This window comes from Salvelinus fontinalis, chromosome 25, assembly GCF_029448725.1.
Source record: "Salvelinus fontinalis isolate EN_2023a chromosome 25, ASM2944872v1, whole genome shotgun sequence".
NCBI classification, from domain to species: domain Eukaryota; kingdom Metazoa; phylum Chordata; class Actinopteri; order Salmoniformes; family Salmonidae; genus Salvelinus; species Salvelinus fontinalis.
In genome coordinates, this window is record NC_074689.1 from 25,282,472 (window position 1) to 25,345,144 (window position 62,673).

At 40.0% G+C, this 62,673-nt stretch overlaps 1 protein-coding gene, 1 long non-coding RNA gene and 1 pseudogene across 2 annotated transcripts; 1 reads left to right on the top strand and 2 right to left on the bottom strand.

The window, feature by feature from the left end:
- Window positions 1–3,497: 3,497 nt before the first annotated feature.
- Window positions 3,498–26,664, bottom strand: LOC129823015 (myosin-6-like; annotated as a pseudogene).
- Window positions 26,665–38,278: 11,614 nt separating this feature from the next.
- LOC129823014 (myosin-6-like) lies at window positions 38,279–53,037 on the bottom strand. The gene is made up of 40 exons (XM_055881676.1): window positions 52,995–53,037; window positions 52,823–52,864; window positions 51,552–51,760; window positions 51,061–51,204; window positions 50,817–50,973; window positions 50,700–50,727; window positions 50,509–50,614; window positions 50,266–50,358; window positions 49,786–49,849; window positions 49,597–49,695; window positions 49,081–49,184; window positions 48,775–48,913; window positions 48,556–48,674; window positions 48,202–48,351; window positions 47,929–48,099; window positions 47,452–47,761; window positions 47,282–47,355; window positions 46,888–47,093; window positions 46,665–46,788; window positions 45,966–46,102; window positions 45,621–45,876; window positions 45,151–45,393; window positions 44,896–45,072; window positions 44,656–44,801; window positions 44,490–44,580; window positions 44,008–44,397; window positions 43,774–43,900; window positions 43,558–43,676; window positions 43,276–43,472; window positions 42,305–42,488; window positions 41,483–41,648; window positions 41,054–41,178; window positions 40,658–40,966; window positions 40,345–40,548; window positions 39,947–40,243; window positions 39,704–39,808; window positions 39,508–39,603; window positions 39,255–39,389; window positions 38,907–38,955; window positions 38,279–38,407 (listed from the first exon to the last, which is right to left on the bottom strand). The coding sequence occupies exons 3-39, from the start codon at window positions 51,750–51,752 to the stop codon at window positions 38,935–38,937; spliced, it is 5,814 nt and encodes a 1,937-aa protein (XP_055737651.1). The 5' UTR covers window positions 51,753–51,760; window positions 52,823–52,864; window positions 52,995–53,037; the 3' UTR covers window positions 38,279–38,407; window positions 38,907–38,934.
- LOC129823016 (uncharacterized) lies at window positions 46,909–57,403 on the top strand. The gene is made up of 3 exons (XR_008754554.1): window positions 46,909–47,051; window positions 56,580–56,650; window positions 57,038–57,403. It is a non-coding gene; the product is annotated as an uncharacterized LOC129823016 (long non-coding RNA).
- The last annotated feature ends 5,270 nt before the right edge of the window (window positions 57,404–62,673 follow it).

Consider the following 62,673-nt stretch of genomic DNA (forward strand, 5'->3'; position numbering starts at 1 on the left):
CAGCCACCAATTGTGCAAGTTCTCCCACTTAAAAAGATGAGAGAGGCCTGTAATTTTCATCATAGGTACACTTCAACTATGACAGACAAAATGAGGGGGGAAAAAATCCAGAAAATCACATTGTAGGATTTTTAATGAATTTATTTGCAAATTATGGTGGAAAATAAGTGTTTGGTCACCTACAAACAAGCAAGATTTCTGGCTCTCACAGACCTGTAACTTCTTCCTTAAGAGGCTCCTCTGTCCTCCACTCGTTACCTGTATTAATGGCACCTGTTTGAACTTGTTATCAGTATAAAAGACACCTGTCCACAACCTCAAACAGTCACACTCCAAACTCCACTATGGCCAAGACCAAAGAGCTGTCAAAGGACACCAGAAACAAAATTGTAGACCTGCACCAGGCTGGGAAGACTGAATCTGCAAAAGGTAAGCAGCTTGGTTTGAAGAAATCAACTGTGGGAGCAATTATTAGGAAATGGAAGACATACAAGACCACTGATAATCTCCCTCGATCTGGGGCTCCACGCAAGATCTCACCCCGTGGGTCAAAATGATCACAAGAACGGTGAGCAAAAATCCCAGAACCACATGGGGGGACCTAGTGAATGACCTGCAGAGAGCTGGGACCAAAGTAACAAAGCCTACCATCAGTAACACACCACGCCGCCAGGGACTCAAATCCTGCAGTGCCAGACGTGTCCCCCTGCTTAAGCCAGTACATGTCCAGGCCCGTCTGAAGTTTGCTAGAGAGCATTTGGATGATCCAGAAGAAGATTGGGAGAATGTCATATGGTCAGATGAAACCAAAATAGAACGTTTTGGTAAAAACTCAACTCATCGTGTTGGGAACACAAAGAATGCTGAGTTGCATCCAAAGAACACCATACCTACTGTGAAGCATGGGGGTGGAAACATCATGCTTTGGGGCTGTTTTTCTGCAAAGGGACCAGAACGACTGATCCGTGTAAAGGAAAGAATGAATGGGGCCATGTATCGTGAGATTTTGAGTTAAAACCTCCTTCCATCAGCAAGGGCATTGAAGATGAAATGTGGCTGGGTCTTTCAGCATGACAATGATCCCAAACACACCGCCCGGGCAACGAAGGAGGGGCTTCGTAAGAAGCATTTCAAGGTCCTGGAGTGGCCTAGCCAGTCTCCAGATCTCAACCCCATAGAAAATCTTTGGAGGGAGTTGAAAGTCCGTGTTGCCCAGCAACAGCCCCAAAACATCACTGCTCTAGAGGAGATCTGCATGGAGGAATGGGCCAAAATACCAGCAACAGTGTGTGAAAACCTTGTGAAGGCTTACAGAAAACGTTTGACCTCTGTCATTGCCAACAAAGGGTATATAACAAAGTATTAAGACAAACTTTTGTTATTGACCAAATACTTATTTTCCGCCATAATTTGCAAATAAATTCATAAAAAATTCTACAATGTGATTTTCTGGATTTTTTCCCTCATTTTGTCTGTCATAGTTGAAGTGTACCTATGATGAAAATTACAGGCCTCTCTCATCTTTTTAAGTGGGAGAACTTGGACAATTGGTGGCTGACTAAATACTTTTTTGCCCCACTGTATGTGGTTAATTTTCAGAATCAGAGAATTAGGTGAAAATGAGGCGTTGCTTGTTAAACAAGGGGATTCAGGGATCAAGTGTAGCTGGAGCTGGGCCTGGCTTAAGCTGGAAGCCACTATAGAGTTGAAAGGAACACCACACACTTTCCTTCCTTCTCACTTCTTCAATACAGTGGATAAAAAGGGGTATGCCAAGTGTACTCTCTGCCTGAAAGAGATCAATTATGCCAACAAAGGCTATCATGCTCTACTGGCACATCGTAGAACAGATGTCCCCAGGCAGAACGTGTACGATGTAATAATGTGCAGTGTAGCCCAAATATATTGTTTTTGTTGTGTTGAACTTGACAGTAACACGTGAGGGGATTATTAAATTTTTTACTCGGTGAACGTTATTTTTGCACACATGTAGCCTTGTGCACTTGATCGACGTCTACTATAGTGGACAGTATAATAGAGCAAAAATAGAATGCCTGTTTGTTTCATTCTATTTCTACTTTAAGATGTTTTTTTCACAAGTGCAATATTTAATTATAGTACCAAACTGTTTTTCAAGATCTATTATTGACAAATTATAGAAGTTTCAGTATACCGTGCGACACTGATCGAATTGTCTTGAAAGCGAAAGATGCACACCCGTAAAACATTTATATTTTGGTACTGGCTGGTAGAATTCCTCACTCTGTGGGATCAATCATCAGTGCTAGGCCAGCATGACTCCTTTTAGTATGCAAGAAGTAATTGTTATGAGCATGAAGACTAATTTCCATTATCTGTAAGTTCATGGACAATAATGCAAATCTTATTTAATGAGTACAGAGACAATTATTTTATATTTTAGCTTCACTGTCCTATTACAAATGGAGGTGAGTGTAGTTGTCTGGTTTGGCTCAATCACATGGGCAAGTCAGAATAACCTACAGAGTTGTGCAGTTCAGTGGAAAGATTGTAGGGGGTAAGGCTCTCCAAGACGTATACAAAGAGTGGAAACTGCTTTTGATCAAACACAACCTCCACGGAATAATCAATATGTAAAACTTGGCATAAGTGTGCAAAATCAGGTCTTTGCCTCTCAAAACCAAGAGAGCCACAAACAGTTTTGGCTGTGTTACCGACATCTGTTAAATGTTTAGTATATTTTTACATGTTATCCGACGTGTCACAACTGAAATTCCTTCATGGAAAAATAAAGTGATTCTATTCTTAACTGCCAAATATGCCCTTAAGGAAAGCTAATAATCACAGTACTGAAATTATGAAAGATCCCTTTCAGTAGGTACAGTACCAGTCAAAAGTTTGGACACACCTACTCATTCCAGGGTTTTTCTTTATTTGTAGTATTTTTTACATTGTTGAATAATAGTGAAGACATCAAAACTATGAAATAACAGATAGGGAATCATGTAGTAAACAAAAAGTGTGGTTGAGAGAATGCCAAGAGTGTGCAAAGCTGCCATCAAGGCAAAGGGTGGCCACTTTGAAGAATCTCAAATATAAAATACATTTGGATGTGTTTACACTTTTTTGGTTACTACATGATTCCATATGTGTTATTTCATAGTTTTGATGTCTTCACTATTATTCTACAATGTAGAAAATAGTAAAAATAAAGAAAAACCCTGGAATGAGTAGGTGTGTCCAAACTTTTGACTAGTACTGTATGTCAATAGATAAACACATTTTATAGAATGCGAGTGCTAGTGGGAAAGTCACTTTCTGTCCAGCATGCCACTGGGCCATGTGATTAGAAGTTAACTTGAGTTAAACAACCAAATTAGATTATGGAACATACCAGAAATATTTTATCAAAATGTCCTGTTCGTAATGGAATCAACAGCAACCCTGATAGATGTCTATACCAGACAGGAAAAACCTTTGGCGTACAGGTAACATGTTACAAGGAATACACATAGGGGCTATTTTAAATTTAGTTTATTCTTTATTCTACTCATGTTACATGGAGAATATAGAAAACTAAAGCACTACAGTCAGGACATTTTCAGAAAGGTCCATCCGAGAGCTTCACTCTTCATCATGTCCTTTCTGTGACAAAGAAGATAGATAAAGGTTGACAAAATGTACTTATGTATATTCTAAAAACGTTATTATTAAATACTGTTCTTCATTTAAAGGAACCATTATGTTTAAATTTTACAATCACATCTTACATCTTACAATAAATAATTTACAAAAACAGTTTTGTTTGCCATTGCACAGAAAGTGAACACTGAAACCATTATGCTTTTGAAATAATGTTTAAAAAATAGTTAAAAGTGAACAATAATCCAATTCATATTTGATTCTGTCTTATAATGAATGTACAAAACATTAGGAACACTTCATAATATTTAGTTGCAACCCCTTTTGCCCTCAGAACAGCCTCAATTAATCTCGTTCCACAGGGATGCTGGACCATGTTGACTCCAATGCTTTCCACAGTTGTGACAAGTTGGCTCGATGTCCTTTGGGTGGTGGACAATTCTTAATACACACAGGAAACTGTTGAGCGTGAAAAACCCAGCATCGTTGCAGTTCTTGACAAACTCAAACCGGTGCGCCTGGCACCTACTACCATACCCCGTTCAAAGGTACTTAAATCTTTTGTCTTTCCCATTCATCCTCTGAATGGCAAACATACACAATCCATGTCTCAACTGTCTTAAGGCTTAAAAATCCTTCTTTAACTGGGCTCCTCTCCTTCGTCTACACTGATTGAAGTGGACACAAATAAGGGATCATAGCTGTCACCTGGATAGTCTATGTCATGGAAAGCGCAGGTGTTCCTAATGTTTTGTACACTCAGTGAATATAAAAATATGTCATGTGAATGATAGTATAGCTGTTTGACATCAAATACTTACAAAGCTATTGAGGTAGAAGCTGTTGACATAGTTGACATGAGGGAATTTGCAAATTATAATCAATATAATTATTTTGATGGAAAGAACTGACCTGGGAGCTGGCATCACAACTCTTGACCTCACTCTTCATCCTTTCCTTTCTGTGACAGAAGATTGATTGATCATGAGTATTTTTTTTATATTACTGTGTGAAGGAAAACATTTTATACTGCCATATACTGTGTCCTTAAAATGATATGGTTGGAAACTTCAACAGGAATGTACAGTATGTATATTATGGTAAAAGGTTTACATTCGTTTTTAGAAATCTGTATTTTCAAAACCATCAGACCATCAAAAAAATCTCTTTTAAACCATTTCGTTTTGTGTTTTATATTGAAAGTCCACAGGTTTCTTTTGCTTCAATAGAGTGATCAGGGTCATGCAACTATAGTTTTCCTTTCCTACACATTCAGCAAAAAAAAGCTTCATTTTCAAGTTCCCGAGTGGCGCAGCGTTCTAAGGCTCTGCATCTCAGTGTTAGAGTTGTCACTACAGACGCTGGTTCAATTCCAGGCTGTATCACAACTGGCCGTGTTTGGGAGTCCCATAGGGTGGCGCACAATTGGCCCAGCGTCGCTGGGGTAAGCCGTTATTGTAAATAAGAATTTGTTCTTAACTGACTTGCAAAGGTAAAAAAAAACTTCAGATGACAACAGAAGTGCAATGCTATTTTGGGTAGCAGCTAAACAAGTAAATTAGGTATTTTTTGCAAAAACGATGCATGGTCATCATATTTCTCGTGTTTATCATAGAAGGAATGTAGCCAACTGTATTTCGTAATGTTTTGTTAATCTTGCATTTTACCAGAGTAAAGTACACAGAGAAAAGTATCGGAGAAAAGTAGCTACACATCAGTCAGAGTGCTATCTGCTGATAGAATGCCTATTAGTGAATGCAGGAATTTGATTGGTCTAACGACATGAGCAAGGATTTCTTATCTGAGTGGGGAAGTGCAACTGAAGCACAACATTAGTCAGAAGCTGAGCAGAAATGGCAATAAGAAACATTTTAGATCTACAGTACGTTTACAAAAGCGTTTTGTACTTTTTTTCTCTGTGAAAACGCAGAATTCTGCATTAACGCAACCCCTCCTGGTATGGAATACAATATGAACATCATGCTGTCCCTATACAGATACTAAACAAGTACCTGATTTACCTTACTGTGTAATACACTCAAGAGTTTACAAAACATTTATTAGAGTAATTATTTCCAATTAAAGAATTCAATGGACACAAAAAAATAAGTTGGGGCCCTATGAAATCTGTTCAATTTCTTGCCTAATTCTGTTTTTCCCCAAATTCTGTATTTTCCATTTTGTCTATCCAGGTTTCTGTTTTTTCCCCGTTTTTTTTTTTCAATTTTTATTTTATTTTTTAAATGCACATTTTTAATAGAAAAACAACTAAATTGAATGTTCTAAGTCCACAACAATGGTTTAACTACATCAGGAGACCACTTTTGAGGTCTGGAAAAAATCTAATACATTTTCATTTTTGGGTGTAGATACCATTTAATTCAACTGGGCACCAGCAAGAGACTTGTTTGGTTAGTGGTGTTTCTGTACCACACATGTAATTGCAGAGTTTGCTAAACAAATCTCCACTGGATTGATGCAAATAATCATGATATCATGATACCAGGTAGGCTTACTGTGTAGTTAGCATTTAATTGAGAAGGCTTTTGGGAAACCCTTTCCATCTACCAGAAAACAGTTATCATTATTAGCATCATCGCTAACAGCTACACAAAGTGGTAGACAAACACGCACACAAAGAAAGGTGCATTCCTGCATTGCCTCTTCAAAAAGTTTAAGGAAAATACGAATCACTGATGGATTTTCTTACTGATTATGATAATCTTGGGCAATACATTTATTTGTTTTCCTACAATGTTTAATACATTATTGCTCTTCAACTACATGATGTACTGCAGAAAATTGTTAAACCTGTTTGTGGCACAAATTCAAGGAGTAATCTAAAACAATTTTAGGATGAGACACAATTAAATTAAAGGGGAACTCCTCTAAAAAAACAGGAACATAAATAACGATAATATGAATAGCTATTTGATGTAATATGCCTTAGAGCTATTAAAAGTTTCGGTTTTTGCCATCTACATGGGAACACTACAGTACATGGGATGTTTGCAATGATCCTTTCGGGCTCTTGAAAAAGTAACTTTACTGACCTTGGAGCCGGAATCACGACTCTTGGCTCTCATCTTGTTAACCTGAGACTCAGCAATATCAGCCCTCTCCTCTGCCTCATCCAGTTCATGCTGAATCTTGCGGAACTTGCCCAAATTAGAATTGGCTTGTTCCTCCTGTGAAATGTTTTAAGTATGATTTAAGTTTTTAACAAACAACTATTTGAGAATTACAGATGTATCAGTTGGTGGAACGTTTTCTACTTACAGCCTCCTCTGAAGTTCTCTTGTAGGATTTGACCTTCAGCTGCAGTTTGTCCACCAGGTCCTGAAGACGGGACAAATTCTTACGGTCTTCCTCAGTCTGTAGCCAAAAAGAAAGGAAAAAATGGTCATTTGTATATCTTACATTTGATTCTTAGCATGTTAATAGTGCACTGTCAAATTAAAATATATGATGTACCTGGTAGGTGAGCTCCTTGATGCGTCTCTCATATTTACGGACACCTTTCACAGAATCACTGCTCCTCCTTTGCTCCATTTCCACTTCACTCTCTAGCTCCCTCACCTAGAAAGACATGATGGATGTTAACACACTACTTCCAATTACGTTGTTAGTTACCACTGCTTTTAATATTAAAGCTAGAAATATGAAAAAATATTTGGAATTAATAGAAGATTATGTAGCTGGGCCTCAGACACTTACTGTGGACTCCAGCTTCTGGATCTGCTTCTTGCCACCTTTCATTGCAATTTGTTCAGCTTCATCCAGGCGGTGCTGCAGGTCCTTGATGGTCTGCTCCATGTTCTTTTTCATGCGCTCCAGATGAGAACTGGTGTCCTGCTCCTTCTTCAGCTCCTCTGCCATCATGGCAGCATCGGTAATGGCCTTTTTGGCCTTTTCCTCAGCGTTTCTGCACTCCTGCACAGCCTCCTCCACTTCATTCTGAAGCTGGGATGTGTCACCCTCTAGCTTCTTCTTCTGGCTCAACAGGCTGGTGTTCTACACATATATATGACAAATTACTTTTAATATAACCTCAAGTCTCAAATCGCAGACATTTTAAGGAGAACACAAATTGTTATCTATTACCGTCTTACCTGTGAGTGCAGGAGCTGAACTCTTTCACTAACATCCAGCAGTTCCTGCTCAGCCAGTTTGCGGCCTCTCTCCGTCTGCTCCACCATGGCTCTCAGCTCATCCAGTTCAGCCTGCATCAGGTTGTTGCGTCTCTCTACAATAGCAATGTTCTCCTTCAGGTCATCATTGCCACGAAGAGCATCATCCAGCTGCATTTGAGAATCCTGTAGAGAGAATTTATGATTTTACTATATTTATTGTTTTACGGTGTGGTTTGGCTTTTTGTGAAGGCACAAGCAATGTTTTTAATTCACAATGGTGTGGAAGTATTACCTTCAGATGTGAATGAAGACCCTTAAGTTGCTTCTGGGCCTCTGCTGCCTGCCTGTTAGCCTGGCTGAGCTGGATCTCCATCTCATTGAGATCTCCCTCCATCTTCTTCTTCAGCCTGAGAGCTTCATTCCTGCTGCGAGTCTCTGACTCCAGGGAGCTTTGCAGGGTATCCACCACTCTCTGCTGGTTCCTCTTATTCATCTCCATCTCCTCATCCTTCTCCACTAGCTTCCGTTCAATGTCAGCTTTGACCTGATTGAACTCCAGCTGTGCTCTCATGATCTTGCCCTCCTCATGCTCTAGGGAGCCCTATGAGAACACAGCCACCCATAGTTGAGAATATTTTACAATTCAATTCTGGTACTTTCACTATCAGTAAATGTTTTCTATTCTTACCTCAGCTTCCTCTAGAGCTGACTGTATCTCAGCCTTCTCCTGCTCCAGCTGTTTACGGATCTTCTCCAGCTCATGGATGCTCTTTCCTCCCTCACCAAGTTGCTCAGTCAAGTCAGAAATTTCCTCTGTGGAAAAATGTAATTGTACATCAGAATATTTGTTATCTCTAATGTTGTTGATTTTCTAGGTCTAGGTCATGCTCTTTAGTGATAAGAAGGAGAAGAAGAAGAAGGATAATAAATTGACCCAATTTCTCCAAATGATATTCCGCTACCAAATATGTTTTATAATGATAATTTATATAAACGTAATTTATGTATACATATTCTCTTTTACAGAAAGTGAATAGATCAATTGATAGTGACAGAGTCACACATTTACAGGGTTGCAAACTAGTCACCTTTCGGCGAAATTCGTTTTGAATCCAAAATAAGTAACATACTTGATTTGTATAGATCGGAGGATAATTTTTTATAAATGTTTTTGTCCAATATGCACTTTTTGGTCACAACTGACTTTAAGCGAACGAGGGATGCGCGTTTGGAGCAATACTGGCTGTATGCAAGGCTCAGCCAGCAGCACGCGCTCTGGAAAGACAGTTTGCCAGTTACATCAGCAGTTACATCAGCAGTTACATCAGCAGTTACATCAGCAGTTACAGCAGCAGTTACAGCAGCAGTTACAGCAGCAGTTACAGCAGCAGTTACAGCAGCAGCAGCGCGTCCCATGAACGACAACGAAGAGGTAGGTGAGAAGCCTGGAGAAGGTGATGAAGCGTACTTCATGAGCTGTAACCAAAAAACAACTGGCATTTGGAAAGTTTGAGGTGAGGGAGCAAGAATTGTTAACATTGTTAAGTATATAGCTACAGTAGCTGTATCGAATTCTCCCTTAGCTAGCCAGAGAAATGTTGAGCAACTTGAGCTAACTTAGCTGATCGAATAATTTACTTTATGGTGTGAAAATTAGCTGGCTAACAAAGTCACAAGCTAACGTTACAACATCAGATGAGGTAACGTTAGCTCAAGGAACCAATTAAGTTGGCTATACTATTAACTGGTATACAACTCCTTGCCATTTCTCAAGCTATAACGTTTGTTGCTCACTGGACACTGGTAATATGGGTGAAATGTTAACTAGCTAACAAACACTACTATCTATAAACTAATGTTTTCCATCTGGTTAATTTTCAGAATGAGAAAATTAGGTGTAAATGAGGCATTGCTTGTTAAACAAGTGGATTCAGGGATCAAGTGTTGCTGGAGCTGGGCCTGGCTTAAGCAGGAAGCCACTATAGAGGTGAAAGGAACACCATACACTTTTCCTCTTTCTCACTTTTTCAATAAGGTGGATTAAAAGGGATATGCCAGGTGTACCCTCTGCCTGAAAGAGATCAATTATGCCAACAAAGGGTATCATGCTCTACTGGCACATCGTAGAACAGATGTACACAGTCAGAAAGTGTACAATGTAATAACACGCAGTGTAGCCCAAAGATATTGCTTTTGTTGTGTTGAACTTCACATACTGTGACACTTTTGTGAGTATTTTATGTTTTACTCAGTGAACGTTATATATTTGTTTTGTTTTTACTTTTTACCCCTTTTTTGTGATATCCAATTGGTAGTTAGAGTACTGTCCCATCGCTGCAACTCCCATACGGACTCGGGAGAAGTGAAGGTCGAGAGCCATGCGTCCTTAAACAAGACCCAGCGAAACCGCACTGCTTCTTAACACACTGCTCGCTTAACCCGGAAGCCAGCCGCACCAATGTGTCGGAGGAAACACCATACAACTGACGACCAAAAGCAGCATGCATGTACCCAGCCCGCCACAAGGAGTCGCTAGAGCGCGATGGGACAAGGACATCCCGGCTGGCGAAACCCTCCCCTAATCCGGATGACGCAGGGCCAATTGTGCACCGCGTCATGGGTTTCCCTGTTGCGGCTGGCTACGACACAGCCTGGGATCAAACCAGGGTCTGTAGTGAAACCTCTAGCACTGCGATGCAGTACCTTAGACCACTGTGACTATAATCGTAGTCACTGTAATAGAGCAGAAATAGAATGGATGTTTGTACTTTAAGATGTTTTTTTCCCAAGTGCAATATTTATTGTGTGTGTGTGGTCACATGCGTTCTATTATAAAGGCTGTCATGTCTAACTCTAATATCAGTGTATTGTTTATTCTGTGGACTTGAGTGTCATTTGCGATAAAGTCTAGGCAACAAATAACATTTGATAGCTTTCCTTAACATTTTTAGCTATGAGTTAGGTTCACATTAACCACATTTTAGTTTACACAGAGACTGATCATGTCGATAATAATCTTTGTTGTTTAATTAGTACACAGTTTAAACCTGCATTTCAAGAAGGGATCCAGCCTGAAAGTCACTAGACTAGACTTCATTTTAAGCAGCATGTTTCTGTGCAAAAAAAATGTGGCACCTTTTTGGGCCCTTACCAGTTTGCATCCCTGAAGATGACTTCCCAAACAAAGTACAATTTCTTTAACTCCTCGACTTTAGAAGGTCATAGCTCAGCTTCGGAATGTTATAGAGACAACCAAATATTTTCCCATGTGCATCTGAGTTGTGCCTTTCTCTGGCTGTTTCTACTTGTTTTCTAGCCTAAAGCATTGCGGATGTATGCGTTGTTTTAGATCAGTGTAACAATTGTGAATTGTGCCCTTCAAATCAAGGAAGGTCCCGTGCCCCCCCATGAAACGTGGGCACGGCATAGGGAACCCCTGTACTAAGATACTTAGTCTAATAATGCATATGCTCTGACCTTGAAGGTTCTTGTTCTCCCTCTTCATGGTCTCTAGATGATCCAGAGATTCCTCATAAGAGTTCTTGAGTTTGAAGAGTTCAGTGCTGAGAGATCTGGCCTCTTTCTGGGAGCTTTCCAGCTCAGTCTGAGCCTCTTCAAACTTCTGCTTCCACTCAGCCAGGACCTGGAAACGTAAGTGGTTTCAATACAGTATATGATTAGGATAAGATGTACTTTATTGTCCATTAACTTACAGAAGAAAGACGCTCACAACCCAAGCCCCTGAGACACACAGGGGCAGGAAGCAATGGGTCAGCCGCAGTACTGCGCCCCTGAAGCAATTATAGGGGGTTAAGTGCCTTGCTCAAGGGCACAACTCTAGACGATGGTAGGATGATATCAGCAAACCTCCGGTTACCAGCTCACTTCTCACCAGGTTTTCCAGTCTGATGTTGCTGGCCCACTTCTCTAACCACTAGGCTACCTGCTGCCCCTATCATGTACTATAATGAAGGCTAATAGGACTTGAGTATACCATTTATTTTCTTACCTTGTCGAAGTTCCTTTGCTTTTTGTCCAGAGCGGCAGCAGCTGCATTGGATCTCTCCACATCCACCATGAGGTCTTCAATCTCATTCTGGAGTCTGTGTTTAGTCTTCTCCAGTGAGGAGCATTTAGCATTAACAGCTTCCACAGCTTCCTCTGCATCCTGCAGACGCTGAGCCAGCTTCTTCCTGGATTGACATAGATGAGAATTAAGACATCTGCCTTTTTTCTGATTTTTGTCTGATTTTTTTTCTGCTTTTGTCTGATTTTTAATGATTGTACAGTACATTCGGAAAGTATTCAGACCCCTTGACTTTTTCCACATTTTGTTACGTTACAGACTTATTCAAAAATGTATTAAATTATATATTGTCCTCATCAATCTACACACAATAACCCATAATGACACAGCAAAACCGTTTTTTTCCTTCAATTTTAGCAAATTTCTTACAAATTAAAAACAGAAATAACTTATTTACTTAAGTATTCAGACCCTTTGCTATGTGACTCGAAATTGAGCTCAGGTGCATCCTGTTTCCATTGATTATCCTTGAGATGTTTCTACAACTTGACTGGAGTCCACCTGTGGTAAATTCAATTGTTTGGATGTAATTTGGAAAGACACACACCTGTCTATATAAGGTCCAACCGTTGACAGTGCATGTCAGAGCTGAAATCAAGCCATGAGGTTGAAGGAATTGTCTGTAGAGCTCCGAGAGAGGATTGTGTCGAGGCACAGATATGGGGAAGGGTACCAACAAATATCTGCAGCATTGAAGGACGCCAAGAACACTGTGGCCTCCATCATTCTTAAATGGAAGACGTTTGGAACCACCAAGACTCTTCCTAGAGCTGGCCGCCCGGCCAAACTGAGCAATCGGGGGAGAAGGGCCTTTTGTAGGTAGGTAACCAAGAACCCGGTGGTCACTCTGACAGAGCTCCAGAGTTCCTCTGTGGAGATGGGAGAAACTTCCAGAAGAACAACAATCTCTGCAGCACTCCACCAACCAGGCCTTTATGGTAGAATTGCCAGACGGATGCCACTCCTCAGTAAAAGGCACATGACAGCCTGCTTGGAGTTTGCCAAAAGGCACCTAAAGACTCAGACCATGAGTAAAAGATTCTCTGGTCTGATGAAACCAAGATTGAACTCTTTGGCCTGAATGCCAAGCGTCAAGTCTGGAGAAAACCTGGCACCATCCCTACGGTGAAGCATCGTGGTGGAATGTTTTTCAGCGGCAGGGACTGGGAGACTAGTGAGGATTGAGGGGTAGATGAACGGAGCAAAGTACAGAGAGATCCTTGATGAAAACCTGCTCAAGAGCGCTCAGACCTAAGACTGGTGCGAAGGTTCGCCTTCCAACAGGACAATGACCCTAAACAAACAGCCTAGACAACACAGGAGTTGCTTCGGGACAAGTCTCTGAAGGTCCTTGATTTGCCCAGCCAGACCCCGGACTTGAACCTGATCGAACATTTCTGGAGAGACCTGAAAATAAATGCGCAACAACACTCCCCATCCAACCTGACAGAGCTTGAGAGGATCTACAGAGAAGAATGGGAGAAACTCCCCAAATGCAGGTGTGTCAAGCTTGTAGCGTCATACCGAAGAATTCTCAAGGCTGTAATCGCTGCCTAAGGTGTTTCAACGAAGTACTGAGTAAAGGGTCTGAATATTAATGTAAATCTGATGTTTCAGTCATTTTTTTGTTATTAATTTCTAAAAACCTGTTTTTGCTTTGTCGTTATGGGCTATTGTGTGTAGATTGATTAGGGGAAAAGACAATTTAATCCATTTTAAAATAAGGCTGTAACGTAACAAATTGTGGGAAAAGTCAAAGGGTCAGAATACTTTCCAATTGCACTCTATATCACGTAATACAAGTATCATTCATGTACTTTTGTGTGTCACTAATTCAGCCAAGGTTGAATAGCCTTAAAAGTATGAAAACATCCTTACTTTGCATCTTCAAGCTCCTCGGTCTTCTGGATGGCATCGGTTTCATACTTGGTTCTCCACTGAGCCACTTCAGCATTAGCCTTGGACATGCCACGCTGCAGCTCAGCCTTGGCCTCCTGCTCCTCCTCATACTGCTCCCTCAGCAGGTCTGAGTCATGGCGAGCAGACTGCACTGCATGGGCAAGTGCGTTCTTTGCCTGGTAAGGACATTTTGTAAAGAATCAAATTATGCCGGAGGTTAAATGAAGTTGATTATTGACACTGCATTTTTAGTATAAATACCTTGACTTCCTCCTCCAGTTGTCTCTTGAGGTCTTCAATCTGCTGAACGTTGGACTGCTTACCTCTGGTCAGTTGGGAGACCAGAGAGTCCTTCTCCTCCAGCTGTCTGGCAAGTTCACCTGTTTTAATGCAATTCTAATTATTTCAAATGATATTACTTATTTGGTTATTTGTTGTTGCTGTTCATGTGAATGTCCAGGTTTTTAGTTAATATACCATTCTCAGTTTGAAGCTTTGCTTTCTGCATGGTGAAATCATTGATGGATCGCTGTCCTTCCTCAGCTTTCGTCCTGTATTCACTCATCTGGTCCTCCAGAGTGCGGCACATTTTCTCCAAGTTTGTCTAAAAACACATTTGTTTTTTGAATGACAGAACACCGTCACTAGATTCCATCATTAAAAAGCATGTATAGATAACACATTTTTTTTATTTCTTAGTGATACCACATACTTTGGACTTCACAATCTGCTCCATGTTGGAGACCACATCATCCAGCTCCAGCCTGAGCTCACTCTTCTCCTTCTCCAGCTTCTGCTTCACTCTCTGAAGGTTGTCAATCTGCTCTCCCAGGTCAGCCACACTGTCAGCATTTTTCTTCCTCAGAGAGGCAGCTGTAGCCTCATGCTGCAGAGTAGCCTCTTCAAGGTCTCTGCGCACCTTCTGGAACTCAGCCTCCCTTTTCTTGTTCATCTCAATCTGAGCAGCAGTGGCTCCACCTGCCTCCTCCAGTCTCTCACTGATCTCCTCCAGCTCTCTGGCCAAGTCTGCCCTCTGTTTCTCCACCTTGGCACGGGCAGCTCTCTCAGCCTCAAGCTCTTCCTCCAACTCCTCAATGCGGGCCTGAAATGGAGGGAATTACGATTTACAGAACAAGTGTCAAGTGTACAATGGTGGAAAGAGTACTGAATTATCCCTCTCAAGTAAAAGTAAATGGTAGATCATTTAAAAAGTACTCTGATTACTTCATTAAGCTTGATAACCTTAGCAAAATTAGCTAATTATCTGAATGTTGTTACACATAATTTCCATGCATTAAATTGAAAAAGTACTCGAGAAAATGAATGTACAGTAGGATCTAAGTTAGTTTATTTTATGAGTTTCAACAAGGCAACATTTTAAAAATAAATGAAACATGCAAAGCAATTAAAATCAGGGGTTTAAGGATTACTTAAATATTTTACTTAGTAGAATACTGTTACACAACATTTCACTCAACTAGAATAAAATTACTGACTTTGAAAAATACTTGGAAAAGCTACTCAATTGCATTAACGAGAGTAGTTGTAATTCGTTACTTTACAACTCTGCAAGTGTAACAGAAAGATTCCCTTTTCAATAATGCTATTGAAATACCTGCAGCTCCTTCAGTTTCTTCTGGAGTTGGGCACTCATGGCCTGCTCATCCTCAATCTTGCTGTTGAGTTGGCTCATTTCAAAGTCCTTCCTATTGAGAAGAACATGCTTTTTGAGAAAGCATTTTCTACTGAATAATATTCTATAAGCATTTTTTGATCTATGATCTTACTTCTTCATTTTCTCCTCCATTTGTTGCTTGTCGTTCTCCAGGTCCATTAGGCTCTCCTGGGTCAATTTCAAGTCTCCTTCCAGCTTTCTTTTGGCTCTCTCAAGGTCCATCCTCACCTTCTTCTCTTGCTCCAGAGACCCTTCAAGCTGATGAAGGATATATCAAACAATATTCTATTGTAGCCTATTTTAGAATATTACTTACTTTGTTGTCATTTTTTATTTCGTATTTGGTACTCACATCATCAACTTGCTGTTCCAGTTTGGCTTTGGCCTTGGTCAGCGTGTTGACCTTGTCCTCCTCACTCTGCAGGTCATCCAACGTTTGCTGATGAGCCTCCTGCAGAGCCTTCTTCTCCTTGGTCAGCTTGGCAATGATTTCGTCCAGAGCTGCCATCTCTTCAGTCAGGTTTTTAACCTAAGGAAACAATGTCATTACGCTTTCATCCAAAACAATCAATTGGAGTTTTAACAATGAATGAAGAACAACTTTTACCTTGTTCTCTGTGGCATGCTTTTCCTTCTCCACTTTAGCCAGAGTGAGCTCCAGATCATCAATGTCTTTCTTGAGTTCTGAGCACTCATCTTCCAGCTTCCTCTTCTTAGCAGTCAGCTCTGAATTCATCTCCTCCTCATCCTCCAGTCTTTCTGTCAGCTCTTTGGCTTTGGCCTCAAGCTGGATTTTGCTCTTGATCAGACTCTCGCATCTCTCTTCAGCATCACCAATAGTGTCTTCTGACTGTGAATGTGTCAATATATTGTAAGTATATCAAATTCTCCAAAGCTCAGAAGTTTGTTTGGTGGCAAAATATTTGGAGACTACAAATGCTCCACTGATTGTACATACCTATTTAGCAAATCATGTCTCCTCTTTCTCTGTTTTTACATTTCTCTAGTTAACTAAGGCAATTTTTAGAAAGGATGTGAGTGCAGAAATGTAACTGTAGTGCAGTAAAAATTACTCACAGTTTGGACAGCTATCTGCAGGTCATTCTTCTCTTGGATAAGGGAGACCATCTTCTCTTCCAGCTCCTTTCTACGGGCTTCACTTTTAGCATAAGCCTCTTTAAGCTTCAGGAATTCTTCCTTCATGTTGGCCATCTCCTTCTCAGTCTCTGCTGACTTCAGCAGAGGTTTAATCTTGAAGTACATCTTCATCCAGGGCCAATTCTTGACACCCATGAAGGCACGAATGTTCCATTGGATCACAAGCAAGGCATCCCTGTGAAATGGAATAGAAGTAGCTTTTTATACACCCTTTTCCACCTCCACCATATTGTCTGCAGAAGTTTTATCTATTCTTATTCCAACCTGCGGTCAACAATTTTCTGGAACTCAATTCTGGCAAGAAGACCACGTGATCGGGCCTGGAGGCCAGTGATGATAAGAGCGAGACGGTCATCTCTCATCTCCTCAAGGGTACCCAGGAGACCAGCCTTGAAGAACACCTAACGATACACAAAGGTCATAATGTGGTGGTTGGATCGTCTTGTATTTCGTAGGATTGTATTTTTCTGCCAGTTGACCACAAATAACTTGAATGTGTTATCCCCATGTTTATAGTCATGTTTTGATTGTTTATGTCTTGCCTCTATGCGAAACAGGTACAAATTGACCATAAGGTGGCCCTAGAATGAGAAATTGATTTTACAACCTCAAACCCAGCATGTTGACCAAGATTTAAAACATTTGGCACAGTCTATCTCAAACAGTATGTGCACAATGCTTTTAATATTTTATATGTAGCCAGATCTGGATTTACTACATGGTGGCGCTACACCAAGTATATATTTGTATCTCTTGACTTGATCCATTTAGCCTAGAGACAGATGATATGTAGTTAGCATGATCAGTGGTGTATCAGCAATTGACATTGCTCCGGTTGACCTGATGGTGTTGTATTCGTAATATTATGCTTGGACCCTGTAATTGCTGCTATTGTTTTTCATCTATTTAGAGAACGTACCTTAGTGTGTCCTAATCTGTACTGGGTGTGGTCAATGTCCAGAGAGCCCAGCAGTTTTTCTGCTGCCTTCATGTTGTCAATGAACTGACCCTCAGGGATAGCATTTGGATTGAGGATGCGGTATCTGAATTTAAATCAGAAAGCAATTATCTTCAAAAATGGAACACCTTAATAGGTAAACAGTTGAATTTATTTTGGACAGGAAATGCATAATAATTTGTACCTTTGTTTGAAGTCAGCATACAGGATCCTGTTGGGGAAGCCCTTTCTGCAGATCCTGATGCCTTCCAGCACACCGTTACAGCGCAGCTGGTGCATGACCAGAGGATTCTCCATGGCCCCAGGAGTCTTGGTCTCGTTGGGGATGAGGCAACGCACAAAGTGGGGGTGAGTAGACCTCAAGTTGGTCATGAGTTTACCCAAGTTCTCCTGTGAGTGTGTCAAATGTAGAATTTTCCATAAATTACTTTCAGTACCTCACGAGTCAAAAGAGCATTTAATGCTAACATGCCAATCCACAACAAACTGACATGTCAGATTTAGCACAAATATAATACATTTGTTATTTTCTGCCATTTAAAAACATCAGAAGTATATTGATTTAAAGTCAGATTTACCCTGTGCAATGCAGACACAGTCTGGAAGGAAGAGCCTTTCTTCTTCTTTCCTCCAGCCGCTTTTTCTTCAGCACCTGGATAATAATGATATCAATGAAATATATTATTGTCATGTACATTTGTATTTATTTTAGTGGTTTGTAGTCTTTGCCGATAAAAACACATAGTACCTCCTTCTGCTCCAGCATAGCTCACAAAGAGGTTGGCCAGGAACTTAAGACTTGACTTCTGGAACAGTCCGACCACAGTCTCATTCAGCGGGTCCTTGTTCTTCACCAGCCAGTTACCAATGTTGTAGTCAACAATGCCAGCATAGTGAACCAGGGAGAAATGGGCCTCTGGTCTACCCTTAATAATCCTAGGCTTCTGGAAGCATGCATTTTTGCCCAGATGGTTCTCATACAGCTTAGCTTTGAATGTAGAATCACTGGCCTTGGGGAACATGCACTCCTCTTCAAGGATGGACATGATACCCATGGGCTGAAAGGGGAAAATGAATGAAAATAAATGAATACTAAGGCAAAAGCATAGTGAATAAATATGAGAATAAGTTGTTGTTGAAACACATTTAGGAAGATTGCCCTTGTGATGTTTGAAATCAGATTCAATCATATATATTAAACTACTGCGAAACTGAAGACACCGACCCTTTCAATGAGGTCAATGCAGGCAGCCAAGTCCATGCCGAAGTCAATGAACTCCCAGACGATGCCCTCTTTCTTATACTCTTCCTGCTCCAGCACAAACATGTGGTGGTTGAAGAACTGCTGCAGCTTCTCATTAGTGAAGTTGATGCACAGCTGCTCAAAGGTGTTGAACTGAAATAGAAGTTTACAGTTACTTTATTTTGTCAGCTGTAATGTTTTAGATGAATCGTTTCATGACGTGGCGTTTTATCAAATCACTCACATCAAAGATCTCAAAGCCAGCAATGTCCAGCACACCAATGTAGTGCTGGCGAGCGTTCTTTGTGTCCAGTGAAAGGTTGATTCTTATCACCATCCAGAGGAACATGTTCTCGTAAATTTTCTTTGACAGTGCACCAATGGAGTAGTACACCTACAAAATATTGAGAAAATAATTTGCCAAACGTAGGCTCCACATAAACGCATAGGGACAGTTTCCCAGACACAGATCAGGCCCTGGACTAAAAAGCATCGTCAATGGGGAATCACAGGCATGAAAATATTAGCAACTCTAAACAAGTTTTATGCTCAAAATGTTTATCTCCTGGAAATGTACAACTTTCTTGAGACTCACCTGGTCGACACTCTGACCTTTGGTGACCCACTCATTTCCTACTTTGACCCTTGGGTGACACAGCCCCTTGACCAGGTCAGCAGAGTTCAGGCCCATCAGATATGCGGCTTTGTCAATATCTGGAAAGGCAAAGTTTTATGGTTGGAGGAGGCAATCTGACCGTCAGATTTTTCAGACATTACTTTTTGTTAAAGTGAGAGGTTTTTAATCGGTGCTCACCCTCAGTGCCATCTGCCTCTGCTTGCTCCTCCCGCTGCTTATTCTTGAACTTCAGGTTGCCGTAGTGCATGATGGCCCCAGTCAGCTTATAAATGCCATTAATCTCTTCTTGAGAGAATCCAAGCACATTAAAGGCATCCTAGTTTCGAAATAAAAGCCATTGTTTTTGTATTGGAGAGAGAGAGTTGGATACAAGTGGATTATTACCACATACAGTGAGTGTACAAAACATTAGGAGCGCCTGCTCTTTCCATGAAATAGACTGACCAGGTGATTTCAGTGAAAAATTTCATCCCTTATTAATGTCACCTTCAATCGGTGTAGATGAAGGGGAGGAGACCGGTTAAATAATGATTTTTAAGCCTTGGAACAACATGGATTGTGTATGTGTACCATTCAGAGGGTGAATAGACAAGACAAAATATTTAAGTGCGTTTAGGACGGGGTATGGTAGTAGGTGCCAGGCGCACTGGTTTGACTGTGTCAAGACCTTCAACTGCTGCTGGGTTTTTCACACTCAGCAGTCTTCCGTGTTTTTCAAGAATACCCAAAGGACATCCAGCCAATTTGACACTACTTTCAGAAGCATTGGATTCAACATGGGCCAGCATCCCTGTGGAACACTTTTGACACCTTGTTGATTCCATGAGTCCATCCTCCAACAAATTGTAGGCTGTTCTGAAGGCAAAAGGGATGCAACTCAATGTTAGGAAGGTGTTCCTATATATTTGACACTCAGTGTATACAGTATGAACATGTTTTACTCACATCAGTAGCCATTAGCTCATCTGCATCATTAATGGAAGTTACAGTAATCTCTCCTTGGGAGATGAAGGCATAGTCATAGGGATTGCTGGTGATGAGTAGCATCTCTGAAAATAATCAAACAGCACAGTTTAATGTGTGTTCAGGCTGTGGAATAAGCCATGACATAACATACTATTAGGAAAGTTGGCATTGTACAAAAAAAACAAAACAACAGTAATATTATAAATAGACAGGACTGCAAATTAGTCCTAAAACTGCACCTGGAGATTGTTTTTCGTGCATCAAATGTCAATGTTGTGTGCTTAAATGGCATTTAAATAATTTAAACTTTCTCATGGACAAAGTAAATGTTACTGCATAAAGTACAATACATTATGTTGTGAGTTTTACGGTTATGAATGAGGGGTAGCACACTGCATGCGCTGGCTGCACCATAAGAATTTGATTGGAATTCATCAGAAATTCTCAGTTTAATTCAGAATGAAACTCAAGCCCGTTCAGCACACAGTTTGATGATTTAATACTCACCCAGCAGTTCTGGTTTCTTTTGGGACAGGATCTGGTAGAAGATGTGATAGTCTCTCTCAGCCTTGAGCTGGAAAGTTACACGTGACTTCTCCAGAAGATCTGATCAGTATTGAAAAGTGCTTTTGGTATTAATTTGTTTCCTGTCAAAGAGATCTGTTCAATTCTGAGCAAATATACTATTATACTCACAAGTCTCAATGTCAGCAGACGAAAGTTTTCCACTGACTCCAAAATGAATTCGGATGAATTTACCCTGTAAGTTATTGTCAATAGCAGAGATTAATGAGCACACCAGATCTGGGTTCAAGTAGTAGTAGTTGTTTTCTTTTTGAATACCTCCGGTGTGCTTGATTGAGCTTGAATGGCTTTAAATCCCACCTATCTGGTAGGCTCAATAAAACACTGAAAGTATTTGAAATAAAACAAATACTATTTAAACCCAGATCTGTTGCATACATACAGTCCCAAAAGGGAAGATTAGCTGATGGACCCGAGGAAGATTAGCTGACGTCATGACATCAACTAATGGGAATCCTAATAAAAGTATTATCCTAATAAAATTCAAATACAGGAGATAGTGGATCAGATTAACATTTATGATAAGATTTGAATGGTCTTTGACTGCAAACAAAGACCAAACTTACGAATCGAGAGGAGTTGTCATTCCTGATGGTCTTGGCATTACCAAAAGCCTCCAGGGCAGGATTGGCCTGGATGATTTGATCCTCCAGCGTCCCCTAGAAACCAACATCCATACAGTGTGAAAATGCTGCAATGAACACCAAATACTCCATGAATAGAAATTGATTTTGTCATCTAATCAAATGGCTTTCCAGACTATTTGCATTGCCCCCCACTCCTCTCTCCCACTCTTTTTCAACCCTGCTACTCTCTGTTGCTATCATCTGTGTATAGCCACTTTAATAACTCTTCCTACATGTACATATTACCACATCTAACCGGTGCCCCCGCACATTGACTCAGTACCGGTACCCCCTGTATATAGTCTCACTATTGTTATTTTACTGCTGCTTTTTAATTACTTGTTCCTTTTATTTCTTATTCTTATCCTTATTTTTTAAAACTGCATTATTGGTTAGGGGCTCGTAAGTAAACATTTCACTGTAAGGTTTACACCTGTTGGATTCTGCGCATGTGACTAATAAAATTTGATTTGATTTGATATGCTCAACCAGCCATGAAAAATGTTTAGTTTAGGATCGATAATGATGAACACAGCGCTTGTCCGCTTGCCCGGGGCAAGTAAAACAAATGTAAAAAAATTAGTTGGACAAGAAGAATATAGATTTAAGTTGTCCGTATTGGACAAGAAAAAAGAATCACTGAAAAATAAATCACAATGTGTGTCATCATGGATCAGTGTCCTCTGGATGCAATGTGTTGCACACTGTTCTCCCAATCTCTGCAGAGCAAATCAGAGTATAATTATTGTAGGCCTTCATTGACAGGCATGAGCGGTCTTTCGATCATGCAGTCGTGAGAAAGCCACATTGCTAGTTAGTGAGTTATTTGCGAAATTATACCAACATTTTGGTCGGCAATGAAAATCCTGGAAGGGTCATGTTGTTTGCATCACCTGCATGTGCAGTGGGCCTTTGCCAGAGAAGAGAGAGAGGCATTTGCGCAGCAGGTAAAGTAATGATATACAACATACAGTGGCAACCCATCATTTAATGCAGCTGAGACCCACCTATTTTGAGCCCTACATGTTTAGCTAACGTATTTATTTATTTATTTGCCCATTTTGCATGCCATTTTGGCATTAATTCACATTACATATCAGTTCGCAAACAATGTAAATTTTTTGCCCAAATATATCATTGAGTTAATAAAGCTGGATACAAACATGTTCTCTTGAGTAAGACAGGTCCAAAATGTTTCAGCCTAGCTCAGTGCTTCCTGTGGTGAAGGGGCAGCCAGCGAAGCACAGAGCGTAGGCGTTGGTCATTTTCTCTAGTTGTGTCGTGATTGGCTGTGTTCTGTCACTCATGGGGACACTACCTCATCGCAGAATCTTCAGGGAGAGCTAGGTAGTTCAAGCCCCCTAGGGTGCTACCATAGATTTACATTAGATGTGCCTGTCCAAGAAGGCTCAAAGTCAAGATAAAATGATGTCAAATCACGTTATATCTACAGTAATTTTGATTGGACTGATCATGTCAACATCATACTTTCAAAATCTTAGCTAGCTAGCTAGCTAGACAAGCAGTCATCATCACGTCGACAATTTACTGGCATATCCTTTTCAATCTCTGTCATATGAAGATAAATTATACACAAAACGTATAGGTGCTCATCGGTCATTGGACATAAACATTACACAAAAAGTCATAAATCGCAAATTCAACAATGGAAGGAATGAATTGGAAGGAATGAGTGACTAATTGCGATGCAAAACAATCACTATTTTGCTTCCTCTGCTTGCTATTCAGTGGAGAAGGTGTGTGGTCCAAGTCTGGGTTTAAGGGTTTAAAACATCTGTCTGAAAGGGTCTCTTTTCCAATCTTTAAAGGATAAACATTCACAAGCAACACCATAGGCCACAAAATGTTGAATACATTGGCCATGCTGTCAATCCATCATGGATTCTGCCGTGTTCAAATCAACTCGGAACTCAGAACTGGGAAATCTCCGACTTCAGTGTGTTCAAGACAACTGGGAACTCTGGGGGAAAAACTAATTCTGACTGGGAAATTGTGTTTTGAACGGTCGTCCAACTCGGAATTCCAGTCAGGAACTTAGATCTCTTTCTAGAGCTCTGACTTTCCGACCTAAAGATCCCTGATGTCATGATTCAACCCAGTTTTTTTTCAGAGTTCCCAGTTGTCTTGAAAGCACCGTAAATCCAGAGAATGACAGTCTTTGATGACAATCTACTGAACAAAAATGTAATAATGTTCAATAATGGCTAAAAAAGCCAAAATGGCATTTGTCATTATTGAAGAAGAATGTTTTTTATCGAGTTGCACAAATCCACAAGAAGTCAGTGGAAACCACATTTATTTAAGCAAGTCAGCCATATCAACTATGTTTTTTTTAAAAGCAGTAAATGAGGCTGAATGTAAGAAACCTCCGCTCTCGGGACAGCTTTATGTAGGCCCTAACAGTTTGTGGGCCTCGTTTGTCACCGTTTTAGTGCAATTAATGTATTGTGTTGTGTAGTGGCTTTGCTGGCATATATCCCAATTTTTTTTATTGAGTTTCCCCACCAAGATTTACATGCTAACTAGATAACCAGCCAAACTACACAATATCTTTTGAATTGGCTATCTCACTAGTTAACTATTTAGCAGGTATTAATGACATTGTCATATCCGTTGTCCTAAAATATATTTCCACCGGCACTCCTGTATAACCGCAAATGGCTCAACAGGCCATAACCTGTACCTGCGCACATTGACTCGGTACTGGTACACCCTGTAAATAGCCTCGTTATAGTTATTTTATTGTTACTCTTTTCAAGGACAAGTGACTTGAGCTTTCAGGACAAGTAAAACAAAAGTCTTACTTGCATCCTTCTATTTTCTGTTTACCTTTTTTTCTTCTGCAGCACTTTTCTTTCCACTGACAGCAGCAATGCTGGCAAAGTACTGAATGACCCTCTTGGTGTTCACAGTCTTTCCAGCACCGGATTCTCCACTGGGATTGAAAATACAAACGTCTCAGAATTTATCTTAATTATAAATAGCCTCAAATCAATATAACCTTTGGTTGATGTACTTACGTGATAAGAACAGACTGATTTTCCCTGTCTGTTGAAAGAGAAGTATCAGTAAATGTGTCATCACACAAAAATCTTTTGATATGCCAATGTAAATGAAAAGTGATATTTTACCTGACAACATGTACTGGTAGGCATTGTCAGAGATGGAGAAGATGTGAGGAGGAGCTTCCGTCCTCTTCTTGCCTCTGTATGCATTGACAACAGACTGATCGTACACTGGCAGCCACTTGTAGGGGTTGACAGTGACACAGAACAGTCCTGAGTAGGTCTGTGGAAGACGAGGGAGATGCAGATTTAGTTTGATTTGAATGAATGTTTGATTTAATGGAGATATTAGCAGGCAGGCATGACTTACGTAGATCATCCAGGCTGCGTAACGCTCTTTGAGGTTAAACAGCACAGCAGGCTCGTGCAGGAAGGTGAACATCGCCATGTCCTCAATTTTATCAAACTTTGGCGGGTTCTGGGGGTGAACGTCGTCCTCCTTCACAGTAACAGTCTGAAAGATGGGCAAATTAAATGATTTTGTTTCATTTTCAAGGTGTAGAGGTATTGACTTTTGAGACAAATCGTATATTGATTTTTCACAAGTTATTAATTGACATGTAATGTCTGATTTGCATGAAAGTTAAAGATCTCAAGTTAGGATTCTGCTCTTTGTTATACACTGTATATATAAAACTATGTGGACACCCCTTCAAATTAGTGGATTCAGCCATACCCGTTGCTGACAGGTACATAAAATCGAGCACACAGCCATGCAATCTCCAGTAGAGCTCAGTGACTTTAAACGGGGGGATGCCACCTTTCCAACAAGTCACATTTTTGCCCTGCTAACGCAGCCCCGGTCAACTATAAGTGCTGTTATTGGGAAGGGGAAACGTTTAGGAGCAACAACAGCTCATCGCGAAGTGGTGGGCCACACAAGCTTACAGAACAAGACCGGCGAGTGCTGATGCGAGTAGCTCGTAAAAATTGTCTGTCCTCGGTTGCAACACTCACTACCGAGTTCCAATCTTCCTTTGGAAGCAACATCAGCACGAAAACTGTTCGTCGGGAACTTCATGAAATAGGTTTCCATGGCTGAACAGCCGCACACAAGCCTAAGATCATCATGTGCATCGCCAAGCGTCAGCTCTAGTGGTGTAAAGCTTGCCGCCATTGGACTCTGGAGCAGTGGAAACACGTTCTCTGGAGTGATGAATCAGGATTCACCACCTGGTAGTCCAAGTGACAAATCTGGGTTTGGTGGATACCAGGAGAATGCATAGTGCCAACTGTAAAGTTTGGTGGAGGAGGAATAATGGTCTGTTTTTCATGGTTCGGGGTAGGCCCCTTAGTTCTAGTGACTGGACATCTAAACGGTACAGCAAACAACGTCATTCTAGATGATTCGGCGCTTCCAACTTTGTGGCAACAGTTTGGGGAAGGCCCTTTTCTGTTTCAGCATGACAATGCACAAAGAGAGGTCCATACAGAAATGGTTTGTTGAGATAGGTGTGGAAGAACTTGACTGGCCTGCGTAGAACCCTGACCTCAACCCCATCGAACACCTTTGGGATGAATTGGAACGCCGACTGCAAGCTAGGCCTAATCGCCCAACATCAGTGCCCGACCTCACTAATGCTGAATGGAAGCAAGTCCCCGCAGCAATATTCCAACATCTAGTGGAAAGCCTTCCCAGTGGACTGGAGGCTGTTATAGCAGCAAAGGGGGGACCAACTCCTTATTAATGGCAATCATTTTGGAATGAGATGTTCGACGAGCAGGTGTCCACATACACTACATGGCCAAAAGTATCTTTTAAGAACAATTTTAATAGTAAAATATTTACCTTTCCAAACTCAGTATCAACGGTGACTTTAGCCCCATCTCTGCTGGTGATTGTGGCCTTGACGTACTCAACCTCAGGGTCTGGCACATAGCACTCTCTCTTTATGTCAAAGGGTCTAGTCTGGCATTCCATACGCTCCTTGTCTGACTTACGCAGATAGGAAGCTGCGCCGCCAAACTCTGCCATCAACGCGTCCCCCATTCTTTAACCTGTGCAGGCAGAAACAGAGCATTGAATGCAGTATGAACATTATTTACAGACAGTACCAGGTTTAAATTAATGCTGACCCCAAACTCTGCCGTCAACATGTCACACATTCTTAAATTTGTGGCACATAGCTTTGAATGCGTACAGTGGGGTTCGAAGTTGTTGACACCCTTGACTGTAGAAAATAAATTATTTTATTTTTTACTAAAACAATTGCACAGAGGAAGAGATTTTGTTTAACAAGTGATATTTTTTCCCTCAAAAAGGTAGGAGTCAAAATGATAGACACCTCCTAAAGATTCTTATAAATGAAGTAGTCAAAAGTTTAGTAATTTGTCCCATATTCCTAGCATGCAATGATTAAATCAAGCTTGCTACTCTACAGACTTGTTGATTGCATTTGCATTTTGTTTTGGTTTTATTACAGATTATTTTTTCCCCAATATAAATTAATGGTAAATAATGTATTGTGTCATTTTGGAGTCACTTTTATTGTAAATAAGAATCTAATATGTTTCTAAACACTGCAACATGAATGTGGATGCTACCATGATTATGGATAATCCTAAATGAATCGTGAATAATTGTGAGTGAGAAAGTTACAGAGGGTCCAAGATCATACCCCCAAGACATGCTAAACTCTCACCATTACCAATAACAGGGGGGTTAGCATGTATGTATGTATGTACAGGGATGGAAATTAAGCTAGGCTGGAAGTCTCCAGGATGCTAGCTGTTCCCATAGACATCCAGTCATTCTGCTCATTAGCAATTTTCATACTGAACGCAGAGACATAAAAAATGTATCCACAAGTTCATCTGACTCTGGGGAAGTAGATAAAAGGCCTCACTGACAAAATCCATAACTATCCCTTTACTCTAGAATCAGTTTTGAAACATACATAAAGTGATACTAGTATCCAATATTCCAATTTATTTAGGTCTTTGGGGAAAATGTTTGGGACCGACTTTTAAAAATTCATTTAGTGAAGTATTAAGGCAAAATCAAAGGGCTTACTTACAGCCATTTGATTTTGCCTTAATACTTCACAAAATTAATTTTAAAAACTCACTCCCAAACATTTTCCCCAAATTGGATATTAGTATCACTTTATGTATGTTCTGTATAAGCGCAGTATACTGTACCAGCATGGCAGACCAATAGAACTTTAAAATATATGGAGTGGCTGTGGATCTGACTTTTTCTGGATTTTTTTGTCCGCTGCGCTAAAACATCTAGAGCTTCCCGAAGCCTCTGCGCATGTGCAGATCACGTCCTGCGCGTGTGCATATTCTCATCTTTAGATGCAGAGAACATGCTACTCAGGCGAATGGTCACGGTGCTTGTTATGTGATCTTGCAGACACTGATTCAGCTTTGATCTAACTTTATTATTAAACATGCGCCATTCGCTTGAGTAGCCTGTTCTCTGGTCATAAAGTATAGAATATACACATTCGCAGAACGGGATCCGCTCATGCGCATAAGCTTCGGAAAGCTCCGGATCTTTGAGTGAGGCCGAAAAAGTTGGATTCGCAGCCACGGCCTAAAATAATAGCCTAAACTACAGATTTACATGTGGCTGTCTTCTCACTGTTGCCAAGGTTTGTTGTATGTTAGGATTCTCATAACAAACTGTTCTCAAACTTAAAGCTGCAATATGTCACTTTTTGTGCGACCCAACCAAATTAACATAGAAATATGTGTTATAGATATGTCGTGTTCATTGAAAGCCAGGCTAGGAAGCGGTATATCTGTTCTATATGCGCTATTTCTATGCTTCCTGTTCTTAAGTTTAGTTTTTGTGTATTTTACTTTCGGTTTTGTACAACAGCTTCAAAAAGCTGAAAATATAAATATTTGTGGTTATGTAAAAGTTATTTCACATCGTTTTAGAAGGTACAATGATTCTCTACACTACTTGTAAATTAGCCTTAATACTTAAATTATTATTTAAATTGGTCCCAAAAATGTTACCCACAAAGACAATCAATTGAAATATTAGTTTCACTGTATATATATACTGTTTATATGAGTAGTATTCTGTAGCATGGCAGACCAATAGAACTTTTAAATAATAGCTTAAAAAATCATATCGAGGCAGAACACCAGTAGGCTACCAGATTTAGTATCCTAGATTGATAAGACTTTATCTGAACAATATGAAGGTCAGCAAACCAATAGCACATTGAAAATAAACCAAAACATGTGAGGTTCACAGCAGACCAAAAGTAGCTAGGTCCACTGTAGCTCAAATCTACAGCTTGTGTTAGTGATGACACTGACTACATGTAATTACTGTACAGGAAGATGTATTATGCATCATCTACAAATTGACTAGATGAGTAGACAACAAAATAAAACATTAGTATAAAAATGTATAGTTTTCATGGAACACATTTAAAGACTTAATACAAACCACTAAGAGGCGGGTTGTAAAACTTATATTTAAAAACCTATATACTAATAGACGACTATTAGTCTTACCTGTTCTTGGTCACACCTTGAATACGTTTGGTGGAAAGGATCTCTACTGAGAATGAAATAGACAAATACAATGACCAAAATCAATCAACTGAACACCTATGTGTGGTAATGACTATTGTTAGGTCCTGTGATGATAATCTTTGCCCTCCTCAGCAGACTGCCTCTATATGCTTACCTTCAGGATGTCCAGTGCCTTGTGTCTCCCCCTGGTCTGTCTGCCCTGGTCTCCATCACTCTTTATAGAGTGTTGATCAGCCCTATATGGAGATGGGCCATCTATTGTAATAAATGAGTCTGATTATTTTAGAAGATCTGTATTTGGAAGTAGAGGGTGTGTTTCTCAGACCAATGAGGTGGGAGGAGGGGAGCAAAATCCCACGGTGCATGTATAGCATCACCCTTTGCTGTAACTCCTTTTTTGGAATGTCACTTTACGAGATGGCTACATGACGACGTTAGGACATTTCAGAGACTATTTTAGCACCCTCCTTTATAGAGCAGTTTCAGGCAACCATGTATATCCAACACTTATCAATCTGGTATGTTTGAGCATTGGAAATCCCTTGCATCTAGTGTTTTGGTGCAATATGTCAGCAATGCCAGTAAGGGGGAGTAGTCTTTATGAAGATTCATTTTTTGAGTTTTGCATTTTATGTTCTAGTAAATGTTTGGCAACAAAGTAGGATGTCTCTTATGAACAATTTTGTTGTTTGCGGGATGTGATTGCTTAAGGTCATTGAGATGACATGTTAGTCTTGCATGGTGTGAAATCATTGCAAGACAACTGCAGCTGTCCTCATTTGTTCACAAAGGCAAGGTCACTGTCCTATGTATTGTCGCCGAGATTCCCGTCTACTGTAAGCATAACCCTAGGCCCCATCTTGTTGACGTGGCATTGTCTACTTTTTATCCTTGAGGACAAATATAAACCTGTGAAATTCTTATTGGATTCCTTCTACAGTGGCCCTCACCATGTGACATTGTAATAGCTGCAACCTTTTCACATAAATATTTCCAGGCCACAAATTGAACACAAGGCACCTTCCTCAAGCAACTCATGTTGGGGGACTCAACATCAAATAAAATTGTATTTATCACATGCTTCGTAAACAACAAGTGTGGATTAACAGTGAAATGCTTAGTTACATGAGTTGTTAACAAAACTTCCACCCAGGGCGTCATGCCTAAGTTTGAAAGAAAGAAAGATATTTTTTATTTTACAAATAATTATTTAGTGCTCCTTCAAGAAAAATGTGTCCAACAGGCCAGATACTCGTAAAACTTTCACTTTCAAAGACAATATCACATATTTTAAACCTTGGTAAATAGTCTTTTATAGTTTTACCCCCTTATTTATTAGCATATTTCGTGTAAAGTATCGATCAACTCAGTCTTAATACAATTCTATTCTCACAAAAACATTTCATTCTATTCCATTCTCTCCCTTTAAATTTCCATTAGACTAAGTGGATATCTGATAAGGTGCTGAGACAAGGGGCATGGGGTCTTAGATTTGTAAGTGCCACACTTTTAAAGATCAAGATAGCTGTCAGGGCATCATGTACAATATGGGGAAAGTCAAGCTGTTAAGGTGATGATGTAGGGGTGACATAGCTAGAAAGTGTGTTACCTCCTTCAAGACCTGTGCATTATAGTATACTGGAGGCCTTTTGACTCTTTCAACTTCACACCTTGCACCTCACTTCAGCCTTGAGGTTCTGCAATAGCTTCCAAAGCTGAACATACCATCTCCTGCCCTTCAATGACTTGCTAAGGGTCCCATTCCCAGCTGTCGTGTGTTTGTGTGGAGGGGAGAAGGGGTGGCTGTGCCCTCCACTGCCGTCTCAGTGTGTGTGTGTGTGTGTGTGTGTGTGTGTGTGTGTGTGTGTGTGTGTGTGTGTGTGTGTGTGTGTGTGTGTGTGTGTGTGTGTGTGTGTGTGTGTGTGTGTGTGTGTGTGTGTGTGTGTGTGTGTGTGTGTGTGTGTGTGTGTGTGTGTGTGTGAGGTCTTGCTATATGGTGTCAATTCCTGAATGGGTTTTAAGGGGTATTTGAATCTTGCTTGATGTACTTGAACACATGAACTCACCTTAACCTATTCTCCTGTCATCCTTTGTCTCCATAGAATGACAGACTGCTAGTCCATCTCCACGGCTCCCCCAGGCTGAGACCATCTCTTTCCTCACCAAGGCACGTGGGCTCCCTGACAGGGAGTGAGTGAAGGAGGTAGGCTAGTAATGCAGGAGCAGTCTCCACAAACCTTCCTCTAGGAAGATAATCAGCACTGACCAAGGTAAGTCATAATGACATTATCTGTAACTCGTACATAACTGTCAGTATGCGGTATTCAATATGTAGGTGCAGGGATTTCATATTTTAAGAAATAAGTGTAGCTATTATTATCAAATTGGAAATTAGTGAGTGTCATGGTCTGTATCCCAAAGACGGAACAAAAAGCCTTTATTTTACAGGACCTTACTCCCATTTTGTTTTTAGTATAGATCATTTGTTGTGAGTTCTGATAACTTACCAGTAGTGGCATTAGAAGCCAGTAAAGAGGTGGATAATAGTTCAGATTATTTTCTACCTTCCCCAAGTGGACAACATTGGAAGTACAGGGAGAACATTCTGAGTCTGCAGCCCAGGAGGTCACTTCACAGTCCCTGTACTTTCACCCTTACTGTAGGAAGGGTAACAGATGAAATATGACCTTCTTTTTGTTCAAGTATTAGTTATTCTTTTTTAAAGATTTTTATTAAAGGTAAGTATAACACTTTTCAAAACTATACTGAACAAGAATATAAACGCAACATGCAACAATGTCAACGGTTTTGTTGAGTTAAAGTTCATATAAGGAAATCAGTCAATTTAAATAAATGCATTAGGCCCTAATCCATGGATTTCACATGACTGGGCAGGGGTACAGCCATGTGTGGGCCTGTGAGGGCATATGCCCACCCAGTGGGGAGCCAGGCCCAGCCAATCAGAATGAGTTTTCTCCAAACAAAAGGGCTTTATTACAGACGGAAATACTCCTCCGTTTTATCAGCTGTCCGGGTGGCTGGTTTCAGATGATCCCGCAGGTGAAGAAGCCGGATGTGGAGGTCCTGGGCTGGTGTGGTTACACGTGGTCTGCGGTTGTGAGGCCAGTTACTTGGACATACTGCCAAATTCTCTAAAACGATGTTGGAGGTGGCTTATGGTAGAGAAATTAACATCAAATGATCTGTCAACAGCTCTGGTGGACATTCCTGCAATCAGCATACCAATTGTACGCTCCCTCAAAACTTGAGGCATCTGTAGCATTGCGTTGTGTGACACAAGTACACATTTTAGGGTTGCCTTTTATTGTCCCCAGCACAAGGTGCAACTGTGTATTGATCATGCTGTTTAATCAGCTCCTTGATATGCCACACCTGTCAGGTGGATGGATTTTCACGACAAAGGAGAAACGCTCTCTATTATGGATGTAAACAAATTTGTGCACAAAATTTCAGAGAAATACGCTTTTTGTGCTTATGGAACATTTCTGGGATGTTTTATTTCAGCTCTTGAAACATGGGACCAATGCTTTACATGTTGTGTTTGTATTTTTGTTCAGTATATTTCATGTAAAATAAATTGTATATGAATCATCAAAACATTTACTACCATGAAAGTCCTTAAAATATGGTTAAACATACACGCAGAACCTAGGCTACTATAAAATAATCAATTACTTAACAGCTTTCCAAAATACAGGGTATTCATCAGAACTGCTCTGTGTGTAGTAATATTATCCTGTGATTACTTTATTGGTGAATTATTAAACAAACTAATTGGTCAATTAAACTTAAACAGTTCACCATCAATAAACCAAGTTATTGAATACCAAAACTGTTTTCAGTGAGAAGTTAGGGCTAGTCAAAAGCCGAAAAAGCCAGGAAATTCAAATAAGCATCACAGCTCAACCTCACTCATGCAATTCCAAGGTTTTCCAGCACACAGCTGTGATACTTGCTACATTAAAGTGTAGAATACTACTACTATTAGAGTAGGGGTATTCAAATCCATCCTTCCTGTCACGTTCCTGACCTTATTTCCTTTGTTTTGTCTTTATTTAGTTGGTCAGGAAGTGAGCTGGGTGGGTATAGTCTACGTTCTATGTTTCTAGGTTAGGTTTGTCTTATTGGCCTGATATGGTTCTCAATCAGAGGCAGGTGTTTTACATTGTCTCTGATTGGGAACCATATTAAGGTTGCCTGTTTTCACTATTGGTTTGTGGGTGATTGTTCCTGTTCGTGCGTTCTATATTCACTAGTTCAGGACTGTAGCTTCGTTGGTTTTCGTCTGTTTATTGTTTTTGTTTGTATTGAAAAAGTATTCCAATAAATATGGAAACGTACCACGCTGCGCTTTGGTCCTCTTTCCACCGACGAAAGTCATTACACTTCCCTGGAGGTCTGCTGGTTTTATGTTGTACCTGATAATTAATTGCACCCACCTGATGTCCCAAGTTAAAGGGAAGAATAAAAAAATAAAAATTAAAAGCAGAGGATCTGGCTATGAAGTCCAGATTTTAATTAGAATGTACTAGAGCATACTACATAAAAATAAATGTTGAATGAATAGACATGCATAATAAGTTTAAAGGTCCAATGCAGACGTTTTTGTATCGCAATATCAAGTCATTTCTGGGTAACAGTTAAACACCTTTTGATTGTTTTCAATTAATGCGGCTTAGGGAATTGGGAACAGCCCCCAGCTGTTCAGACCAGACTCCTCTTCCAATCAAACTGCCTTACCACACACGCTAGTCACACTCTGTTGCAGCGCTCCGTAACTTCATGCTTGTGTGGCCTTATTCATCTGTGCTTCCCCTATTGAAGGAGCAAGATGGCCTGCTGCCCAACTCTCACCTTTCTTTTAATGAATATGTCTGATCTGATTCCATTCCTGTAGGTGCAGCTCCACTGAGGACCGGAATTCTTATTGAAATCCTTATCATGAGGTGGGTCAACTTTACAAATCCTGTATTAGCCTGTTAATATGGATAGTAATACATAATGTGTGTTATTCCCTTTTTTGCTCATAAAGAAGGCGCTAAACATGGTGTCCGACATTAACATTTTTATTGAATTCTGGGTGGGGTTAATTCGGATTGCTTTGGCTGGACTGACAGAATTATGAAAGTACCTTTTTCCATTACTTCCATGCTTCTCTCTACTCGTGTTACAGTGTATACTGGGAGCACGGTAATATCACGGTACCAAAACGTCATGATACTTAAAACATTGCAGAATACCTTAGTACTGTTTCATATTTTTCAGCCCTACTGATCTAAAGAACCTGCCTGGCGCCTTTTATTAAATGTGTATAAAGTCAGTTTTGTTTATAAATTCTGTTGAATTTAAGCAATAGCCGCTAGTCCCCCGCACATTGACTCTGTACCGGTACCCCCTGTATATAGCCTCGCTATTGTTATTTTACGGCTGCTCTTTAATTATTTGCTACTTTTATTTCTTATTTTTTACTTATCTATTTTTTTTACTTAGCACATATTTTTCTTATAACTGCATTGTTGGTTAAGGGCTTGTAAGTAAGCATTTCATTGTAAGGGCTACACCAGTTGTATTCGGCGCATGTGACAAATAACATTTGATTTGATGGTCTCTTGTATGCGCAGGTTGCATTCCCTACCAGCCCTCACTCACCTGCTTCTCTCCACTCTTCGTGCGCATTTATTCCTCCGTCGGTTAAAAAAATATTTAATTTAGCAGTGGGGATGCAGACCCAGACCCTGCTGAGTCTTCTGCTGTTAGATTTGTACATGTGTTACATTGGAGCAGCGAGCAAAGCAAGGAATGTTGATACATTGTATAATTTCATCGCCTGTTTTAACCAAGAGCACAGGCCAATCTGAGTAGACTTTGCAAGTTCACTGTCGTGCAGCCTCTGAGTGTCAGAGAAGGACAATGGAGCACCGCTTCACAACAGCCATGCTTCCAGCTTTACAGCAAAGAAGATGGCTTGTCTCTAGTCTAAACGGTTAAAAAAATATGACCCATATGACAAAAATATCACCCATAATACCGGAGATTACTTTAAAAAAAAATATCTATCTGCATTCGCATGCATTTTTTAACATTTCACAAACCATGTTGCGGGCCGTTTTAAACTAATCCCGGGGAGATAATTATGGGTTTAATAACAAACAACGTTGTTCAGTCGTGTTACCTAGTTAACAACCTGGTAACTTGTTGATTGACACAGGAAGAAAGGAAAAGTGTCTGCTAGTCATGAGATGTGCTTCAGACCCCTTGACTTTTCCCCCAAAAATGTACATTACAGCCTTATTCTCAAATTGATTAAATACATTATTTTACTCATTAATCTACACACAATACCCCATAATGACAATGCAAAAAAAGGATTTTAGACAACAGAGATGCCTTATTTAAATAAGTATTCAGACCCTTTGCTATGAAACTCAAAATTGAGCTCAGGTGCATCCTGTTTCCATTGATCATCCTTGAGATGTTTCTACAACTTGACTGGATTTGGAAAGGCACACACCTGTCTGTATAAGGTCCCACAGTTGACAGTGCATGTCAGAGCAAAAGCCAAGCCATGAGGTCGATGGAATTGTCCATAGAGCTCAGAGACAGATCTGGGTTAGGGTACGAAAAAATGTCTGCAGCATTGAAGGTCCCCAAGAACACAGTGCCCTCCATCATTCTTACATGGAAGAAGATTGGAACCACCAAAACTCTTCCTAGAGCTGGCCGCCCGGCCAAACTGAGCAATCGGGGGAGAAGGGTTTTGGTCAGGGAGGTGACCAAGAAACCGATTGTCACTGACAGAGCTCCAGAGTTCTTCTGTGGAGATGGGAGAACCTTCCAGAAGGACAACCATCTCTGCAGCACTCCACCGACCAGGCCTTTATAGTAGAATGGCCAGACAGAAGCCACTCTTCGGTAAAAGGTACATGACAGCCTGCTTGGAGTTTGCCAAAAGGCACCTAAAGGACTCTCAGACCATGAGAAGCAAGATTCTCTGGTCTGATGAAACCAAAATTGAACTCTTTGGCCTGAATGCCAAGTGTCACATCTGGAGGAAACCTGGCACCATCCATGCTGTGGGGATCATGCTGTGGGGATGTTTTTCAGCGGCAGGGACTGGGAGACTAGTCAGGATTGAGGGAAAGATGAATGGGAGCAAAGTACAGAGAGATCCTTGATGAAAACCTGCTCCAGAGCGGGGCAAAGGTTCACCTTCCAACAGGACAATGATCCTAAGCACAAAGCCAAGACAACGCAGGAGTGGCTTCGGGATGTCCTTGAGTGGCCCAGCCAGAGCCCGGACATGAGCCCGAACGAACATCTCTGGAGAGACCTGAAAATAGTTGTGCAGCGATGCTCCCCATCCAACCTGACAGAGCTTGAGAGGATCTGCAGAGAAGAATGGGAGAAACTCCCCAAATACAGGTGTGCCAAGCTTGTAGCCCAAGAGGACTCGAGGCTGTAATCGTTGCCAAAGGTGCTTCAACAAAGTACTGAGTAAAGGATCTGAATACTTATGTAAATGTAATATTTTAATACGATTGCAAAAACTTATAGAAACCTGTTTTTGCTTTGTCATTATGGGGTATTGTGTGTAGATTGAGGGAAAAAAATATTGAATCAATTTTAGAATAAGGCTGTAACGTAACAAAATGTGGAAAAGATCAAGGGGTCTGAATACTTTCCGAATGCACTGTAGGCCTAATGTAAGCCTAAACTATATACAAATTATAAATATATACATTTGTTTCTTGTGCTCCTTAAATTCTGTTTGTTGCTTAATGTTTTAAAAGTTTGGAGTTGAGTAATGTCATTGTTGTGTGTGTGGGAGACAGAGAGAGTGGTGTGTGTGTTTATGAGAGGGAGGGAGGGAGAGAGAGGGATATGTATGTTTATATGAGGGAGGGAGGGAGGGAGGGAGAGTGGTGTGTGTTTATGAGAGGGAGGGAGAGAGAGTGCGTAAGGTAAGGAGGGAAAGTGTGTCTGAAGAGTAAAGAAGCTTTCATGCAATTTTCCCTTACTGACAATGACATGCAAATCATGATGCATATATATTCATTCCTCCAGCCAAATGTTTTTTTATTTGTTTTATTTAACCTTTATTTAAATAGGCTAGTCAGATGAGGACTAATTCTTATTTACAATGACGGCCAAACCCGGACGACGCTGGGCCAATTGTGCGCCGCCCTATGGGACTCCTAATCACAGCCGGATGTGATTCAGCCTGGAACACAGGTAGGCCTTTGCAAATATGAGCAAATCAGCCATTCTATGCAGCATTCTATTATACAGTGAACAGTTGGAAGTTAAATTCAATGTGTTGTATTGAGTAGAAGTGTGAATTTCAGTGACAGATTTTTTGAGAACGTTTAGAAAACGGGAACCAGTGTCCAGGGGACATAGCCAACAGGATGCTAAGCCACTGATCTTTGATGATTTTATGTGTGTAAATTCACTTGCCACATAATTGTCGCTGTGTTGATTTCTTTCAAGGGAAAATCAACAAACGCTAAAACTCTAGCGCCTTTTTGTCAGTAGATAAAGATACTCCATGGATGTAATGTTGGGTCACATGCAAATATGATCTAATATTAATCAAAATCTCATGAAACCTCACAAATCCGAAGTTTTAGGCAAACAACATATATTGTTCATCGGTGTGGGTAGTAGTTTCACTTTCTGTCTAATTAGGTATTTTCTGAACAATGTACCTGTCCATTTAGGGTAGTTCCCAACCTTTTTCGATTACTGTACTACCAACTGAATTTTGCTCTGCCAGAATACTACTGAAGTACCCCCTCGTGCATTTTACCAGTAGGCCTATGGTCTCATGAGTCTTCCCAAGTACCCACTGTGGATAGGCTAAGTACCCCTGGTTGGAAGCCACTGATTTAGGTAACACAATTTGGCTCAGGAACACCGCCAGAGAGGTTTGTCTATTTTCCTGATCCTCTGTGGGGGTAAATTATCAGTATATTCTATGAAAACTAGTGTTTACTTAATTTTGTTAAATAATAGTTGATTTCATGCTTATAAAATGTCTGGAATTCCTGTTTGTAATAGAAAAAAGCTAAACACAGAAGGCCTATTTTAACTTGACTTTATTCTTTATTCTGCTCATGTTACATGGAGAATATAGAAAACTATATCACTATAGTCAGGAGATGTTCAGTAAGGTCCATCCGAGAGCTTCACTCTTCATCATGACATTTCTGTGACAGAAAAATGATAAAGGTTCAAAGTGAATTAACTATTGTGAACACTAAAAACATTCTTAGAATATTCTGTGGGTCATCAACTATAAATTAAACAATGGGACACCTTGTTTGAGTTTACAGAATACACTACAAACATCATGCATTACACAAACTGTTTACTAGTAAATTAAAGATTTTACAAAAATAATGAAAGAAGCAACGATGTCTAGTGTTTATCTAAGTAAATGTCTAGTATTTATAAGTAAATAAAAATGCGTTGCTTGTCATCACAGTAAGTCACCACTTAAACCAATAAATATTATGCTTTTGAAAAAACATTTTTTAACCCATGACAGGAAATATTATTCAAATGTATAGAATATAATAGAATAACACTTTATAGGTAGTTGTATGGTTATTGGACATCAAATACTTACAAAGCTATTGATGTTGGGGCCATCGTCGTACATGACAAATGAAAACCAATATAATTATTCTGATGGAAAGAACTGACCTGGGAGCTGACATCACAACTCTTGGCCTCACTCTTCATCCTTTCCTTTCTGTGACAGAGAAGATGGATTGATTATGAGAAAATGTTTTATACTGTGACCACTGGTTGAAATTTTACCGTTGGGAATTTCAACAGGTATAGTTACTTAGTAAAAATTTAACAAATAATTAATGTGTTACTTATTTTCTTCAGGAATCAATGGGTGAATATAGAGAATTGAAATGACCATTAAACAGAGTCCCAGATCTAAGCTATTTAAGGTTGAGGATTTTGCCATACATTACAAATGGGAATCTGCCTAATTATAACCATTACAACTATGTATATTGAAAAGGCAACTTCACTGACCTTGGAGCCGGAATCACGACTCTTGGCTCTCATCTTGTTAACCTGAGACTCAGCAATATCAGCCCTCTCCTCTGCCTCATCCAGTTCATGCTGAATCTTGCGGAACTTGCCCAAACTGGAATTGGCTTGTTCCTCCTGTGAATAATGTTAAATATGAATGTTAAAAATCCTGTGAATAATGTTAAGTTTCTTGCAAACAACAATTTGAGAATTACAGATTCATCAGTTGGATGATGGAACGTTTTCTACTTACAGCCTCCTCTGAAGTTCTCTTGTAGGATTTGACCTTCAGCTGCAGTTTGTCCACCAGGTCCTGAAGACGGGACAAATTCTTACGGTCTTCCTCAGTCTGTAGCCAAAAATAAAGGGAAGAAATTGTCATTTGTGTGTCTTACATTTGATTCTTAGCATGTTAATAGTGCACTGTCAAATTAAAATATATGATGTACCTGGTAGGTGAGCTCCTTGATGCGTCTCTCATATTTACGGACACCTTTCACAGCATCACTGCTCCTCCTTTGCTCCATTTCCACTTCACTCTCTAGCTCCCTCACCTAGAAAGACATGATGGATGTTAACACACTATTTCAAATTACGTTGTTGGTTACCACTGCTTTTAATATTAAAGCTAGAAATATTTAAAAATATTTGGAATTAATAGAAGATTATGAAGCTGGGCCTCAGACACTTACTCTGGACTCCAGCTTCTGGATCTGCTTCTTGCCACCTTTCATTGCAATTTGTTCAGCTTCATCCAGGCGGTGCTGCAGGTCCTTGATGGTCTGCTCCATGTTCTTTTTCATGCGCTCCAGATGAGAACTGGTGTCCTGCTCCTTCTTCAGCTCCTCTGCCATCATGGCAGCATCAGTAATGGCCTTTTTGGCCTTTTCCTCAGCGTTTCTGCACTCCTGCACAGCTTCCTCCACTTCATTCTGAAGCTGGGATGTGTCACCTTCTAGCTTCTTCTTCTGGCTCAACAGGCTGGTGTTCTACACATATATATGACAAATTACTTTTAATTTAACCTCAACAAGTCTCAAATCGCAGACATTTTAAGGAGAACACAAATTGTTATCTATTACCGTCTTACCTGTGAGTGCAGGAGCTGAACTCTTTCACTAACATCCAGCAGTTCCTGCTCAGCCAGTTTGCGGCCTCTCTCCGTCTGCTCCACCATGGCTCTCAGCTCATCCAGTTCAGCCTGCATCAGGTTGTTGCGTCTCTCTACAATAGCAATGTTCTCCTTCAGGTCATCATTGCCACGAAGAGCATCATCCAGCTGCATTTGAGAATCCTGTAGAGAGAATTTATGATTTTACTATATTTATTGTTTTACAGTGTGGTTTGGCTTTTTGTGAAGGCACAAGCAGTGTTTTTAATTCACAATGGTGTTGAAGTATTACCTTCAGATGGGAATGAAGACCCTTAAGTTGCTTCTGGGCCTCTGCTGCCTGCCTGTTAGCCTGGCTGAGCTGGATCTCCATCTCATTGAGATCTCCCTCCATCTTCTTCTTCAGCCTGAGAGCTTCATTCCTGCTGCGAGTCTCTGACTCCAGGGAGCTTTGCAGGGTATCCACCACTCTCTGCTGGTTCCTCTTATTCATCTCCATCTCCTCATCCTTCTCCACTAGCTTCCGTTCAATGTCAGCTTTGACCTGATTGAACTCCAGCTGTGCTCTCATGATCTTGCCCTCCTCATGCTCTAAGGAGCCCTATGAGAACACAGCCACCCATAGTTGAGAATATTTTACAATTCAATTCTGGTACTTTCACTATCAGTAAATGTTTTCTATTCTTACCTCAGCTTCCTCTAGAGCTGACTGTATCTCAGCCTTCTCCTGCTCCAGCTGTTTACGGATCTTCTCCAGCTCATGGATGCTCTTTCCTCCCTCACCAAGTTGCTCAGTCAAGTCAGAAATTTCCTCTGTGGAAAAATATAATTTTACATAAATCTTTTTGTGACAACTGGTAGGGTTGGGCTGTATCCAGATGTTCATACCTTCATACCGGGGTATACGGTATTACCTTTGGTGTATATTTATTTGGCACATCTTAGATAGTTAAATTTACAGTATTGAAAATCATACCGTCGGTATTTCAAAATACCCCGGTATACAGTACATACGGAAAAACACCCAAGCCTAATAACTACAATATTTTTGTGATCTCTATAACATATTGATCTTTAATTAACTAAGTTATATAGGCAATAATGCACATGCTCTGACCTTGAAGGTTCTTGTTCTCCCTCTTCATGGTCTCTAGATGATCCAGAGATTCCTCATAAGAGTTCTTGAGTTTGAAGAGTTCAGTGCTGAGAGATCTGGCCTCTTTCTGGGAGCTCTCCAGCTCAGTCTGAGACTCTTCAAACTTCTGCTTCCACTCAGCCAGGACCTGGAAACGTAAGTGGTTTCAATACGGTATATTATTAGGATAAGATGTACTTTATTGTCCATTAACTTACAGAAGAACGATGCTCACAACCTAAGCCCCCGAGAAAACACGGCAGAATGCAATGGGTCAGCCGCAGTGCAACTCCCCTGGAGCAATTATAGGGGTGAAGTGCCTTGCTCAAGGGTATGTAGGATGATGACAGCAACCTTCTGGTTGTCGGCTAATTCAACGCCAGATTTTCTCATCTGAGCTGGGATTCAAGGCCCGCTTCTCTAACCACTAGGCTACATGCTGTCCCTATCATGTACTATAATCAATCAAATGTATTTTTAAAGCCCTTCTTACATCAGCTGATGTCACAAAGTGCTGTACAGAAACCCAGCTTAAAACCCCAAACAGCAAGCAATGCAGGTGTAGAAGCACGGTGGCTAGGAAAAACTCCCTAGAAAGGCCAGAACATAGGAAGAAACCTAGAGAGGAACCAGGCTATGAGGGGTGGCCAGCCCTCTTCTGGCTGTGCCGGGTGGAGATTATAACAGAACATCGCCAAGATGTTCAAATGTTCATAGATGACCAGCAGGGTCAAATAATAATCACAGTGGTAATGAAGGCTAATAGGAAGGCTAATAGGACTTGTCTACAATTTATTTTCTTACCTTGTCGAAGTTCCTTTGCTTTTTGTCCAGAGCGGCAGCAGATGCATTAGATCTCTCCACATCTACCATGAGGTCTTCAATCTCATTCTGGAGTCTGTGTTTAGTCTTCTCCAGGGAGGAGCATTTAGCATTAACAGCTTCCACAGCTTCCTCTGCATCCTGCAGACGCTGAGCCAGCTTCTTCCTGGATTGACATAGATGAGAAACATTTAAGACATCTGCCTTTTTTTCTGTCTGATATTTAATGGTTGTATATCAGGTAATCTATGTATCATCATGTACATTTGTGTGTCACTAATTCAGCCAAGGTTGAATAGCTTTAAAAGTAAGAGAAAGTAAGAAAGAAACCTTGCTTCCTTTTTTTTTGTCAGCTTCAATATTGCAAATAGATTGTGGCTTCTATCAATGTAATTGTCTGCATACTTTCCAATCCCCCATATATATATTTTTTATAAAGATATATTATTAAATGTATATATTTTTTAAATGTGTTCGTCTATTATTTTCCCCAAACCCTACCATCCCTCCCCTAATTGGAGTAAACTAATGGACGACAACAACAACACTCTTACTTCCATCTTATACATACTATATACATTTTACAGACGCAGTATATTTTACATGAGTTATCTTTTGTTTGTTTTTAGTCCCATCTCTCAGCTACCCTCAACCCCTCCCATCTATCTCTGAACACCATACAATTGTGATGTTTCACAAAAGTTCTGAACCTTTCTTTCTATTCTCTTAGTTTCTACAGATTGTAAATTAAAGATAACCATTTTTGCTAAGTGTATTATTATTTTATTGATCGATTGACTATGAGATCAGATCACCCAGCAGTGCTATTTGCAGAGTTAACCAGGTAAATGTTCCAATTCTTCAGCCATTTCTGAATCGGTATCCCCCATATATATATAACATTCTATTGGTTACAATACTTTTGTATAATAATTAAAATTAAGCATCCTTACTTTGCATCTTCAAGCTCCTCGGTCTTCTGGATGGCATCAGTTTCATACTTGGTTCTCCACTGAGCCACTTCAGCATTAGCCTTGGACATGCCACGCTGCAGCTCAGACTTGGCCTCCTGCTCCTCCTCATACTGCTCCCTCAGCAGGTCTGAGTCATGGCGAGCAGACTGCACTGCATGGGCAAGTGCGTTCTTTGCCTGGTAAGGACATTTTGTAAAGAATCAAATTATGCCGGAGGTTAAATGAAGTTGATTATTGACACTGCATTTTTAGTATAAATACCTTGACTTCCTCCTCCAGTTGTCTCTTGAGGTCTTCAATCTGCTGAACGTTGGACTGCTTACCTCTGGTCAGTTGGGAGACCAGAGAGTCCTTCTCCTCCAGCTGTCTGGCAAGTTCACCTGTTTTAATGCAATTCTAATTATTTCAAATGATATTACTTATTTGGTTATTTGTTGTTGCTGTTCATGTGAATGTCCAGGTTTTTAGTTAATATACCATTCTCAGTTTGAAGCTTTGCTTTCTGCATGGTGAAATCATTGATGGATCGCTGTCCTTCCTCAGCTTTCGTCCTGTATTCACTCATCTGGTCCTCGAGAGTGCGGCACATTTTCTCCAAGTTTGTCTAAAAACAGATTTGTTTTTTGAATGACAGAACACCTTCACTAGATTCCATCATTAAAAAGCATGTACCGATAATGCATTTTATGATTGCTCAGTGATACCACATACTTTGGACTTCACAATCTGCTCCATGTTGGAGACCACATCATCCAGCTCCAGCCTGAGCTCACTCTTCTCCTTCTCCAGCTTCTGCTTCACTCTCTGAAGGTTGTCAATCTGCTCTCCCAGGTCAGCCACACTGTCAGCATTTTTCTTCCTCAGAGTGGCAGCTGTAGCCTCATGCTGCAGAGTAGCCTCTTCAAGGTCTCTGCGCACCTTCTGGAACTCAGCCTCCCTCTTCTTGTTCATCTCAATCTGAGCAGCAGTGGCTCCACCTGCTTCCTCCAGCCTCTCACTGATCTCTTCCAGCTCTCTGGACAAGTCTGCCCTCTGTTTTTCCACCTTGGCACGGGCAGCTCTCTCAGCCTCAAGCTCTTCCTCCAGCTCTTCAATGCGGGCCTGAAATGGTTGGAATTCAAATGTTTTGGTAAGAACAAAACATAAACAAGTGTAACAAAAAGATGACCTTTTCAACAATACTATTAAAATACCTGCAGCTCCTTCAGTTTCTTCTGGAGTTGTGCACTCATGGCCTGCTCATCCTCAATCTTGCTGTTGAGTTGGCTCGTCTCAAAGTCCTTCCTGATAAGTAAAGCACACATTTTAGAGCTTTCTGTAAAGGAATTATTCATTAGATTTTGTGGGTTGTGATCTTACTTCTTCATTCTCTCCTCCAGTTGCTGCTTGTCGTTCTCCAGGTCCATTAGGCTCTCCTGGGTCAACTTCAAGTCTCCTTCCAGCTTTCTCTTGGCTCTCTCTAGGTCCATTCTCACCTTCTTCTCTTGCTCCAGAGACCCTTCAAGCTGATAAAGGATATATCAAACAATATTCTATTGTAGCCTATTTTAGAATATTACTTACTTTGTTGTCATTTTTTATTTCCTATTTGGTACTCACATCATCAACTTGCTGTTCCAGTTTGGCTTTGGCCTTGGTCAGCGTGTTGACCTTGTCCTCCTCACTCTGCAGGTCATCCAACGTTTGCTGATGAGCCTCCTGCAGAGCCTTCTTCTCCTTGGTCAGCTTGGCAATGATTTCGTCCAGAGCTGCCATCTCTTCAGTCAGGTTTTTAACCTAAGGAAACAATGTCATTACGCTTTCATCCAAAACAATCAATTGGAGTTTGAACAATGAATGAAGAACAACTTTTACCTTGTTCTCTGTGGCATGCTTTTCCTTCTCCACTTTAGCCAGAGTGAGCTCCAGATCATCAATGTCCTTCTTGAGTTCTGAGCACTCATCTTCCAGCTTCCTCTTCTTAGCAGTCAGCTCTGAATTCATCTCCTCCTCATCCTCCAGTCTTTCTGTCAGCTCTTTGGCTTTGGCCTCAAGCTGGATTTTGCTCTTGATCAGACCCTCGCATCTCTCTTCAGCATCACCAATAGTGTCTTCTGACTGTGAATGTGTCAATATATTGTAAGTATATCAAATTCTCCAAAGCTCAGAAGTTTGTTTGGTGGCAAAATATTTGGAGACTACAAATGCTCCACTGATTGTACATACCTATTTAGCAAATCATGTCTCCTCTTTCTCTGTTTTTACATTTCTCTAGCGAGCTAAGGCAATTTTGACAAAGGATGTGAGTGCAGAAACGTAACTGTAGTGCAGTTAAAGTTACTCACAGTTTGGACAGCTATCTGCAGGTCATTCTTCTCTTGGATAAGGGAGACCATCTTCTCTTCCAGCTCCTTTCTACGGGCTTCACTTTTAGCATAAGCCTCTTTAAGCTTCAGGAATTCTTCCTTCATGTTGGCCATCTCCTTCTCAGTCTCTGCTGACTTCAGCAGAGGTTTAATCTTGAAGTACATCTTCATCCAGGGCCAATTCTTGACACCCATGAAGGCACGAATGTTCCATTGGATCACAAGCAAGGCATCCCTGTGAAATGGAATAGAAGTAGCTTTTTATACACCCTTTTCCACCTCCACCATATTGTCTGCAGAAGTTTTATCTATTCTTATTCCAACCTGCGGTCAACGATTTTCTGGAACTCAATTCTGGCAAGAAGACCACGTGATCGGGCCTGCATGCCAGTGATGATGAGAGCGAGACGGTCATCTCTCATCTCCTCAAGGGTACCCAGGAGACCAGCCTTGAAGAACACCTAATGATACACAAAGGCCATAATGTGGTGGTTGGATCGTCTTGTATTTGTACGAATGTATTTTTTCTGCCAGTTGACCATAAATAACTTGAATGTGGTATCTCCCAGATTTATAAAATTTAGTAGTCATGTTTAGATTGCTAATTTCTTGCCTCTGTGAAAATGGCACAAATTGACCACAAGTTGGCCCTGTAATGTGCAATTGATTTTACAACTTCTGTCCAAGCATGACAGAGAGAGAAAAAAAATATTTTAAAAAAAAATGGGCGTTTAAAAAAAAACAAAAAACATTAACTTTCTGTACATCTAAAAAAGTATGGCCACAATGCTTTTAATATCTTATATATTGCCAGATATGGATCTACTACATGGTAAATATTTTTATCTCTTGACTTGATCCATTTCCCCTGGAGACAGATGATATGTAGTAAGCATGCTCAGTATCATCAGTTATTTCAAGAGGCATTTCTCAGGTGAACCTAGTGGTAATATACTGCTTGGACCCCGTAATTGCTGCAGGTCCAACAGGTCTTATTGCTTTTCATCTATTTAGGGAACGTACCTTAGTGTGTCCTAATCTGTACTGGGTGTGGTCAATGTCCAGAGAGCCCAGCAGTTTTTCTGCGGCCTTCATGTTGTCAATGAACTGACCCTCAGGGATAGCATTTGGATTGAGGATGCGGTATCTGAATTTAAATCAGAAAGCAATTATCTTCCAAAATGGAACACCTTAATAGGTAAACAGTTGAATTTATTTTGGACAGGAAATGCATAATAATTTGTACCTTTGTTTGAAGTCAGCATACAGGATCCTGTTGGGGAAGCCCTTTCTGCAGATCCTGATGCCTTCCAGCACACCGTTACAGCGCAGCTGGTGCATGACCAGAGGATTCTCCATGGCCCCAGGAGTCTTGGTCTCGTTGGGGATGAGGCAACGCACAAAGTGGGGGTGAGTAGACCTCAAGTTGGTCATGAGTTTACCCAAGTTCTCCTGTGAGTGTGTCAAATGTAGAATTTTCCATAAATTACTTTCAGTACCTCACGAGTCAAAAGAGCATTTAATGCTAACATGCCAATCCACAACAAACTGACATGTCAGATTTAGCACAAATATAATACATTTGTTATTTTCTGCCATTTGAAAACATCAGAAGTATATTGATTTAAAGTCAGATTTACCCTGTGCAATGCAGACACAGTCTGGAAGGAAGAACCTTTCTTCTTCTTTCCTCCAGCCGCTTTTTCTTCAGCACCTGGATAATAATGATATCAATTAAATATATTATTGTCATGTACATTTGTATTTATTTTGGTGGTTTGTAGTCTTTGCCGATAAAAACACATAGTACCTCCTTCTGCTCCAGCATAGCTCACAAAGAGGTTGGCCAGGAACTTAAGACTTGACTTCTGGAACAGTCCGACCACAGTCTCATTCAGCGGGTCCTTGTTCTTCACCAGCCAGTTACCAATGTTGTAGTCAACAATGCCAGCATAGTGAACCAGGGAGAAATGGGCCTCTGGTCTACCCTTAATAATCCTAGGCTTCTGGAAGCATGCATTTTTGCCCAGATGGTTCTCATACAGCTTAGCTTTGAATGTAGAATCACTGGCCTTGGGGAACATGCACTCCTCTTCAAGGATGGACATGATACCCATGGGCTGAAAGGGGAAAATGAATGAAAATAAATGAATACTAAGGCAAAAGCATAGTGAATAAATATGAGAATAAGTTGTTGTTGAAACACATTTAGGAAGATTGCTCTTGTGATGTTTGAAATCAGATTCAATCATATATATTAAACTACTGCGAAACTGAAGACACTGACCCTTTCAATGAGGTCAATGCAGGCAGCCAAGTCCATGCCGAAGTCAATGAACTCCCAGACGATGCCCTCTTTCTTATACTCTTCCTGCTCCAGCACAAACATGTGGTGGTTGAAGAACTGCTGCAGCTTCTCATTAGTGAAGTTGATGCACAGCTGCTCAAAGGTGTTGAACTGAAATAGAAGTTTACAGTTACTTTATTTTGTCAGCTGTAATGTTTTAGATGAATCGTTTTATGACGTGTCCTATTTATAAAATGTACATCAAACACTCACATCAAAGATCTCAAAGCCGGCAATGTCCAGCACACCAATGTAGTGCTGGCGAGCGTTCTTTGTGTCCAGAGTAAGGTTGATTCTAATCACCATCCAGAGGAACATGTTCTCGTAAATTTTCTTTGCCAGTGCACCAATGGAGTAGTACACCTACAAAATATTGAGAAAATAATTGACCAGAACGTAGGCTCCACATAAACGCATAGGGACAGTTTCCCAGACACAGATCAGGCCCTGGACTAAAAAGCATCGTCAATGGGGAATCACAGGCATGAAAATATTAGCAACTCTAAACAGAAGTTTTATGCTCAAAATTATTATCTCCTGGAAATGTACAACTTTCTTGAGACTCACCTGGTCGACACTCTGACCTTTGGTGACCCACTCATTTCCTACTTTGACCCTTGGGTGACACAGCCCCTTGACCAGGTCAGCAGAGTTCAGGCCCATCAGATATGCGGCTTTGTCAATATCTGGAAAGGCAAAGTTTTATGGTTGGAGGAGGCAATCTGACCGTCAGATTTTTCAGACATTACTTTATGTTAAAGTGAGAGGTTTTTAATCGGTGCTCACCCTCAGTGCCATCTGCCTCTGCTTGCTCCTCCCGCTGCTTATTCTTGAACTTCAGGTTGCCGTAGTGCATGATGGCCCCAGTCAGCTTATAGATGCCATTAATCTCTTCTTGGGAGAATCCAAGCACATTAAAGGCATCCTAGTTTCGAAATTAAAGCCATTGTTTTGAAATGGAGATAGAGTTGGATATAAGTGGAATAAATCAAAATCAAATCACATTTTATTTGTCACATGCCCTGAATACAACCTTGCAGTGAAATGCTTACTTACAAGCACATACAGTGTTCATGAACATATTTTACTCACATCAGTAGCCATCAGCTCATCTGCATCATTAATGGAAGTTACAGCAATCTCTCCTTGGGAGATGAAGGCATAGTCATAGGGATTGCTGGTGATGAGTAGCATCTCTGAAAATAATCGAACAGCACAGTTTGATTTGTGTTCAGGCTGTGGAATAGGCCATAACATAATATAGTGTAAGGGCCCCCCCTCCCGACCAGGGCGCACCCCACAGTTTGGGAACCGCTGGTCTAAGATCCCTCCCAATGTGTTATCCAATGTCATTTTAGAAAAAGGCTCAGTGTTGTTGTCCTCACAAGGATTTTGATAAACAAAATCTCTTTCTCTGAGCAATTTAATTAGTATAAAATGTATATAATTTTTTTTTTAATGCACAGTATTTGTATTATTTATATTATACAGTATTTGTTTTGCTCATCTTTGTCATGGGATCCAATAAATCTGTAATCAGAAGTTCTCAGTTGAGTTCAGAATTAGACCTTAACCCTGCTCAGTAGTTTTTGATGATTTAATACTCACCCAGCAGTTCTGGTTTCTTTTGGGACAGGATCTGGTAGAAGATGTGATAGTCTCTCTCAGCCTTGAGCTGGAAAGTTACACGTGACTTCTCCAGAAGATCTGATCAGTATTGAAAAGTGCTTTTGGTATTAATGTGTTTCCTGTCAAAGAGATCTGTTCAATTCTGAGCAAATATACTATTGTACTCACAAGTCTCAATGTCAGCAGACGAAAGCTTCCCAGTGACTCCAAAATGAATTCGGATGAATTTACCCTGTAAGTTATTGTCAAAGCAGAAATGATTTAGCACACCAGATCTGGGTTTAAGTAGTATTTGTTTTCTTTTTGAATAGGTGTGCTTGATTGCGCTTGCGTTGGTGTAATGGAACTGATGGAATAGTCCCAAAAGTTTAAATCACACCTTTCACACTCTTGGCAGGCTCGATCAAACACAAAGTATTTGAAATAAAACAAATACTATTTAAACCCAGAACTGTTGCATACATACAGTCCCAAAGGGAAGATTAGCTGATGGACCCGAGGAAGATTAGCTGACGTCATGACATCAACTAATGGGAATCCTAATAAAAGTATTATCCTAATAAAATTCAAATACAGAAGATAGTGGATCAGATGAACATTTATGATAAGATTTGAATGGTCTTTGACTGCAAACAAGACCAAACTTACGAATCGAGAGGAGTTGTCATTCCTGATGGTCTTGGCATTACCAAAAGCCTCCAGGGCAGGATTGGCCTGGATGATTTGATCCTCCAGCGTCCCCTAGAAACCAACATCCATACAGTGTGAAAATGCTGCAATGAACACCAAATACTCCATGAATAAAAATGGATTTTGTCAACATATGCTCATCCAGCCATGAAGAATGCTTCATTTGGGATCGATAATGATGAACATTTGCATTCTATTTACCTTTTTTTCTTCTGCAGCACTTTTCTTTCCGCCGACAGCAGCAATGCTGGCAAAGTACTGGATGACCCTCTTGGTGTTCACAGTCTTTCCAGCACCGGATTCTCCACTGGGATTGAAAATACAAACGTCTCAGAATTTATCTTAATTATAAATAGCCTCAAATCAATATAACCTTTGGTTGATGTACTTACGTGATAAGAACAGACTGATTTTCCCTGTCTGTTGAAAGAGAAGTATCAGTAAATGTGTCATCACACAAAAATCTTTTGATATGCCAATGTAGAGGAAAATGAAAAGTGATATTTTACCTGACAACATGTACTGGTAGGCATTGTCAGAGATGGAGAAGATGTGAGGAGGAGCTTCTGTCCTCTTCTTGCCTCTGTATGCATTGACAACAGACTGATCGTACACTGGCAGCCACTTGTAGGGGTTGACAGTGACACAGAACAGCCCTGAGTAGGTCTGTGGAAGACGAGGGAGATGCAGATTTAGTTTTATTTGAATGAATGTTTGATTTAATGGAGATATTAGCAGGCAGGCATGACTTACGTAGATCATCCAGGCTGCGTAACGCTCTTTGAGGTTAAACAGCACAGCAGGCTCGTGCAGGAAGGTGAACATCGCCATGTCCTCAATTTTATCAAACTTTGGCGGGTTCTGGGGGTGAACGTCATCCTCCTTCACAGTAACAGTCTGAAAGATGGGCAAATTCAATGATTTTGTTTCATTTTCACAGTGTAGAGGTATTCACTTTTGAGACAAATCCAATCTTGAGATTGCATACAATGTTGAATTTTCATAAATCAACCATTTACATGTAATGCCTGATTTGCATAAAAGTTAAAGATCTCATGTCAGGATTCTGCTCTTTGCTATCTCTTGTGAGAAGAATGTTTATAGTCAACAGTAAAGCACATCACTTATATCAGTTTATAACTAACTGTTCCTCAATCATAGAGTTATCCTAGTAGAAAATATATTATCTGGTGATTTTCTCCAGGGCATATATTTTCAGAAATGCTTTTCATCAAAATATTTACCTTTCCAAACTCAGTATCAACGGTGACTTTAGCCCCATCTCTGCTGGTGATTGTGGCCTTGACGTACTCAACCTCAGGGTCTGGCACATAGCACTCTCTCTTTATGTCAAAGGGTCTAGTCTGGCATTCCATACGCTCCTTGTCTGACTTACGCAGATAGGAAGCTGCGCCGCCAAACTCTGCCATCAACGCGTCCCCCATTCTTAAACCTGTGCAGGCAGGAAAAGAGCATTGAACACATACATATGTATATATTACACACAGTACCAGGTTTGAGTTGGAATAATATCATGTATTTGTTGTAGATATGTACGTATTTGTGTATGTATTATTAGGTTACATTTGCTAAACTACAGATTTACATGTGGCTGTCTTCTCACTTTTGCCAAGGTTTGTTGTATGTTAGGATTCTCATAACAAACTGTTCTCAAACTTAAAGCTGCAATATGTCACTATTTGTGCGACCCAACCAAATTAGCATAGAAATATGTGTTATAGATATGTCGTGATCATTGAAAGCCAGGCTAGGAAGCGGTATATCTGCTCTATATGCGCTATTTCTATGCTTCCTGTTCTTAAGTTTAGTTTTTGTGTATTTTACTTTCGGTTTTGTACAACAGCTTCAAAAAGCTGAAAATATAAATATTTGTGGTTATGTAAAAGTTATTTCACATCGTTTTAGAAGGTACAATGATTCTCTACACTATACTTGTAAATTAGCCTTAATACTTAAATTATTATTTAAATTGGTCCCAAAAATGTTACCCACAAAGACCTAAATTAATTGAAATATTAGTTTCACTGTATGTATATACTGTTTATATGAGTAGTATTCTGTAGCATGGCAGACCAATAGAACTTTTAAATAATAGCTTAAAAAATCATGTCGAGGCAGAACACCAGTAGGCTACCAGATTTAGAATCCTAGATTGATAAGACTTTATCTGAACAATATGACGGTCAGCAAACCAATAGCACATTGAAAATAAACCAAAACGTGTGAGGTTCACAGCAGACCAAAAGTAGCTAGGTCCACTGTAGCTCAAATCTACAGCTTGTGTTAGTGATGACACTGACTACATGTAATTACTGTACAGGAAGATGTATTATGCATCATATATACAAGTTGACTAGATTGAGTACAGACCAAAATAAAAAATGGCATTAGAATAAGAATTTGTTAATAGTTTTCATGAAACACATTAAAAGACTTCACACAAACCACTAGGAGGCGGGTTGTAGAACCTCTTTTAGAGGATTATGATTCTTACCTGTTGTTGGTCACACCTTGGATACGTTGGAAAGGATCTCTACTGAGAATGAAATAGACAAATATAAAGACCCATATCAATCAACTTGCCAGTTTAAATGCGGTAATGACTATTGTTAGGTCCTGTGATGATAATCTTTGCCCTCCTCAGCAGACTGCCTCTATATGCTTACCTTCAGGATGTCCAGTGCCTTGTGTCTCCCCTGGTCTGTCTGCCCTGGTCTCCATCACTCTTTATAGAGTGTTGATCAGCCCTATATGGAGATGGGCCATGTCAGGACATGAATTAGACTGATTATTTCAAAAGATCTGTATTTGGGGCTAGAGGTGTATACCTCTTTTGACCTATCAGGCTTGTTCTAACAACAGGCTATTCCAGGGTGGACAGAGGAGGGGAGAAATTGGCTGCATTGAAAGCCCACTTGATCATAGGGCAGTCTCAAGCACTGTAGTTATCTAAAAATGCCAAGCATGTATATTTGACCAATGGGAATTAATCCAATTATATATTTTAACGTGCAATGACACAAAGTAAGTTAGTTCCAAAAACAGTTTGAAACCATAAGTAATGTATGTCCATTATTTGTTAAGAAATACCCGGTTATGCTCATTGTGAACACTTGGGGGGGGACACGAGAAAGTGTTGTTGCAGTGCGTAAACTCACAATAGGGTTCTTATGACAAGTGCAGCTGTCTTTTGTTCACCAAGACAAGGTCACTCTTCTATGCATTGTAACAGCTACTGAAGTATTAAACTAGACCTCATCTTGTTGACGTGACATAGTTTCCTTCCCTTTGTCCTTGATGACAAAAATAATCCTGTGAAATTGTTCTTTGGGTGTACAGTTTATGAAGAGCCCATAATTCAATTAATTTAAGCCACAAATGGAGCAAAGTATGAAAATATATGCACTTATGCCCTGACAGCCATCTTGACCTTTAACAGCACGTTACTACAAATATAAGACCTTATTATGCCCCTTGGGTCAGCACCTTACATACTACTCTACACAGACGTTTCTAACCTGATTAGTCAGCACCTTACACAAGTTATTTAAAACATTTAACATTTTGAGTCCCCCTTGTTAAAACTAGCATGAGTTTCTTGAAAGTGACATGTACAGGTAACTGCCAAAATATCCAGTCATTCTGGATAAGAGCGTCTGATAAAATGTAAACTGCCAAAATAAAGGAAACGCCAGCATAAAGTGTCCTAATAGGGGCGTTGGGCCACAACAACCTGCCAGAACATAGATTCTACAAATCTCTGGAACACTATTGGAGGGATGCGACAACATTTCTTCCATGAAAAATGACATCATTTGCTGTTTAGTTGACGGTGGTGATAAACTCTGTCTCAGGCGCTGCTCCAGAATCTCCCATAAGTGTTCAGTTGGGTTGAGATCTGGTGACTGAGACACACACAACCTTTAAATCCCCCTATGCTCCTTTGAGACCCCTCTTTCAAAGTCACTGAGATCTTTTCTTCTAGCCATGGTAGCCTAAATAATGGGTAACTGGGCATTTTTATACATGACCCTAAGCATGATAGGGTTTTAATTGCTTAACTAACTTAGGAAACACACCTGTGTAGAAGCACCTGCTTTCAATATACTTTGTTGCCCTCGTTTACTCAAGTGTTTCCTTTATTTTGGCAGTACATGTACATGTCACTTTCAAGAAACTCATGCTAGTTTTAACAAGGGGGACTCAAAATGTAAAATGTTTTAAATAACTTGAGTAAGGTGCTGACTAATCAGGTTAGAAACGTCTGTGTAGAGTAGTATGTAAGGTGCTGACCCAAGGGGCATAATAAGGTCTTAGATTTGTAGTAACGTGCTGTTAAAGGTCAAGATGGCTGTCAGTGCATTAGTGTGAAGCTGTCTACAAGTTGTCTACGAGGTGATAATACTGTATAAGTGGTTGTCATCACCAGAGAGCGTTTCCCTCCTTAGACCTCTTCAGGAGCACATAGAGGAGCACCTTTGACTCCTACAATTTCACACCTTGTGCATTCAGCCTTGAGGTTCCTTACTTTACTTCCACATGCTACTCCTCAATGACACTGTTAGGTGTCCAATTCCCAGCTGTCGGGAAATTAATTTCTGTCACTACAGGAGGGTTCACATACTGATAATGACAAAACAGTGAGTTTTTACCCTAAAACAATATCAGTAGATGGTTAAAAACAAATTATGTTCTCTATCTCTCTCGAAGATGGATTTCAAAAGAAGCAACGTATTGTAAGCCAAGACTATCACTATTCTTTACCATGAGGATAATGTAACACCCTGCAACCCATCAGCTAATACATTTCAAGCCTATAAAATCGACCATGACCCACAACCCTCAAATGTTTGAATTAAGCGGTAAGGCCCAAGGAGGTGTGGTATATTGGCCATATACCACGAACCCCGGAGGTGTCTTATTGTAATTATAAACTGGTTACCAACATAATTAGAACAGTAAACAAGTAATTTTGTGTCATACACATGGTATATTTAAGCAAGAAGGCCCAGGGGTGTGTAGTATATGGATAATATACCACAGCTAAGGGCTGTTCTTACGCAGTGCTGTGGGATATTGACCATATACTACAGGGTGCCTTATGGCTATTATAAACTGGTTACCAACGTAATCAGCACTAAAAGCAGTAAAAATAAATGTTTTGTCATACATGTGGTATACGTTCTGATATACCATGGCTGTCAGCCAATCAGCATTCAGGGCTCGAACCACCCAGTTTATAATGTCTAGTATACCATGGCTTTCAGACAATCAGCATCCAGGACCCAAACTACCTGGTTTATAATATAAAATATATGCAATTTAACAGACGCTTTTATCTACAGCAACTCAACGTGCGTATGCTCCCGGGAATCTAACCCCCCATTCTGGTGTTGCAAGTGCCATGCTCTACCAACTGAGCTACAGAGGACCACACTCCCTCTCATCAAGCTCCTTACTTAGTCTCAATACTTGAGCAGTCTATTCTAGGCTCAACCTTTCTTTATACGTCCCCATTCTCAGCTGTCCAGTCTTCTCGTGTTATCAACACTGTGTTCTGTCTGTCAGATAGAAGGAATGATGGCTGGACACCTTACCACTGTTCTGCTGTGTAACATGATTCTCCTTTGCATTTCAAGGACTGCACTATCTTTAGGATGTCCATGCATCTGTTGTGACACAAAGGTCGTTGAGAACTCACTCAACTCATATCTCAGTGTTTGTCATTGTCCTTGCATTGCTGTTAACGCTCTGATGCTATTGGGCTTGTGCTATTCCCATACTGTAGATGCTTTAACAGAAAAAACTGTAATCGAAATGTGTTGCACTATAAATGTAACTGATTGTTGGTTTTAGAATGATTTTGAAAGCTGAGCTTAAAGTTAAGATTGCAAGAAAGGTTGTTGTTTGTCACTTGCATTTCTGTGTAAACCCGATACAATGGTGGACCTCCTTGTACAGTAAAGTAGCTATCTACATTTGTTCATTGACTGGCAAATTGTTTACTCTGTCACCCCGCAGATATTGAATATTAGACCGTTTTGCCGAATTTTGTCACACTTAGTTTGTTATTTGTGGTGTAACTGAAAACTCCCATTGGAGTTGCTGGCTGTTTTAAAGTGTTGTACTACAGTATGTCTTCCTAACAATTAACAGGATAACATAAGTGTCCTGTTTGGACTCAGGCAGTTACTGTGTAGTATTAACCTTATTTGTATCCATCATCAATCTCTCCTCCATGTGACTCACAGATGCAGGTCCAGCCTCTTGCATTGGGAGACCTCATGCCAGGGACACCAAACATGACCACATACAAGAAATGGTAAGACGTTATCAATCTTTAGTAGCATTAAATTGTTCACTATTACAGTGTCTATTGTTTTATTTACTCCTAATTAGATTTGTTATGTCTTTAATTTCTGTCTTTTGATACCATGAACGTACAGATGCGCTGGTTAACAAGTTACCTTTTCTGCTCACGTCACACTGCGGCAGCAAGCACAATTGCTAGTTTATTTCCATCTATCGTTGCAAGCTAGTTTTGAAGAAAATACATTCAATTATTTTTATAGAATTTACTGTAGAACGTTAGATATTTATTGAATTCCCATCGGGACGGAGGATAACTTTTAAACCAGCTGCTTTGTGTGATAAACTTTTATTTATTTTTCTCAATTTGATCTTACATCTCACTTTTCATCTCTTTCAGCTAATTCATTTTGCTTTCAAGTTCCTTCTTCATCTGTACATCAGCTCATTTCAAGTTCCTTCTCCCCTCTACATCTGTACATCAGCTCATTTCAAGTTCCTTCTCCCCTCTACATCTGTACATCAGCTCATTTCTAAATATTCTATCTGATTGTTGTCTCCATGTCTTCTAAACTTTAGATTGGACCCTTATAAATGTACTCTTTGTAACCGAATACAGTTCAGGTACCGTTAACAGTTTTTAATGGGTAGGCCTCTAAGTAGCCTATGTAAAACAATTGCTCTTGTTTTAATTTTTAAAAATTGTATTACTTTTTATTTTTATACTTTATCCATGCATTTCTCCATATAATTTGTAGGTTTTTCTCTGTTCAAGCTGTTGCACTACTTTGCTAATTTATATCTGCTGTAAGACTTTCCTCTATCAATAATTATTCTGTTTTATATACTGTATGTATCCATTATCATAAATAAAATAAAAAGATATATATATTATTTTGTATTTTACTAGGCAAGTCAGTTAAGAACAAATTCTTAAAGCTGGTGTACAAAACCGAAAGTAAAAGACACAAAAAGGAAACTTAAGAACGGGAAGCATCTAAATAGTGCACCTAGAACCAATCTACTGCTTCTTAGACTTGCTTTCAATGAGAATGACAGATCTATAATCCACATTTCTTCAGTTGGTCTTAAAGTGGAAATATGTAACTTTTTCCCGACCTGACCAAATTCACATTTGTTATAGATCTATCATTCTGCTTGAAAGTCTAAGAAGCAGTAGATCAGTTCTATGTAAGCTATTTCTATGCTTCCCGTTATTAAGTTTTGGTCTTTTGCTTTCGGTTTTGTACAAGTACTTCAAACAGCTGAAACAACAATATTTTTGGTTATGGAAAATATATTTCACAGCGGTTTAGATGGTACAATGATTTTCTACACTATTTTGTCACATAAACTGAAATTAGGCAAACTATTAGAAATATAGCAACCAGGAAATGGCGGATTTTTGTATAGTGCAACTTAAAAAATATGGGTCCCTGGGGGGAACAAGGACCCCTGATTAACTGATGTATCTGTAACCTACGAAATGTTGTGTTTGCTAGAGATTAAATCATTCATATTTTTTCAAGCCAATTCCAATTTGGGAAAGTTCTGCAAGATTCACATTTACCTTTTTAGTAATTTAGCACCCCTGGGTTAGGAACCACTGAGTTATATGATGAAAGGTTTTCCAATCAATGTTTGATTTAATTGAGATTTCAGCAGGCAGGTCATTACTTACGTAGATCATCCAGGCTGCGTACAGTAGATCTCTCTGAGGTTAAACAGCTCAGCGGGCTCGTGCAGGATGGTGAACATCGCCATTATCAAACTATGGCGGGTTCTATTGGTGGCAGTCAATCTCCTTCACAGTAACATTCTAAAAGAAGAGTAAATTATGTTTCCACAGTTTATGTTGTCTCCAGCTTGAGCAACCTATTACTTTAAATTATATTATCAATTCAATCAACAAATGTTTTGTTTCATTTTTAATATCAGTAAAAGGAAAAGTGCATAACTCATTATACAGTGCCTTCAGAAAGTATTCATACTCCTTGACTTATTCCACATTTTGTTGTTTTACAGCCTGAATTCAAAATTGATTAAAAAATTATTATTTTTTCACTCAACTACACAGAATACCCCATAATGACAAAGTGAAAATGTGTATATCTAATTTACGTAAGTATTCACACCTGAGTCAATACATGTTAGAATCACCTTGACCTTGACAGTTATTACAGCTGTGAGTCTTTCTGGGTATGTCTAAGAGCTTTGCACACCTGGATTGTATAATATTTGCATTATTCTTTTTACATTTCTTTAAGCTCTGTCAAGTTGGTTGTTGATCATTGCTAGACAGTCATTTTTAAGTCTTGTCGTAGATTTATAAGCCGATTTAAGTCAAAACTGTAACTAGGCAACTCAGGAACATTCAATGTCGTCTTGGTAAGCAACTCCAGTGTATATTTTACCTTTTGTTGTGTGTTGTGTTGGATTTGCCCCAAATAAAACGTTTTGTATTCAGGACATAAAGTTAATTTCTTTGCCACATTTCTTTGCAGTTTTACTTTAGTGCCTTTATTGCAAACAAGATGCATGTTTTGGAATATTTTTATTCTGAATAAGGGTTTTTCTAAGTCCCTGTCACGACTTCCGCCGAAGTCGGTCCCTCTTCTTGTTCGGGCGGCGTTCGGCGGTCGACGTCACCGGCCTTCTAGCCATCGCCGATCCACTTTAATTTTCCATTTGTTTTGTCTTTGTCTTACACACCTGGTTTCAATCCCCCGATTACTTGTTCATTATTTAACCCTCTGTTCCCCCATGCTTGTTTGTGAGTAAGTGTTTATTGTATTGTGGTCCGTATTGTGTGGCCTTGTATTTACGACTTGTATTGTGATATATTTTGAGTAAAATTGTTTTCTTTACTCTTATCTGCTGTCCTGCGCCTGACTCATCTCACCAGCTACACACAGACGCTTTACAGTCCCTTTTTGTGGCAGCTGACCAGACAACTGAACAGTAGTCCAGGTTCAACAAAACTAGGGCCTGTAGGACCTGCCTTGTTGATAGTGCTGTTAAGAAGGTAAAGCAATGCTTTATTATGGACAGACTTCTACCCATCTTAGCTACTGTTGTATCAATATGTTTTGAGCATGACAGTTTACAATCCAGGGTTACTCCAGGCAGTTTAGTCACATCAACTTGCTCAATTTCCACATAATTTATTACAAGATTTAGTTGAGGTTTAGGATTTAGTGAATAATTTGTCTCAAATACAATGCTTTTAGTTTTAGAAATATTTAAGACTAATTTATTCCTTGCCACCCACTCTGAAACTAACTGCAGCTCTTTGTTGAGTGTTTCAGTCATTCCAGTCGCTGTAGTAGCTGACGTGTATTGTGTTTAGTCCTTGCATACATAGACACACTGGCTTTACTCAAAGCCAGTGGCATGACGTTAGTAAAGATTGAAAAAAGCAAGGGGCCTAGACAGCTGCCCTGGGGAATTCCTGATTCTACCTGGATTATGTTGGAAAGGCTTCCATTAAAGAACACCCTCTGTGTTCTGTTAGACAGGTAACTCTTTATCCACAATATAGCAGGGGGTTAAAGCCATAACACATAAGTTTTTCCAGCAGCAGACTATGATCAATAATATAGAAAGCCGCACTGAAGTCTAACAAAACAGCGCCCACAATATTTTTATCATAAATGTCTCTCATCCAATCATCAGTCATTTGTGTAAGTTCTGTGGTGTTGAATGTCCTTCCCTATAGGCATACTGAAAGTCTTGTCAATTTGTTTACTGTAAAATACATTGTATCTGCTCAAACACAATTTTTTCCAAAAGTTTACTAAGCGTTGGTAACAGGCTGGTTGGTCAGCTATTTGAGCCAATAAAGGGACCTTTACTATTCTTAGGTAGCGGAATTACTTTTGCTTCCCTCCGGGCCTGGGGCACACACTTTCCCGTAGGCTTAAATTGAAAATATGACAAATAGGAGTGGCAATATCATCCACTATTATTCTTTGTCATTTTCCATCCAAGTTGTCAGACCCCGGTGGCTTATCGTTGTTGATAGACAACAATAATTTTTTCACCTCTTCCACACTCACTTTACAGAATTCAAAATTACAAAGCTTGTCTTTCATAATTTGGTCAGATATACTTGGATGTGTACTGTCAGCTGCTGGCATGTCATGCCTAAGTGTGCTAATTTTGCCAATGATAAAAATCATTCAAGTAGTTGGCAATATCAGTGGGTTTTGGGATGAATGAGCCATCTGATTCAATGAGATGGCTTTTTTCCCAAAATGTAATTTTAGTTGCTCCAAAGTTTTTTACTATCATTCTTTGTCATTTATCTTTGTTTCATAGTGTAGTTTATTCTTCTTTTTGCTCAGTTTAGACACATGATTTATCAATTTGCAGTACGGTAGCCAATCGGTTGTGCAGCCAGACTTATTTGCCATTCCTTTAGCCTCATCCCTCTCAACCATACAATTTTTCAATTCCTCATCAATCCACAGGGATTTAACAGGTTATTTTCTTAATAGGTGCATGCTTATTAGTAACTGCAATAAGCAATTTCATAAATGTGTCAGGTGCAGCGTCTGTTTGCGCCTCATTACACACCACAGACCAACAAATATTCTTTACATCAACAACATAGGAATCACTAGAAGACGTATTGTATGACCTCTTATGCACTATATTAGGCCCAGCCTTTGGAACTTTGTTTTTCCTAGATATGGCTACTATATTGTGATCACTACATCCGATGGATCTGGATACTGCTTTCAAGCTAATTTCTGCAGCATTAGTAAAGATGTGATCACGGCAGGTAGCCTAGTGGTTAGAGCATTGGGACAGTAATTGAAAGGTTGCTGGATTGAATCCCGGAGCTCACAAGGTTAAAAATCTGTCATTCTGCCCCTGAACAAGGCAGTGTTCCCTGGTAGGCTGTCATTGTAAATAATAATTTGTTCTTAACTGACTTGCCTAGTTAAATAAAGGATAAATAAAATCAATATTTTGATGATTTCATTCCTGTACTGTTTGTAACTACCCTGGTAGGTTGACTGATAACCTGAACCAGGTTGCAGGCACTGGTTACAGTTTGAAGCTTTTTCTTGAGTGGGCAGCTTGATGAAAGCCAGTCAATATTTAAATCACCCAGAAAATATACCTCTCTGTTGATATCACATACATTTTCAAGCATTTCACACATGTTATTGTCACGATCGTCCATGGGAGAGAGAGGACCAAGGCGCAGCGTGTAAAAAATACATCTTCTCTTTATTTAGGAGAGGAACTAACGAAGCAAAACAACAAATCGAAGACCGTGAAACCAAAACCGACTAAATGCAAAACATGCCAACTTGAAACAGACCTAGACACAGACTAAGACAATGACAAAATCAATGACCCAACAAACACATGATGCCTATGGCCGCCTAAAATATGGCTCCCAATCAGAGACAAATGAAAGACACCTGTCTCTGATTGAGAAACCACTCAGGCAACCATAGACATACCTAGAAACCCTCACTAAACCATAGACATACCTAGACATACTCACTCAACACAAAACCACAAACACAAAACCCAACAACCCCTTAACCATATAACCACCCAAACACAAACTTTCCCCATGTCACACCCTGACCTAACAAAAATAATAAAGGAAACAAAGATAACTAAGGCCAGGGTGTGACAGTTATCCAGATACTGACTGTTAGCACTTGGTGGTCTATTGCAGCTTCTCACCAGAATGTGCTTTAAGTGAGGCAGATGAAGTAATATGGCTACAGGTTCAACAGTATTTGAGATCTTTACAGATCTAAGCTTTACAGGAATGTGGTTCTCAATATCAACAGCAACACCACCACTGGCATTTCTGTATTTTCTGTAAATGTTATAACCTTGTATTGCTACCAGCGTATTATCAAGGGTATTATCTAAGTGAGTTTCAGAGATGGTCATAATATGAATATCATCTGTTACTAGCAAATTATTGATTTCATGAACCTTGTTTCTTAAGAGGTGTTAACGTGGGCTATTTTGAGAACTTTTCTACTGGGATACTTACTT

What these genes read in the sequence shown, in the direction of transcription:
- LOC129823014 (XM_055881676.1), bottom strand. Translation starts at nt 51,752, where the DNA reads ATGGGGGACGCGTTGATGGCAGAGTTTGGCGGCGCAGCTTCCTATCTG. An exon ending in AATCAGTCTGTTCTTATCAC is followed by an intron (nt 50,615 to 50,699) that starts GTAAGTACATCA and finishes TTTCAATCCCAG; the next exon opens with TGGAGAATCCGGTGCTGGAA. An exon ending in GAGGAGCTTGAAGATGCAAA is followed by an intron (nt 42,489 to 43,275) that starts GTAAGGATGCTT and finishes ATGTCAATCCAG; the next exon opens with GAAGAAGCTGGCTCAGCGTC.